General features: G+C 44.1%; 1 protein-coding gene across 1 annotated transcript; it reads left to right on the top strand.

The window, feature by feature from the left end:
* Positions 1–29664: 29664 nt before the first annotated feature.
* LOC134984938 (zinc finger protein 432-like) lies at positions 29665–56289 on the top strand. Its single transcript, XM_063950391.1, has 7 exons — positions 29665–29803; positions 33055–33181; positions 33598–33789; positions 34964–35042; positions 35160–35257; positions 35619–36258; positions 46587–56289. The coding sequence occupies exons 2-7, from the start codon at positions 33104–33106 to the stop codon at positions 48224–48226; spliced, it is 2727 nt and encodes a 908-aa protein (XP_063806461.1). The 5' UTR covers positions 29665–29803; positions 33055–33103; the 3' UTR covers positions 48227–56289.
* Positions 56290–72089: the final 15800 nt, after the last annotated feature.

The raw sequence follows: 72089 nt of genomic DNA, 5'->3' as shown, positions 1-72089 counted from the left end.
ACCCAGCACTCAACGATCGCTGTGATCAGAAGCAGTCACTGAAGTCTTTTCTTCTTCTACTCACTTGTCTTCCGACTTCTGGCTCTGCAAGGGGGGTGATGGAGGGGGCTGGGAGTGAACCCCTAGGCGTACCTAGTGTCCCAACCCTCAGGAGCTAATGGTGTCCTGTAGCCAAGAAGCAGAGCCTTTAAACTCACTAGAAGTAGGTCTGACTTCTCTCCCCTAAGTCCCACGATGCAGGGAGACTGTTGCCAGCAGTCCTCCCTGAAAATAAAAAACCTAACAAAGTCTTTTCAGAGAAACTCAGTAGAGCTCCTCCAGTCTGCCTGGGCACAATTCTAAAACTGGAGTCTAGAGGAGGAGCATAGAGGGAGGAGCCAGTTCACACCCCTTCAAAGTCTTAAAGTGCCCATGTCTCCTGTGGATCCCGTCTATACCCCCATGGTTCTTGAAGTGTCCCCAGCATCCTCTAGGACGTATGAGAAATATGTTTTTTAGAAAACCATCCACTCTCCTATCCGTGACATCATTTAATGATGTTGAAGGCAGACAGGTAATGTACATTTTCGCACTAATCGAATCACATGCGTATCTACTTTAGGAGCCACCTCCCTTTTTAAACAATCCCCAGCTGGAAGAGGATAATTGGAATCCATTTCTTAGGAATTCTTAACTTTTTTTGGGGCGTAGCCCAAGCCTCTTCCATAATTTTCGTCAGCTGATCTGACCCTGGAACACAGTCTTAACTGTTTTAGGGTGTTTTTTTCAACACAGGCTCTGCTGAATCCTCTAATGATAGAATGGCTTTAATTGCTTTAATTAACTCAGCTATATCCATTGAGCGGAGACCTTCCTCCTCCTCTTCGTATGCCGAAGTAGAATTAATTGAGCTTTCATAGTCTGATGAATCCTCATCTGAACCATGTGTAGCCTGTGAGGATGAAGATTTACTTGCCACTGGCTTATCAGCCTGTTTCTTCTGAGAGGCTACAGCTGGAAGTGATAAACCACAGGTGGGGAGCTGCATGTAAGAGTTAATCGTGTAACCTATCCCTGGTACAGGAGATGGAGGAATTATCCGTTCAGCTATACTGGATAAAGTCTGTGCAAACATAGCCCAAGGTGGATCAACCAGCACCTGAATCTGCCTTGTACTTTTCAAGAACTCCTGGTGAAAGCTAAAACAATTTGCACACAAACCATCCTGAACCAGATCCTGAGAGGATAACACAGCTTTGCAAGACAAACATGATATGATTGTTGATGTTGCTGAGTGTATCTTCCTCACCTTTGCCGCTCTTAGACATGATAAATAATAAACACTTCCACAGTGTACTACACAATTTGTGACTGTAATCACTTTAAGCTTTTTAAAGTGACGTACAATCCGACCCTACCCATGCATTGAGGATCGGAATAGAACAAAACTGACAGAATATATAGTAAAGTCAGCAATCACACTAGCAGTCAGTCACATGTTATACATTAGTATAATAAGCAATATGAGCACATAATCAACTACAAATACATTTCAAGTATGTAGGAGAACATATTACTGAATCATGTTTAAACAGATCTACCGTATTCAGAGGCATTGCGTAAGAAACAGTAAATGTATACAGACTCATATGCAATAGGCACTTATCTAACTATTCATACTCAAAAAGGTAGATAGAGATTTAGCGCTGTATTACCCGTACTCAGTAGAGTGGGATACAGGGAGTCTCGCCTCGCTTCCAGGGCCAATTAATACATTTGTGAACGATGAGTGGATCCAGATGCTACTGGGGCGAGGGGCGACCAGGAGAGCGTCTGACTCCCCACTGCTGACATCAACCCTAGGGATCGCGGACTCATACTATTCCTGGAGCCTCTGATAATGAAGACCTAGCGCTGGTGCACCCGAGGTGGCAGCCGCGTCAGCGACTGTTTGGTAATCTCCTCCCAAAACAGTGCGGCTGTGTCCGTATTTCCCTTCTAAGCGGAACCGATGCCTTACATTCTCCCCGTGCTCCGGCCACAGCCTGGTAACGTCTGCTGGACTTGCTACTACAACCGACACAGACGACCGCCGAAACAGCACTGTACTCGTGGGTAAGCATTGTCGTGACCCGGAGGAGAGCTGTTGGAGCGACTCTTTCTAAGGTACGTGTAAGACGCTTTTTAGAAAGATCACTCAAGAAAAAATAGTAAGACTATAAAAATAAAATAAGAAAGCTTATGGCTGCTAAAAAAACAGCAGCCCTCTGACCACGGTCCGGCTCCTGCCGCACCAAACAACAAACTGATATGCCTGAGTCAGGAGGAGGGGATATATGGATGGGCCCGTTGCATGCTGGGAGGCCATAAAGCTTTGACTGATTGGTGCAAATCCGCTGTCGCTTCATCATATCTTACTGTTATCCTGTGGATAACCTGTGGACCCTGACGGAGAAATACCATGACACTGTGACTTCCCACAGCAAGTCTAACAAGGGTGGCCGCTATCCGGCAAAGCTGCATTCCAAACTTTGCACCCAAAAGGTAGAATCATTAAAACTAAAAAGGAGATTTATGGTAAGACTTAGCATTGTTAAATCTCTTTCTGCGAGGTACACTGGACTCCACAGGGAATAACATCAGGGTGTAGAGTTGGATCTTGATCCGAGGCACCAACAGGCTAAAGCTTTGACTGTTGCCAGGATGCAATGCACCACCTCCAGGCACTGGAGCTCAGTTTTGTTAACCAGTCCAATGCAGTAGCAGGTAAGATAGACGATAGTTGTTAGCCACAGAGAACCAGATTCTCACGACAGGAGAAGGTACCAGCGGCTAATGCCATACAAACCCGAAGAAGCTAAGTGCGTCAGGGTGGGCGCCCTGTGGAATCCAGTGTACCTCGCAGAAAGAGATTTAACAATGGTAAGTCTTACCATAAATCTCCTTTTTTTGCAGCGGGGTAAACTGGTATTCCACAGGGAATAACATCGGGGATGTCCTAAAGCAGTTCCTCATGGTAGCGGACGCACTGTAGCGGGCACAAGAACACGGTGTCCAAAGGAAGCATCCGGGGAGGAAGAAGTATCAAAAGCATAGAACCTGATGACATGTTCACAGAGGACCACATAACCGCCTTGCACAATTGTTCTAGAGACGCACCCCGGCGGGCTGCCCAAGAAGGTCCAACAGACAGAGTAGAACGGGCCTTGATAGCAGCAGGAGCTGGGAGCCCAGCCTGCGCATAAGGTTGTGCAATCACCATTCTAATGCATCGGGCCAAAGTTTGCTTATTCACAGGCCAGTCACATTTGTGAAAACCAAAAAGAACAAAAAGGGAATCTGACCTCCTGATAGAGGCAGTCCTTTCCACATATATATATATATATAGAGAGAGCCCGTACCACATCCAAAGACCGCTCTTTGAAAGACAAAACAGGACAGATAAAGGCTGAAACCACAATCTCCTGGTTAAGGTAGAAAGAGGACATCACCTTTGGTAGGTAACCCGGGCGAGTTCTAAGAACCGCACGGTCACGGTGAAAAATCAGAAAGGTGCTTTGTCCTGTCACTCACCCTAAGTCAGACACCCTTCTAGCAGAGTTAATAGCCAGCAAAAACAAGACCTTAAGTGTGTCATTTAAGGTCCACAGACTCAAGAGGTTCAAATGGAGACTCTTGTAGGGCATTCAGAACAATGGACAGATCCCATGGAGCCACAGGAGGGACATAGGGAAGCTGAATCCGCAAAACAGCCTGAGTGAAAGTACGAACGTCAGACAGAGACGCAATTTTTCTCTGAAACCATACCGACAAGGCAGAAATGTGAACCTTGAGGGAGGCCAGACGAAGACCTAAGTCCAGGCCTTGTTACAGAAAAGCCAAAAGTTTGGTAGTACTGAACTTGGATGCATCGTAATTCTTAAAAGCGCACCAGGTTTAGTAAGAATTCCAGACCCTATATTAAATCCGAGCAGAAGCTTGTTTACAGGCTTTCAACATAATTTGAATGACCGCCACAGAGAACCCTTTGGCCCTCAGGAGTGAAGCTTCAAGAGCCACGCCGTCAAAGCCAGTTTGAGCCAGATCCTGGTAGACACAAGGGCCCCGAAAGGAGGTCTGGGTGTTGAGGAAGTAGAAGAGGACGCTCTATCGAGAGACCCTGCAGGTCCGAGAACCAATGGCATCTAGGCCACGCTGGAGCGATTCGAAGTAGTATTCCTCCTGCTTGCTTGAACTTCCGAATTACCCTGGGCAGGAGTGACACCTATGGCAGCTGAAAGTTCCATGGAATTGCCAATGCGTCCACGAATGATGCTTGAGGATCCCTTGTCCTTGCACCGAAGACCGGAAGCTTGTGATTGTGTCGAGACGCCATCAGGTCTACATCTGGTAGGCCCCACTTGTCCACTAGGAGTTGAAAGACTTCTGGATGAAGACTCCATTCTCCGGCGTGTACGTCCTGACGACTGAGAAAGTCCACTTCCCAGTTGAGGACCCCCGGAATGAACACTGCTGATATGGCTGGCAGATGGCGTTCCGCCCATTTTAGAATCTTTGACACTTCCATCATTGCCATGCGGCTTTGAGTGCCGCCTTGATGATTTATGTACGCCACTGTGGTGGCGTTGTCGGATTGTACTTGAACAGGCCTGTTCTGTACCAGAGGCAGGGTCAGTTTCAGAGCATTGAACACTGCCCGCAACTCCAGAATATTTATCGGGAGAAGAGATTCCTCCCTGGTCCACCGACCCTGTAGAGAGTGTTGCTCCAACACTGCGCCCCAACCCCGCAAACTGGCATCCGTCATTAGGAGTACCCAGTTCGAGATCCTGAAGGGACGACCCCTGCTCAATTGTCGGTCCTGTAGCCACCAGCCCAGCGACAGACAAACCTCCAGAGTCAAGGAGATCATGCGAGACCTGATCCGGTGAGGTAGGCCATCCCACATATTATATATATATATATATATATATATATATATATTATATATATATATATATATATGTAAAAGAAGAATGGAGGGCGCAGGTGTGAGTAAAATATTACAATTCCATTTATTGCACACCTGCGCCCTCCATTCTTCTTTTACTTGCATGTACATTGGATCCAGTGGTTCTGGTCCCAAAAAGGAGGAAGCGGCAGGATACATCTTAGAAAATTCAGTGATTTATGGACTCAGACTGCTAATGACTGATTGACACTGAACTTAAGGTGGATGTGGATGCGCAGCTGCTTTTGTATTGGTATATATATATATATATATATATATATATTCATATACACACACACACACACACACACACACACATCTCATGAACTGCACACATCACTGAGTTAAACATCTGGGTGCTTGATCCAATAAGTTAATATAGCAAGTCCTCATAATCACATTAAACAAAGCTTTTCTCTTAGTCCGTAGAGGTGCTGGGGTTACCATTAGAACCATGGGGTATAGACTGATCTGCAGGAGACATGGGCACTTTAAGACTTTCAAAAGGGTGTGAACTGTCTCCTCCCTCTATGCCGCTCCTCCAGACTCCAGTTTAAAAAACTGTGCCCAGGGAGACGGACATTTCGAGGAAAGGATTTATTGTTAAACCAAGGTGAGCATCTTACCAGCTCACACCACCAGCATGCCGCAGAACGTGGCATTCAATAGAATACAAGCCCCCGGCATGAACAATTGCAGCATATGCTGACTAGAACCGTACACAACATGTGTGTAACCACAATTTATAACTGCAGATACAGTACGCACTGGAACGAGCGCCCAGCATCCTCTACAGACTAAGAGAAAAGGATTTACCGGTAGGTATTAAAATCCTATTTTCTCATACGTCCTAGAGAATACTGGGGTCAACATTAGAACCATGGGGTTATACCAAAGCTCTATAATGGGCGGGAGAGTGCGGATGACTCTGCAGCACCGATTGACCAAACTTGAGGTCAACATCGGCCAAGGTATCAAACTTGTAAACTTTAGCAAAATTGTTTGACCCCTACCAAGTAGCTGCTCGGCAAAATTGCAATGCCGAGACACCCCGGGCAGCCGCCCAGGACGAGCCCACCTTCCTAGTAAAATGGGCCTACACCGATTTCGGTAACGGCAACCCCGCCGTAGAATGAGCCTGCTAAATCGTATTACAGATCCAGCGTGCAATAGTCTGCTTGGAAGCAGGACACCCAATCTTGATGGGAGCAGACAGGACAAACAGAGCCTCCGTTTTCCTAATCTGAGCCGTTCTGGCAACATACATTTTCAAATCTCTGACCACATCCAGAGACTTCGACTCAAAGAAGGCGCCAGTAGCCACTGGCACCACAATAGGTTGGTTCATGTGGAAAGATGAAACCACCTTCGGCAAAAATTGATGACGAGTTCTCAACTCTGCTCTGTCTTCATGAAAGATCAAATAAGGGCTCTTGTGAGACAAGGCCGCTAACGCAGACACCCACCTCGCGGATGCCAAGGTCAACAGGATGACCACTTTCCAAGTGAGGAATTTCAAATCCACCTTTCGTAAAGGTTCAAACCAATGTGATTGAAGGAACTGCAACCCCACAGTAAGATCCCATGGTGCCACTGGGGGCACAAATGGAGGTTGGATGTGCAACACACCCTTCACGAAAGTCTGAACTTCTGGAAGGGAGGCTAATATTTTTGAAAGAAAACCGATAAGGCGGAAATCTGAACCTTAACTGAGCCTAACGTGAGGCCCGCATCCACACCTGCTTGTAAAAAATGGAGAAAACGCCCTAGCTGAAACTCCTCCATAGGAGCCTTCCTGGATTCACAACAAGAAACATATTTTCTCCAAATACAGTGGTAATGTTTTGACGTTACTCCTTTTCTGGCCTAAATAAGTGTGGGAATGACCTCACTGGGAATACCCTTTCGGGCTAGGATTTGGCGTTCAACCGCCATGCCGTCAAACGTAGCCGCGGTAAGTCTTGATACACGCACGGCCCTTGCTGTAACAGGTCCTCGCGGAGAGGAAGAGGCCAGGGATCTTCTACGAGTAATTCCCAAAGATCTGGATATCAAGCCCTCCTTGGCCAGTCGGGGACAATGAGGATCGCTTGAATCTTTGTTCAGAACTTTTGGAATGAGAGGAAGTGGAGGGAATACATACACCGACTGAAACACTCACGGTGTCACCAGTGCATCCAATGTCATTGATTGAGGGTCCCATGACCTGGAACAATACCTCTGAAGCTTCTTGTTGAGATGAGACGCAAACATGTTTATAAGAGGAACTCCTCAAAGACTGGTCACTTTTGTGAAGACCTCTGGATGGAGGCCACACGTCTGCTGAGGAAGTCTGCTTCCCAGTAGTCCACTCCTGGAATGAATATCGCTTACAGAGCGCTTGTATGCTTTTCCGCCCAGCGGAGAACCTTTGTGGCTTCTGCCATTGCCGCTCTGCATTGCGTTCCGCCCTGGCGTTTCATGTATGCTACTGCTGTTACATTGTCCCATTGGATCAGTACGGGCAGATTTCAAAGAAGATGTTCCGCTTGTAGAAAGCCGTTGTAAATGGCTCTTAACTCCATAACGTTTACGTGGAGATAAGTTTCTTGACTTGACCATCTCCTTGGAAGTTTTATCCCTGTGCAACTGCCCCCCCAGCCTCAGAGACTTGCATCCGTGGTCACTAGTAGGGAGGCCAATCCCGGGATCGGGATCGGCGGGATCCCGGGATTTAGGCCCAAAAACAGCCGGGATTCAATCCCGGGATTAGAAGCTCCAATCCCGGGGATTGAGGGATCAGCGTTGAGCGTCCTCAGGACGCTCAGACGCTGCCTGGCTCCCTCCTCCTGTCTCCCCCTGCGCAGAGTGACCTGTGCCTGTGAGGTCACGCTGCGCTGTCAGCAGCCGCAGAGCCGGAAAGTACGGTGGACTTCACCCACCGCCTCGTCCCGGCTCCCCCTGCATTCACCCGCCGCCTCCTCCCGGCTCCCCAGCACTCACCCGCCAGCTCCCCAGCACTCACCCGCCGGATCCTCCTCACCTGCTACCTCGCTGTGCAGGTTTGTAGGGGGTTTTTTATGTCCGCAGGGCGGGTGGGGAGGGGCGGGGCGACAGCCGGACACAGTCTAAAGCCAATACCGGGTATCCCGGGATTGACCATTTTTCAATCCCGATACCCAGGATTGAAAAAATGGCCCGGGATTGGCTTCCCTAGTCACTAGGATCCAGTCCTGGATCCCAAACCTGCGCCCCTCTAGGAGGTGAGGGCTGTGCAGCCACCACAGGAGTGAGAATCTGGTTTGGAAGACAGGATTATCCTCCGGTGTATGTGTAGGTGGGATCCGGACCACTTGTCCAACAGGTCCCACTGGAACACCCTGGCATGGAACCTGTCAAACTGAATGGCCTTGTAGGCCTCAACCATCTTTTCCAGAAACCGTATGAGTAGATAAAGACAACCTTTCTGTCAAAGTGACAGCTGGTAACACCCCCTTGCTCCTAGGCGCCACCCCCTTTAATATTAAATTATAGTGTTTTATATCGCTTTAATATAAAATTTTATATAAATTTATAGTGTTCGATATTAAACCGTATTAAAAGTTAATGGCTTTGAAAAGAATGTCACATATGACACACACAAAAAAAAAAAGATGTATTTTAAAGTAACACAAAATGTTCTTACATTCCAGCAGCTGAAACTTCATGCTTGGCACATATGGTACTATTTAAAAATCACACTATGTCACACATGTTACAGTTTTAAAAAGGATAATCACTAATGACCGTGTCCATTTTCTTAGATGCACGGAAGCATCACACCTGGTACTGATTTAAAAAGCGTATTGATTTTAATGGCCATTTATGATTAATGATGACAGCACAAATTTCAAAATGACATTCTCACACATTATTTTTTGCAAACATATGTAGAAACAGTGTATTTGGTTTTAAATTGAAAAATATTTAAAAAGCTTAACTGTATATTACAACCTATGTTGCATACATGACATATGTTACTGTGTGTTAAATAGCACAAAAAAGTTTATCTTTATTGTGGCCGATCGCTGAACTTTGATTGCAAGCAGACATGACCAGACTTGTCGGTATTACAGCGTGACATGTCCAGACCTGTATATTAGCGATAAAAGATTTACACCAAATACTGTGTATTAAACCGTTTATATCGATGCATACAGACCACATATTACAGTGTATTACAGAGTATATAGCACTGTATACAGACCACATATTACAGTGTATTACAACGTGTATAACGCTGCAAGCATACCACATATTACTGTGTATTAAACCGTTTATATCGCTGCATACAAGCCATATGTTACTGTGTATTAAACAGTGTGTATATTGCTGCATACATGCCATTTATTACTGTGTATTACAGTGTGTATAGCACTGTATACAGACCACATATTACAGTGTATTATACGTGTATAACGCTGCAAGCATACCATATATTACTGTGTATTACAGAGTGTATAGCACTGTATACAGACCACATATTACTGGGTATTACAACGTGTATAACGCTGCAAGCATACCACATATTACAGTGTATTACAGAGTGTATAGCACTGTATACAGACCACATATTACTGGGTATTACAACGTGTATAACGCTGCAAGCATACCACATATTACTGGGTATTAAACCGTTTATATAGCTGAGCACCATATATTACTGTATATTACATCGTGACATGTCCAGGCCTCATACAAAATTGATGGGCGAAATCATTCATTTTTGGTCGACGCGGGCTGCGTTTGTTCGGGTTGATACAGCCGTGATGTATCCACATAAACAACAGACTAGCATTCTTCTTTAGGCTGTTATGTCCGATCGAGGTCGTTGCAAATTGTTCGTTCGCCGTTGCAGCGACGGTTGTGCGAATTGTTGTTTTGCCCAATTATGCTAGGACAGTGCATTAGTGCATCTGTAACATTGCAATTTGGTAAACTAATGGGATTGATATATATGAATGGTATTGAATGTGAATTAAAAAAACAAAACAAAAAACAAATCAATTCTAGGGAACAGGCTATATAATAGGTAGCATGTATCACCATCCCAAGTTTGTGATAGGTTCAGCGGCCTCTTTGACAATCCATGTTATGGATATGAAGTAAACCCACCATTAATAAGCATTAAAATTGATACCATCCTATAATTTTGGTATCATTTTTAAACAAATAATACTATGTGATCATGTGCAATCTGACTATCTGCACCAGTATTATGTGTTCCAGAATCATAATATATATGATAAATATATAGCGTTTAAATAAGATACCGTATTCTCACACTGACATACATATAAATACCGATAATAAATTGCCCAATTATGCTAGGACAGTGCATTAGCGCATATGTAACATTGCAACTTGGTAAACTAATGGGATTGATATATATGAATTGTATTGAATGTGAATTAAAAAAAACAAAACAAATCAACTCTAGGTAACAGACTATAATAGGTAGCATGTATCACCATCCCAAGTTTGTGATAAACCCCAGGGCAATTCCACTGGATATTTATCCTATAATTTTGGTATCATTTTTAAACAAATAATACTATGTGATCATGTGCAATCTGACTATGTGCACCAGTATTATGTGTTCCAGAATCATAATATATTTGATAAATATATATTGTTTAAATAAGGCACAGATGCATTAAATTGAATAGTAACAATATTCTTATGTTATGTTGGTAATAATGTAACGGGCTATTTTAACATAACAGATCCTATTTAGGAAAATGATGACATGATATGCCTAGTGACCCAAGTTATTAAAACTTTTTACTGTAAATATAATGTTTGTGCATGCATACACCATGAGATATGTACTTCTATTAAGCACAAACAAGCATATTGGCATTCTACTCTAACATTTAGGGTAAAAGATTAGAATGGATCAAGGTAGCATAGCGTAAGGACAGATATAGGTTCAGCGGCCTCTTTGACAATCCATGTTATGGATATGAAGTAAACCCACCATTAATAAGCATTAAAAAGGATACCATCCTATAATTTTGGTACAATTTTTAAACAAATAATACTATGTGATCATGTGCAATCTGACTATCTGCACCAGTATTATGTGTTCCAGAATCATAATATATATGATAAATATATAGCGTTTAAATAAGATACCGTATTCTCACACTGACATACATATAAAAACCGATAATAAGCAGTTCCGGCGACTGTAATCCTTAACATGATGATTTTGGTATATACGCATATACTACAGGTCACTACAAAGATATGAAATGTAACACTAAATATTGTAAATAGAATATCAACATGACAGATGATATAACTGAATTTATCATGATGAATCTTATATATTCCTATATTTTGCTAATGTAATACCCTTATGGGGGTATGAATTTTAAACAAATAATACTATGTGATCATGTGCAATCTTCCTATCTACACCAGTATTACGTGTTCCAGAATCATAATATATTTGATAAATATATATTGTTTAAATAAGACACAGATGCATTAAATTGAATAGTAACAATATTCTTATGTTATGTTGGTAATAATGTAACGGGCTATTTTAACATAACAGATCCTATTTAGGAAAATGATGACATGATATGCTTAGTGACCCAAGTTATTAAAACTTTTTACTGTAAATATAATGTTTGTGCATGCATACACCATGAGATATGTACCTCTATTAAGCACAAACAAGCATATTGGCATTCTACTCTAACATTTAGGGTAAAAGATTAGAATGGATCAAGGTAGCATAGCGTAAGGACAGATATAGGTTCAGCGGCCTCTTTGACAATCCATGTTATGGATATGAAGTAAACCCACCATTAATAAGCATTAAAAAGGATACCATCCTATAACTTTGGTACAATTTTTAAACAAATAATACTATGTGATCATGTACAATCTGACTATCTGCACCAGTATTATGTGTTCCAGAATCATAATATATATGATAAATATATAGCGTTTAAATAAGATACCGCATTCTCACACTGACATACATAAGAAAACCGATAATAAGCAGTTTCGGCTACTGTAATCCTTTACATGATGATTTTGGTATATACACATATACTACAGGTCACTACAGAGATATGAATCATGATATATAAGATCGCTAAACAAAACAAGAGATCTGTAATGATTTCTGACTAACTAGTTAACTCAGTATACAGTAATCATATAGGTCCCTGTGTCATATAGATATGCGCTTGGCATAAATATTTCCACACGTTCCTAAATCTAAGATGTTTCATGCATGTTGTAACACTAAATATTGTAAATAGAATATCAACATGACAGATGATATAACTGAATTTATCATGATGAATCTTATATATTCCTATATTTTGCTAATGTAATACCCTTATGGGGGTATGAATTTTAAACAAATAATACTATGTGATCACGGGCAATCTTCCTATCTACACCAGTATTACGTGTTCCAGAATCATAATATATTTGATAAATATATATTGTTTAAATAAGACACAGATGCATTAAATTGAATAGTAACAATACTCTTATGTTATGTTGGTAATAATGTAACGGGCTATTTTAACATAACAGATCCTATTTAGGAAAATTATGACATGATATGCCTAGCGACCCAAGTTATTAAAACTTTTTACTGTAAATATAATGTTTGTGCATGCATACACCATGAGATATGTACTTCTATTAAGCACAAACAAGCATATTGGCATTCTACTCTAACATTTAGGGTAAAAGATTAGAATGGATCAAGGTAGCATAGCGTAAAGGACAGATATAGGTTCAGCGGCCTCTTTGACAATCCCAGTTATGGATATGAAGTAAACCCACCATTAATAAGCATTAAAAAGGATACCAAGAATATGATTTTGACATATGGCCCCAGATTTTCAAATAAAGGATGTGCAGCGTATCTCCTTATTTAATCCTAATGAAGTCATAGTATTCAACAGGCATATGTATCTAGATTTTTCTTTAGTGACATACATAGTGATGTTACAACCACTTATATCTAGCTCAAACTGTTCTAGATCATAAATTTTCACCTTTTTGTGATTACTAGTGTGGAATCGTAGAAAGTGTCACGCCAAAACTTGTAATTTTCTTCATGTTGCTTATATCTCTTTGTGTATTTTTAATGATATACACATGATCCAATATCGTTTTTAAAAAGCATCTTAGTCATGCCGATATATTTATAAATGAAAGGGCCTATTAAGCAGTAAATTACACCAAATGTGTGGAGCAGTTAATGAATCTTTTTTATTTCTGTTTTATTGTTATTTCTGTCAGAGAACTTCTGAGTGATATGAATATATTGGCATGATTGACATGGTCCACAGGGATAACAGACAGATACTGATGGATTTTTCCTCTGATGCTTGGAAAAGTGAATTCTAAACAAATTATCCCGTAAATTTGTTGATATCTTCCAGATGATCTGTATGGTCTTATCAAATTCTTTCTTCAGAGAATAAACAGTGGTGAGTATATATCGATATTTGTGTAATGGCGCATTGATGTGTATCCACTCTTTACAGTATGTAACAATGTATATCCTTACTTATAACCAAGACAAGAGAATGCACCTTGTGCCAAATAAGATACATTGTTACATACTGTAAAGAGTGGATACACATCAATGCGCCATTACACAAATATCGATATATACTCACCACTGTTTATGCTCTGAAGAAACAATTTGATAAGACCATACAGATCATCTGGAAGATATCAACAAATTTACGGGATAATTTGTTTAGAATTCACTTTTCCAAGCATCAGAGGAAAAATCCATCATTATCTGTCTGTTATCCCTGTGGACCATGTCAAGCATGCCAATATATTCATATCACTCAGAAGTTCTCTGACAGAAATAACAATAAAACAGAAATAAAAAAGATTCATTAACTGCTCCACACATTTGGTGTAATTTACTGCTTAATAGGCCCTTTCATTTATAAATATATCGGCATGACTAAGATGCTTTTTAAAAACGATATTGGATCATGTGTATATCATTAAAAATACACAAAGAGATATAAGCAACATGAAGAAAATTACAAGTTTTGGCGTGACACTTTCTACGATTCCACACTAGTAATCACAAAAAGGTGAAAATTTATGATCTAGAACAGTTTGAGCTAGATATAAGTGGTTGTAACATCACTATGTATGTCACTAAAGAAAAATCTAGATACATATGCCTGTTGAATACTATGACTTCATTAGGATTAAATAAGGAGATACGCTGCACATCCTTTATTTGAAAATCTGGGGCCATATGTCAAAATCATATTCTTGGTATCCTTTTTAATGCTTATTAATGGTGGGTTTACTTCATATCCATAACTGGGATTGTCAAAGAGGCCGCTGAACCTATATCTGTCCTTACGCTATGCTACCTTGATCCATTCTAATCTTTTACCCTAAATGTTAGAGTAGAATGCCAATATGCTTGTTTGTGCTTAATAGAAGTACATATCTCATGGTGTATGCATGCACAAACATTATATTTACAGTAAAATGTTTTAATAACTTGGGTCGCTAGGCATATCATGTCATAATTTTCCTAAATAGGATCTGTTATGTTAAAATAGCCCGTTACATTATTACCAACATAACATAAGAGTATTGTTACTATTCAATTTAATGCATCTGTGTCTTATTTAAACAATATATATTTATCAAATATATTATGATTCTGGAACACGTAATACTGGTGTAGATAGGAAGATTGCCTGTGATCACATAGTATTATTTGTTTAAAATTCATACCCCCATAAGGGTATTACATTAGCAAAATATAGGAATATATAAGATTCATCATGATAAATTCAGTTATATCATCTGTCATGTTGATATTCTATTTACAATATTTAGTGTTACAACATGCATGAAACATCTTAGATTTAGGAACGTGTGGAAATATTTATGCCAAGCGCATATCTATATGACACAGGGACCTATATAATTACTGTATACTGAGTTAACTAGTTAGTCAGAAATCATTACAGATCTCTTGTTTTGTTTAGCGATCTTATATATCATGATTCATATCTCTGTAGTGACCTGTAGTATATGTGTATATACCAAAATCATCATGTAAAGGATTACAGTAGCCGAAACTGCTTATTATCGGTTTTCTTATGTATGTCAGTGTGAGAATGCGGTATCTTATTTAAACGCTATATATTTATCATATATATTATGATTCTGGAACACATAATACTGGTGCAGATAGTCAGATTGTACATGATCACATAGTATTATTTGTTTAAAAATTGTACCAAAGTTATAGGATGGTATCCTTTTTAATGCTTATTAATGGTGGGTTTACTTCATATCCATAACATGGATTGTCAAAGAGGCCGCTGAACCTATATCTGTCCTTACGCTATGCTACCTTGATCCATTCTAATCTTTTACCCTAAATGTTAGAGTAGAATGCCAATATGCTTGTTTGTGCTTAATAGAGGTACATATCTCATGGTGTATGCATGCACAAACATTATATTTACAGTAAAAAGTTTTAATAACTTGGGTCACTAGGCATATCATGTCATCATTTTCCTAAATAGGATCTGTTATGTTAAAATAGCCCGTTACATTATTACCAACATAACATAAGAATATTGTTACTATTCAATTTAATGCATCTGTGTCTTATTTAAACAATATATATTTATCAAATATATTATGATTCTGGAACACGTAATACTGGTGTAGATAGGAAGATTGCACATGATCACATAGTATTATTTGTTTAAAATTCATACCCCCATAAGGGTATTACATTAGCAAAATATAGGAATATATAAGATTCATCATGATAAATTCAGTTATATCATCTGTCATGTTGATATTCTATTTACAATATTTAGTGTTACATTTCATATCTTTGTAGTGACCTGTAGTATATGCGTATATACCAAAATCATCATGTTAAGGATTACAGTCGCCGGAACTGCTTATTATCGGTTTTTATATGTATGTCAGTGTGAGAATACGGTATCTTATTTAAACGCTATATATTTATCATATATATTATGATTCTGGAACACATAATACTGGTGCAGATAGTCAGATTGCACATGATCACATAGTATTATTTGTTTAAAAATTGTACCAAAATTATAGGATGGTATCCTTTTTAATGCTTATTAATGGTGGGTTTACTTCATATCCATAACATGGATTGTCAAAGAGGCCGCTGAACCTATATCTGTCCTTACGCTATGCTACCTTGATCCATTCTAATCTTTTACCCTAAATGTTAGAGTAGAATGCCAATATGCTTGTTTGTGCTTAATAGAAGTACATATCTCATGGTGTATGCATGCACAAACATTATATTTACAGTAAAAAGTTTTAATAACTTGGGTCACTAGGCATATCATGTCATCATTTTCCTAAATAGGATCTGTTATGTTAAAATAGCCCGTTACATTATTACCAACATAACATAAGAATATTGTTACTATTCAATTTAATGCATCTGTGCCTTATTTAAACAATATATATTTATCAAATATATTATGATTCTGGAACACATAATACTGGTGCACATAGTCAGATTGCACATGATCACATAGTATTATTTGTTTAAAAATGATACCAAAATTATAGGATAAATATCCAGTGGAATTGCCCTGGGGTTTATCACAAACTTGGGATGGTGATACATGCTACCTATTATAGTCTGTTACCTAGAGTTGATTTGTTTTGTTTTTTTTAATTCACATTCAATACAATTCATATATATCAATCCCATTAGTTTACCAAGTTGCAATGTTACATATGCGCTAATGCACTGTCCTAGCATAATTGGGCAATTTATTATCGGTATTTATATGTATGTCAGTGTGAGAATACGGTATCTTATTTAAACGCTATATATTTATCATATATATTATGATTCTGGAACACATAATACTGGTGCAGATAGTCAGATTGCACATGATCACATAGTATTATTTGTTTAAAAATGATACCAAAATTATAGGATGGTATCAATTTTAATGCTTATTAATGGTGGGTTTACTTCATATCCATAACATGGATTGTCAAAGAGGCCGCTGAACCTATCACAAACTTGGGATGGTGATACATGCTACCTATTATATAGCCTGTTCCCTAGAATTGATTTGTTTTTTGTTTTGTTTTTTTAATTCACATTCAATACCATTCATATATATCAATCCCATTAGTTTACCAAATTGCAATGTTACAGATGCACTAATGCACTGTCCTAGCATAATTGGGCAAAACAACAATTCGCACAACCGTCGCTGCAACGGCGAACGAACAATTTGCAACGACCTCGATCGGACATAACAGCCTAAAGAAGAATGCTAGTCTGTTGTTTATGTGGATACATCACGGCTGTATCAACCCGAACAAACGCAGCCCGCGTCGACCAAAAATGAATGATTTCGCCCATCAATTTTGTATGAGGCCTGGACATGTCACGATGTAATATACAGTAATATATGGTGCTCAGCTATATAAACGGTTTAATACCCAGTAATATGTGGTATGCTTGCAGCGTTATACACGTTGTAATACCCAGTAATATGTGGTCTGTATACAGTGCTATACACTCTGTAATACACTGTAATATGTGGTATGCTTGCAGCGTTATACACGTTGTAATACCCAGTAATATGTGGTCTGTATACAGTGCTATACACTCTGTAATACACAGTAATATATGGTATGCTTGCAGCGTTATACACGTATAATACACTGTAATATGTGGTCTGTATACAGTGCTATACACACTGTAATACACAGTAATAAATGGCATGTATGCAGCAATATACACACTGTTTAATACACAGTAACATATGGCTTGTATGCAGCGATATAAACGGTTTAATACACAGTAATATGTGGTATGCTTGCAGCGTTATACACGTTGTAATACACTGTAATATGTGGTCTGTATACAGTGCTATATACTCTGTAATACACTGTAATATGTGGTCTGTATGCATCGATATAAACGGTTTAATACACAGTATTTGGTGTAAATCTTTTATCGCTAATATACAGGTCTGGACATGTCACGCTGTAATACCGACAAGTCTGGTCATGTCTGCTTGCAATCAAAGTTCAGCGATCGGCCACAATAAAGATAAACTTTTTTGTGCTATTTAACACACAGTAACATATGTCATGTATGCAACATAGGTTGTAATATACAGTTAAGCTTTTTAAATATTTTTCAATTTAAAACCAAATACACTGTTTCTACATATGTTTGCAAAAAATAATGTGTGAGAATGTCATTTTGAAATTTGTGCTGTCATCATTAATCATAAATGGCCATTAAAATCAATACGCTTTTTAAATCAGTACCAGGTGTGATGCTTCCGTGCATCTAAGAAAATGGACACGGTCATTAGTGATTATCCTTTTTAAAACTGTAACATGTGTGACATAGTGTGATTTTTAAATAGTACCATATGTGCCAAGCATGAAGTTTCAGCTGCTGGAATGTAAGAACATTTTGTGTTACTTTAAAATACATCTTTTTTTTTTTGTGTGTGTCATATGTGACATTCTTTTCAAAGCCATTAACTTTTAATACGGTTTAATATCGAACACTATAAATTTATATAAAATTTTATATTAAAGCGATATAAAACACTATAATTTAATATTAAAGGGGGTGGCGCCTAGGAGCAAGGGGGTGTTACCAGCTGTCACTTTGACAGAAAGGTTGTCTTTATCTACTCGTATGCATTGATGCATTTACACTCTCTAGAGCAGCGGTGGCCAACCTGTGACTCTTGAGCCGCATGTGGCTCTTTCTTTATTCAAATGTGGCTCCCAACACTCTAAATCATGTGACCACAACAGATACAGAAACCGCTGCACTCCAGCCAGACACACAGCAGCACTACATGGACTGAAAACTGAAGGAGTCAGATACTAGAGATGAGACACCCACAAGCAAACAGAGGACACATTAGGGACTGCTGCAATGGCATGAGATGATGGGGGAGCTGTAGTGATACATGAGGGTGGGCTAGAGTGACACATGGCAGAGCTGGCTGGAGAAACACAGGAGGGTCCTGGCAGGAGTGACGAGGGAGGGTGCTGGAAGTAGTGACACATGGGAGATATGGCTGGAGTGACATAGGAGGGTGGTAGCAGGAGTGACACATGAGAGTGCTGGCTGGAGTGATATAGGAGGGTGGTAACAGGAGTCACACATGGGGGAGCTGGCTGGAGTGACATAAAGATGTTGGCTGGAATGACACATGGGGTAGCTGGCTGGAGTGACACAGCAGGGTCTTGGCAGTAGTGACGCATGGCTGGAGTGACACATGGGGGAGCTGAAGTTTATTATGTGAATCTGTCTTTTTCAATTAATTTTTTGTGAAAATGTCTTTTTTCAATGGATCTGGCTTTAAAAAATTTGTTTTATGTCATTCTGGCTTTTTCAATGTATTTTATACCAGGGGTGTGGTCTAGCAGGCACAAGGCCACATTCCATTTTTGCATGTGTGCCATCGGCTCGATGTCGGCTCTTTGACGTACCTAACAAGGTTTTTTGGCTCTTTGTCACTGACTGGTTGGCCACCCCTGCTCTAGAGCCTTTTCCATTTTGTGGCAAGTTCAGGAGCCAACCATGTTGTTGAAGAACTGCCAGGGAGAGTGCAAAAATTTGGACCAACTGGGCCCCGGATCTCGCCGTTATTAGATCGGCCAAGTACGTGCTAATCGTGACTCCTTGCTAGCGAAGGAGAATTATCATTACCACCATCACTCTGGTGAAAACCCTTAGAGCTGTGGAAAGACCAAACGGCAACGTCTGAAATTTGTAATGACAATCCTCCATTGCAAACCTCAGGTAAGCTTAATGCGGAGGAAAACAGGGAACTTGTAAGTAGGCACCCCTTATGTCTACTGAAACATGAAAAGGACTCCTTTTTTTCAGACTGGAGATCACTGCCCTGAGAGATCCCATCGTGGAATCGAATTTCTTTAGAAATTGAGGGATTTCAGATCTAGGAGTGGCCTGACCAAGCAGTCTGGCTTTGGGACCACGAAGAGGCTTGAAGAGAAGCCAACTCCCTGTTGTGACAGGGGAAACTAGGACAAAAACCTGATTCTGACACAACTTTTTTAAATTGCGTCACATACTACCTCCCTGTCCGGAGGAGAAGTGGCAAGGCCGATTTTGAAAAAACGGTGAGGGGACTTCTTGAAACTCTAGTTTGTACCCCTGGGACACTATTTGCAAAACCCACGGGTCCAGGTCCGAACGCATCTCGGACTGGCTGAAGAGTATTAGACGTGGCCCACCCGGAGTGGGCTCCCGCAAGATAGGCAGGCAGTCAGCGTCATGCGGTGGATTTGGCAGCAGTAGAGGATGATTTCCTCCTGTGATCTTGAAGAGGCTGCAGACCTCTTCCCTCTTCTCCTTCCTTTACCTGCAAAGAAAGGGGAATCTGTATCTACCCGGCTGAAATGACTGCATCCGATAATGAAGAGTCATCCTCCGTTGTGAGGGAACATAGGGCAAGAAGGTAGACTTAACTGCGGCAGCTGGCGAGACCAAATCAACCAGGTCGTCACCAACCCAGGATTTACCATCATAGGGAAGAGACTCCATTTCTTCTCGGAGTCAGCATCAGCATACCATTGGTGAATCCACAACGGTCCCCTAGCCGAGACCGCCATGGAATTGGCCGTGAACCCAAGAGTCCTATCTCCCTTGCAGTCTCACGTACGTATGCTGCAGTGTCCATTATATGACCCAACGTGAGGAGTATCCCATCTCTCCCCAGGGTATCTATACCGGATGACAAGGTATCCGACCAGTTTTGACTACTACTACACACCCATGCTCATGTAATGGGAGGTCTAAATAACGTACGCGTGGACACAAGTACAATATAACGTAGCTTCCTGCATACGATCCGCTGTAATTGTGATAGAGCCCCGTGCAGAACAGGGGGTGACTCCCACTTTATTCTGTCCGTGGCTGGAAAGAAAACAAACAATCGGAATCCTCTCGGGATTTGAAACCATCTTGTCAGGGCCGACCCAGACATTCTCAAACAGAGCGTTCAGCATATGAGATGAAGAAACGTTACCTCAGTTTACATATATATATATATATATATATATATATATATATATATATTTATTTATTTTTTTAATACACATCTATAGACCCTTTTGTCAGGAACATCAGGGTCCTCCATGACGTTAATACGTCCTTAACATGCACGAATGATGTACTGAATGCTCTCTTTAAATAGTGTATCTAAACAGGAACATTATGGTCGACATAGGAATCAGAATCCGTGTCGGAATCAAATAACATTTTTTGCGACCCCGAGGGGTCTGAGGTAAAAAAAATAGCTATGAACATGAAACCCTCCATAGATATTTCTACGTCTGTGTCTGGGACACAGATTTATGCAACTTTACTCTGATATGAACACTATATCATGCAAGTTATTACCCAGTCAGTTATTGGTGGTGCCGACAGGGCCACCCACATATGTCTGTGTCCCTAATATAGTTTCCTCTTGGGAAAAAACATACAGCCACCGACATGTTGACATACATGTACTAAGTATCCCCAGACACACCTGCTTATGGGAGTAAAACTGTCAGAGGGACACAGGAGATTTTTCCAGCACACAAAACCAGCGCCAACAATATACAGTCTGGACAATAATAAATAAATATATGACAGACATGTAGCGCATTTTAATATATATATATATATATATATATAAGAATTTACTTACCGATAATTCTATTTCTCGTAGTCCGTAGTGGATGCTGGGAACTCCGTAAGGACCATGGGGAATAGCGGCTCCGCAGGAGACTGGGCACAAAAGTAAAGCTTTAGGACTACCCGGTGTGCACTGGCTCCTCCCCCTATGACCCTCTTCCAAGCCTCAGTTAGGATACTGTGCCCGGACGAGCGTACACAATAAGGAAGGATTTATGAATCCCGGGTAAGACTCATACCAGCCACACCAATCACGCCGTATAACTTGTGATCTAAACCCAGTTAACAGCATGATAACAGAGGAGCCTCTAGAAAGATGGCTCACTACAACAATAACCCGATTTAGTTAACAATAACTATGTACAAGTATTGCAGACAATCCGCACTTGGGATGGGCGCCCAGCATCCACTACGGACTACGAGAAATAGAATTATCGGTAAGTAAATTCTTATTTTCTCTGACGTCCTAGTGGATGCTGGGAACTCCGTAAGGACCATGGGGATTATACCAAAGCTCCCAAACGGGCGGGAGAGTGCGGATGACTCTGCAGCACCGAATGAGAGAACTCCAGGTCCTCCTCAGCCAGGGTATCAAATTTGTAGAATTTTGCAAACGTGTTTGCCCCTGACCAAGTAGCTGCTCGGCAAAGTTGTAAAGCCGAGACCCCTCGGGCAGCCGCCCAAGATGAGCCCAGCTTCCTTGTGGAATGGGCATTTACTGATTTTGGCTGTGGCAGGCCTGCCACAGTATGTGCACGCTGAATTGTACTACAAATCCAACGAGCAATAGTCTGCTTAGAAGCAGGAGCACCCAGCTTGTTGGGTGCATACAGGATAAACAGCGAGTCAGATTTTCTGACTCCAGCCGTCCTGGAAATATAAATTTTCAGGGCCCTGACAACATCTAGCAACTTGGAGTCCTCCAAGTCCCTAGTAGCCGCAGGCACCACAATAGGTTAGTTCAGGTGAAACGCTGATACCACCTTAGGGAGAAACTGAGGACGAGTCCTCAATTCCGCCCTGTCCGAATGGGAAATCAGATAGGGGCTTTTGCAAGATAATGCCGCCAATTCTGACACGCGCCTGGCCGAAGCCAGGGCCAACAGCATGGCCACTTTCCATGTGAGATATTTCAAATCCACAGATTTAAGTGGTTCAAACCAATGTGATTTGAGGAACCCCAAAACCACATTGAGATCCCAAGGTGCCACTGGAGGCACAAAAGGAGGCTGTATATGCAGCACTCCCTTGACAAACGTCTGGACTTCAGGAACTGAAGCCAGTTCTTTCTGGAAGAAAATTGACAGGGCCGAAAGTTGAACCTTAATGGACCCCAATTTGAGGCCCATAGACACTCCTGTTTGCAGGAAATGCAGGAATCGACCCAGTTGAAATTCCTCCGTTGGGGCCTTCCTGGCCTCGCACCACACAACATATTTTCGCCAAATGCGGTGATAATGTTTTGCGGTCACATCCTTCCTGGCTTTTATCAGGGTAGGGATGACTTCATCCGGAATGCCTTTTTCCTTTAGGATCCGGCGTTCAACCGCCATGCCGTCAAACGCAGCCGCGGTAAGTCTTGAAACAGACTGGGTCCTTGCTGGAGCAGGTCCCTTCGTAGAGGCAGAGGCCACGCGTCCTCTGTGAGCATCTCTTGAAGTTCTGGGTACCAAGTCCTTCTTGGCCAATCTGGAGCCACGAGTATAGTTCTTACTCCTCTCCGCCTTATAATCCTCAGCACCTTGGGTATGAGAGGCAGAGGAGGGAACACATACACTGACTGGTACACCCACGGTGTTACCAGAGCGTCCACAGCTATTGCCTGAGGGTCCCTTGACCTGGCGCAATACCTGTCCAGTTTTTTGTTGAGGCGGGACGCCATCATGTCCACCTTTGGTTTTTCCCAATGGTTCACAATCATGTGGAAGACTTCTGGATGAAGTCCCCACTCTCCCGGGTGGAGGTCGTGCCTGCTGAGGAAGTCTGCTTCCCAGTTGTCCACTCCCGGAATGAACACTGCTGACAGTGCTATCACATGATTTTCCGCCCAGCGAAGAATACTTGCAGCTTCTGCCATTGCCCTCCTGCTTCTTGTGCCGCCCTGTTTGTTTACGTGGGCGACTGCCGTGATGTTGTCTGACTGGATCAACACCGGCTGACCTTGAAGCAGAGGTCTTGCTAGACTTAGGGCATTGTAAATGGCCCTTAGCTCCAGGATATTTATGTGAAGTGATGTCTCCAGGCTTGACCACAAGCCCTGGAAATTTCTTCCCTGTGTGACTGCTCCCCAGCCTCGCAGGCTGGCATCTGTGGTCACCAGGACCCAGTCCTGAATGCCGAATCTGCGGCCCTCTAGAAGATGAGCACTCTGCAACCACCACAGGAGAGACACCCTTGTCCTTGGGGACAGGGTTATCCGCTGATGCATCTGAAGATGCGATCCGGACCATTTGTCCAGCAGATCCCACTGGAATGTTCTTGCGTGGAATCTGACGAATGGGATTGCTTCGTAGGAAGCCACCATTTTTCCCAAGACCCTTGTGCATTGATGCACTGAGACTTGGCCCGGTTTCAGGAGGTTTCTGACTAACTCGGATAACTCCCGGGCTTTCTCCTCCGGGAGAAACACCTTTTTCTGGACTGTGTCCAGAATCATCCCTAGGAATAGAAGACGTGTCGTCGGATCCAGCTGCGATTTTGGGATATTGAGAATCCACCCGTGCTGCCGCAGCACTACCTGAGATAGTGCTACTCCGACTACCAACTGTTCCCTGGATCTTGCCCTTATCAGGAGATCGTCCAAGTAAGGGATAATTAAAACTCCTTTTCTTCGAAGAAGTATCATCATTTCGGCCATTACCTTGGTAAAGACCCGGGGTGCCGTGAACAATCCAAACGGCAGCGTCTGAAACTGATAGTGGCAGTTCTGTACCACAAACCTGAGGTACCCTTGATGAGAAGGGTAAATCGAGACATGGAGGTAAGCATCCTCGATGTCCAGAGACACCATATAGTCCCCTTCTTCCAGGTTCGCGATCACTGCTCTGAGTGATTCCATCTTGAATTTGAACCTCTGTATGTAAGTGTTCAAAGATTTTAGATTTAAAATAGGTCTCACCGAGCCGTCCGGCTTCGGTACCACAAACAGCGTGGAATAATACCCCTTTACCTGTTGCAGGAGGGGTACCTTGACTATCACCTGCTGAGAATACAGCTTGTGAATGGCTTCCAATACCGCCTCCCTGTCGGAGGGAGACGTTGGTAAAGCAGACTTTAGGAAACGGCGAGGGGGAGACGTCTCGAATTCCAATCTGTACCCCTGAGATACCACCTGAAGGATCCAGGGGTCCACTTGTGAGTGAGCCCACTGCACGCTGAAATTCTTGAGACGGGCCCCCACTGTGAGTGAGTCCGCTTGTAAAGCCCCAGCGTCATGCTGAGGACTTGGCAGAAGCGGGAGAGGGCTTCTGTTCCTGGGAACTGGCTGTCTGCTGCAGCCTTTTTCCTCTTCCTCTGCCACGGGGCAGAAAAGAGGAGCCTTTTGCCCGCTTGCCCTTATGGGGACGAAAGGACTGCGTCTGATAATACGGCGTCTTCTTATGTTGAGATGTGACCTGGGGTAAAACTGTGGATTTCCCAGCAGTTGCCGTGGCCACCAGGTCTGATAGACCGACCCCAAATAACTCCTCCCCTTTATAAGGCAATACTTCCATATGCCTTTTGGAATCCGCATCACCTGACCACTGCCGCGTCCATAACCCTCTTCTGGCAGAAATGGACAGCGCACTTACTCTTGATGCCAGTCGGCAAATATACCTCTGTGCATCTCGCATATATAGAAAAGCATCTTTTAAATGCTCTATAGTCAGTAATATACTGTCCCTATCCAGGGTATCAATATTTTCAGTCAGGGAATCTGACCAAGCCACCCCAGCACTGCACATCCAGGCTGAGGCGATTGCTGGTCGCAGTATAACACCAGTATGTGTGTATATACATTTTAGGATATTCTCCTGCTTTCTGTCAGCAGGTTCCTTGAGGGCGGCCGTATCAGGAGACGGTAACGCCACCTGTTTTAACAAACGTGTGAGCGCTTTATCTACCCTAGGGGGTGTTTCCCAGCGCGCCCTATCCTCTGGCGGGAAAGGGTACGATGCCAATAACTTTTTAGAAATTATCAGTTTTTTATCGGGGGAAACCCACACGTCATCACACACTTCATTTAGTTCATCAGATTCAGGAAAAACTACAGGTAGTTTTTTCTCACCAAACATAATACCCTTTTTAGTGGTACATGTACTATCAGAAATGTGTAAAACATCCTTCATTGCCGCAATCATGTAACGTGTGGCCCTACTGGAAGTCACATTTGTCTCTTCACCGTCGACACTGGAGTCAGTACCCGTGTCGTCTGTGTCCACAATCTGAGGTAACGGGCGTTTTAGAGCCCCTGATAGTCTTTGAGACGCCTGGACAGGCACAAGCTGAGTAGCCGGCTGTCTCATGTCATCAACCGTCTTTTGTAAGGAGCTGACACTATTACGTAATTCCTTCCATAGGCTCATCCGCTCAGGTGTCGACTCCCTAAGGGGTGACATCTCCACTATAGGCAATTGCTCCGCCTCCACATCATTTTCCTCCTCATACATGTCGACACAATCGTACTGACACACCGCACACACACGGAATGCTCTGATAGAGGACAGGACCCCACTAGCCCTTTGGGGAGACAGAGGGAGAGTATGCCAGCACACACCAGAGCGCTATATATATACAGGGATAACCTTATATCAGTGTTTTCCCCTTATAGCTGCTGTTTTGTTAATACTGCGCCAAATTAGTGCCCCCCCCCCTCTCTTTTTTACCCTTTTCTGTAGTGCAGGACTGCAGGGGAGAGTCAGGGAGACGTCTTTCCAGCGGAGCTGTGAGGGAAAATGGCGCCTGTGTGCTGAGGAGATAGGCTCCGCCCCCTTCTCGGCTGACTTTTCTCCAGCTTTTATCTGTAATCTGGCAGGGGTTAAAATGCATCCATATAGCCCTGGGGGCTATATGTGGTGTATTTTTGCCAGCCAAGGTGTTTATATTGCTGCTCAGGGCGCCCCCCCCCTAGCGCCCTGCACCCTCAGTGACCGAAGTGTGAAGTGTGCTGAGGAGCAATGGCGCACAGCTGCAGTGCTGTGCGCTACCTTATTGAAGACAGGACGTCTTCTGCCACCGATTTTCCAGACCTCTTCTTGCTTCTGGCTCTGTAAGGGGGCCGGCGGCGCGGCTCTGGGACCGGACTCCGAGGCTGGGCCTGTGTTCGGTCCCTCTGGAGCTAATGGTGTCCAGTAGCCTAAGAAGCCCAATCCACTCTGCACGCAGGTGAGTTCGCTTCTTCTCCCCTTAGTCCCTTGATGCAGTGAGCCTGTTGCCAGCAGGTCTCACTGAAAATAAAAAACCTAAAACTAAACTTTTACTAAGAACTCAGGAGAGCCCCTAGTGTGCACCCTTCTCGCCTGGGCACAAAAATCTAACTGAGGCTTGGAGGAGGGTCATAGGGGGAGGAGCCAGTGCACACCGGGTAGTCCTAAAGCTTTACTTTTGTGCCCAGTCTCCTGCGGAGCCGTTATTCCCCATGGTCCTTACGGAGTTCCCAGCATCCACTAGGACGTCAGAGAAATATATATATATGGAAAAATAATTTAGGAGAATGCGCCCATAGTGCAGATCATTTTTATTTTATGAAGGCATCATTAAAAACAAGCAAATCACAGGTAAGTATGTTCCCGTACCAAATAAGACCCACACTTTGGGCACCACGCCGGCAATCCGGACCCATCTGGCCACTCGCAACGGACACAGGGAGAGGCAGGCCGAGTGAGAAGAAGCACACACGTCTGGCAAGCTCCGCCCCAACACGTTTCGTGGATACTTCATCAGGAGGCATGGCTTGTCAGACATCTAACTATTTAAATACCCCATCGTAATTTGACACAGGTGGTATTAATCATCTAAGATAATTTGTGTCTACAGAAAACTTCAAATGACAGTTTTACATACATTTATCACAAATGGGTTCAGGCAATATTAATAACATCTACACAATAAAAATGTATAAAAACAAACTGTGTAATCATATGTAAAAAACAGTAACAATAATGCTCATTGCATCATTAATAAATAAAAAAGATTTCATTGACTGCTAGATGGAAAATCACTTCAAACATTCATTGCGGTTTCCCATAGTAACCTGGGTGCACATGTGTTTCATTTCTACACCCTCCATGTCTATATATATATATATAAGTTAGTCACTATTCTTATCAAGAGGAGAAAGTCGCAATCTATAGGGTCCTATATTTAAATTTGGAAAGGCATATATTTTATTCTAGATTTTAGAAAAAAATTATTATATATATATATATGGCCAGGGACATTTTTCTTTTTAGACCATTGAATTAGTGTCTATAGTCAAGATAGAATCCAAAACTAAGTGACTATATTACCTCTGTTTAGTGACACATTCAACAAAGTTTTTAAAGGTATAAGGATATAGCCCAAAGGCAAAAGGAAAATGCACGTTCATCAAGTACCGCATAGATTTTAATAAACAGATGGTCACTCTCCCATTTTCAATCAACATTTCTGGATTCTGACTTTGAATACATTGGCCCCATGTGGATTAAATGAGAATTACGAGATCACCCCGTTCATTAGGGAACGGTAGTGATTCTCGGGTCCTCTAGTTTCATGTAAGCACATAATGGTCTGTGTATGACAATATCGCTCAGTCTGTGGCTCTGACTAAACTCATAACTAATGCTTCTAACTAATGTGGGTAATTATGCTAATAAGAAAGGGGGTGGACCATTTGGGTTTACTTGAAGAAACAATCCTAGAACCGTTTTGAAATGTTGATTGCCTGGTGGATGGTTTTATGCTCTTTAACTGGCCCAAAGTGTGGGTCTTATTTGGTACGGGAACATACTTACCTGTGATTTGCTTGTTTTTAACGATGCCTTCATAAAATGGGCGCATTCTCCTAAATTCTTTTTCCAGGTATCTTTTTGCTCAAAGGGTTCTACCAATGCTAACAGTGCAAGGCTTTACTACCTGTGAACTGTGAATGCCTAATTGAAAGAACACCAGCGCACCTGTACATCGTTTCTTTCAGCATATATATATATATATATATATATATATATATATACACACACACACACACAATCAAGCACCCATGGGGGGGGGGGGGGTCCGGAGCGGCAACCGTTCCCCCCTGTATAATAATAATAATAACAGGACACCACGGGCCGCTCCCCCTGTACAACAACAATAATAGGACACCACAAGCCACTCCACCTGTATAACAACAACAACAACAGTACACCACAGGCGACTCCCCCTGTATATTAATAATACCAGGACACCACAGGCAGCTCTCTTTTTATAATAATAACAGGACACCACAGGCTGCTCTTCCTGCATAATAATAATAATAACAACAGGACGCCACAGGTGACTCCCCCTGTATAATAATAATAGGACACCACAGGCTGCTCCCCCTGCATAATAATAATAGGACACCACAGGCTGCTCCCCATGCATAATAATAATAGGACACCACAGGCTGCTCCCCCTGTATAGTAAGACGCCATTACCTAACGGTAGATGCTAGAATCCTAATCACGACGGACACTGGGAGGCTGCAGGAAACGATGAAAACTCACTTCCTGTGTGTGAAACGCACAACCCGATAGTAAGGTAAGGTGGAACGCACTGGCCGGAAGTAGGGTATGATTGGCACAGGCTGCTTCCTGGTGACTGGCCCCTCCCCTCCTTACACCTCGGCCACAGATTTGGTATCTGTAATGCATCTTACCATACATATCCTCAGTGCAGGAGGCCGGCGGCCATTTTCTTGTAGACCAGTCCGGCAGCTGCAGCAGCAATAGGTTCCCTGGCCGTGTAGTGACGTCAGTAGTGGCGGCCATTTCCCCCTGGTCTGAGCTCCGCCTTCCTTCTATCATTCCCACGAGGCAGCAGGAGCAGAGAGCAGCCATTGCTGTGTCTGGCAGCAGGTAATGATATTATTATTATTATTATTATTATTATTATTCTATAGGCTGAGCAGCTCTGGTGTCAGGTTGCTGTACTACAGGGGGAGCAGCCTCTGGTGCCTTGTGATAGTGCAGCTGGAGCAGCCTGTGGTGCTGCATTATGGGCTGTGTAGCAGGGGTGAGGATAGGACAGCACACCCCTCTGTGAGTATATATGTATGTATGAATGCGAGCTATGTGTGTAATATGTATGTGTATAGGGAGGAGAGTGATGGTGACATTTATACTCTGTGTTATAATGGGGAATGACAATCTCAGTATCTAGTGTGTATTATACACAGAAAGTCACTTATCCGGAAACACCGCCCTCTGTCCTCTGTCGCTTATTACACATATTATTACTTATTATATGTATCTGGCACTACTAGGGGTATTATCTGTACATGGCACTACTAGGGGCATTATGTGTATCTTGCACTACTAGGGGCATTATGTGTATCTTGCACTACTAGGGGCATTATGTGTATCTGGCACTACTAGGGACATTATGTGTACATGGCACTACTAGGGTCATTTTGTGTATCTGGCACTACTAGGGTCATTATGTGTACATGGCACTACAAGGGGTATTATGTGTACATGGCACTACAAGGGGTATTATGTGTACATGGCACTACAAGGGGCATTATGTGTACATGGCACTACTAGGGGTATTATGTGTATCTGGCACTACTAGGGGTATTATGTGTATCTGGCACTACTAGGGGTATTATGTGTACATGGCACTACAAGGGGCATTATGTGTACATGGCACTACAAGGGGCATTATGTGTACATGGCACTACTAGGGGCATTATGTGTACATGGCACTACTAGGGGCATTATGTGTACATGGCACTACTAGGGGCATTATGTGTACATGGCACTACAAGGGGCATTATGTGTACATGGCACTACTAGGGGCATTATGTGTACATGGCACTACTAGGGGCATTATGTGTACATGGCACTACAAGGGGCATTATGTGTACATGGCACTACAAGGGGCATTATGTGTACATGGCACTACAAGGGGCATTATGTGTACATGGCACTACAAGGGGCATTATGTGTACATGGCACTACAAGGGGCATTATGTGTACATGGCACTACTAGGGGTATTATGTGCATCTGGCACTACTAGGGGTATTATGTGCATCTGGCACTACTAGGGGTATTATGTGTATCTGGCACTACTAGGGGTATTATGTGTATCTGGCACTACTAGGGGTATTATGTGTATCTGGCACTACTAGGGGTATTATGTGTATCTGGCACTACTAGGGGTATTATGTGTATCTGGCACTACTAGGGGTATTATGTGTATCTGGCACTACTAGGGGTATTATGTGTATCTGGCACTACTAGGGGTATTATGTGTATCTGGCACTACTAGGGGTATTATGTGTATCTGGCACTACTAGGGGTATTACGTGTATCTGGCACTACTAGGGGTATTACGTGTATCTGGCACTACTAGGGGTATTACGTGTATCTGGCACTACTAGGGGCATTACGTGTATCTGGCACTACTAGGGGCATTACGTGTATCTGGCACTACTAGGGGCATTACGTGTATCTGGCACTACTAGGGGCATTACGTGTATCTGGCACTACTAGGGGCATTACGTGTATCTGGCACTACTAGGGGCATTACGTGTATCTGGCACTACTAGGGGCATTACGTGTATCTGGCACTACTAGGGGCATTATGTTTAAGGGGCATTACGGTGTATGGCATATTGTGTAATGGGCATTATGGTGTGTGGCATATTTATTGGGCATTTTAGGGTGAGACATATTGCGTAATGGGCATTATGGTGTGTGGTATATTGTGTAAGGGTGATTACTCTAAGGAGGAAAAATAACAATGTAAGGGGCGTGAATCAGGATTTTTTTTTTCCTGGGGTGGCCAATGTCTGGCCGTGGAGGTTGCAATACTGGGGTATAAGGTAGTATTTTCCTGTAAGACCACTCCCCTTGCAGCGAGGCCACACACCCTTTTTCTAGAAAACCGGCACTACATATATGATTTGATGGGGAGTTTGAACTTTAAAAATAATTACAATAATACAGAGATGATTTATATAAGTTGTGAGGCCAGGAGAGGAGCATTGGTGTAACATTATACAGTGCCGCTATGTATGATGCTGAGCATTCTAATGAGGCTGGGTCTAAGTTTGTCATTTACCCCGAGCTGGTTCCGCAGGGCAGGACTGGCTATTACTAGAAACACAACAAGGAGGTTGAATGGTCCTTCTCCTCATTAAGTTAGGCCAATTTGTAATGTAGGAGAGAGTAAACCTAGTACAATGAGTGCTACAGTGTGTACTGGATGGATCAGCCTGTGATCACACTATTACATGTGTATCTGGGTAGCAGCTGAATAACGAGGACAGTACTCAGTACTCAGATGGTGCAGGGTTAGGAGGCTGCGTGCTGGAGGAGGCAGACAGCACACTGGTGTTGATGGAAGCGCTGATTACAGCAGGAGCAGGTGGTAACTCTAGCAGCAGAATGAGTACTGGATGGATCAGCCTGTGATCACACTATTACATGTGTATCTGGGTAGCAGCTGAATAACGAGGATGGTCAGTAGCGGCTCAGTACTCAGATGGTGCAGGGTTAGGAGGCTGCGTGCTGGAGGAGGCAGACAGCACACTGGTGTTGATGGAAGCGCTGATTACAGCAGGAGCAGGTTGTAACTCTAGCAGCAGAATGATGAGTACTGATGCAGGCTAAGCCCACAGGAATGAGATCACTCAGGTAAATGAATGGAGAGGTCGGAGCTCATTAGCCGGGATCTGCTTCTGCCACAGGGGACCTAGGAGTCCTAGGAGACTTATTCTACTGGCAACGTACAGGTGACAATGAGCAGTTTAGGTTGGGTTCTAGCATTGTATTGGACGTGTGAGTCATGTGCAGCATAGGTACGCTGTGGATGGCTGGGAGCGCTCAGCTGACCTTAGGCAAGATGGCGGCACCTTTGCTGTTCTGGACTGCAGCTACAGGAAAATCCTGACGTGACTGGTCAGCTGTTACGTACAAGCCAGTGAATCTGCAGCGCTGGGTAGGGTTAGAGGGTTTAGGTACTCGCTTTGTAACAAGAGAATCCTCTGATAGACACCAGGGCTCTACAGCTTAGGAGGAATGGAAGACTTAATGGTCACTCGGTGTTACATATATGACCGTTACATGTGTTCTATGTGATGTGTATTATATTTATTCCTAGACAATCTAGCTGTGAGGAGCGAGAGGTGTTATTACAAGGAGCACTCAGAATGGAAAAGGACAAGAATCACAAGACTGATAGGATAATAAATCTCACTCTGGAGATCATCTACCTGCTGACTGGGGAGGTGAGGGGATCTGGGAGTGTCACAGTGACATCACTTGTATCTATAGTAATAATACAGGGACATGACTGGGGAGGTGAGGGGCTCTGTGAGCGTCACATTATCATCACTTATATCTATAGTAATAATACAGGGACATGACTGGGGAGGTGAGGGGATCTGGGAATGTCACATTATCATCACTTATATCTATAGTAATAATACAGGGACATGACTGGGGAGGTGAGGGGATCTGGGAGTGTCACATTATCATCGCTCATATCTGTAGTAATAATACAGGGACATGACTGGGGAGGTGAGGGGAACTGGGAGCGTCACAGTGACATCACATATCTATAGTAATAATACAGGGACATGACTGGGAAGGGGAGAGGATCTGGGAGTGTATATTGTAATATTTGTCGTCTCACAATTCTCAGGGTTACACAGTAGAGAAGAAGACACCTGGTGAGTATGAGACACCCAGCAGCCATCCCTGCCTGTCAGGAGGACTGAGCAGGATCCAGAGCCCCATCATGGTGCCTCCACCTCACTCACTGATACATGAGAGGCACAATGACCAGAAGATCCTGGAACTCACCCACAAGATCATTCAGCTGCTGACTGGAGAGGTGACTGCTGGGAATAGGACATTATACAGTAACACCAGGGGATGTCTGGATGATGACTGGAGAGGTGACTGCTGGGAATGGGGCGTTATACAGTAACACCAGGGGATGTGTCTGGATGATGACTGGAGAGGTGACTGCTGGGAATGGGGCGTTATACAGTAACACCAGGGGACGTGTCTGGGTGATGACTGGAGAGGTGACTGCTGGGAATGGGACATTATACAGTAACACCAGCGGATGTGTCTGGGTGATGACTGGAGAGGTGACTGCTGGGAATGGGGCATTATACAGTAACACCGGGGGACGTGTCTGGGTGATGACTGCAGAGGTGACTGCTGGGAATGGGACATTATACAGTAATACCAGGGGACATGTCTGGATGATGACTGGAGAGGTAACTGCTGGGAATGGGGCGTTATACAGTAACACCACGGGATGTGTCTGGGTGATGACTGGAGAGGTGACTGCTGGGAATAGGACATTATACAGTAACACCGGGGGATGTGTCTGGGTGATGACTGGAGAGGTGACTGCTGGGAATGGGGCATTATACAGTAACACCGGGGGACGTGTCTGGGTGATGACTGCAGAGGTGACTGCTGGGAATGGGACATTATACAGTAATACCAGGGGACATGTCTGGATGATGACTGGAGAGGTGACTGCTGAGAATGGGACATTATACAGTAACACCGGGGGACGTGTCTGGGTGATGACTGCAGAGGTGACTGCTGGGAATGGGACATTATACAGTAATACCAGGGGACATGTCTGGATGATGACTGGAGAGGTGACTGCTGGGAATGGGACATTATACAGTAATACCAGGGGACGTGTCTGGGTGATGACTGGAGAGGTGACTGCTGGGAATGGGACATTATACAGTAATACCAGGGGACGTGTCTGGGTGATGACTGGAGAGGTGACTGCTGGGAATAGGGCATTATACAGTAACACCAGGGGATGTCTGGGTGATGACTGGAGAGGTGACTGCTGGGAATGGGACATTATACAGTAACACCAGGGGATGTCTGGGTGATGACTGGAGAGGTGACTGCTGGGAATGGGACTTTATACAGTAACACCAGGGGATGTGTCTGGGTGATGACTGTATCATTGTGTGTGTCAGGTTCCTATAAGGTGTCAGGATGTCATTGTCTATGTCTCCATGCAGGAAGGGGAGTATATAGAGGAACAGAGGGGTCTGTACAAGGACGTGATGATGGAGAATCACCGGCCCCTCACATCACTGGGTAAGAGGAGACTGTCATGTATTGTACAGGGGAGAGCAGGTATGGGGCCCCTATATACACACATCATCTGATAATCACATATATACACTGTACTCAGTCACTGTGTGTCTCCTACAGATGGGCCCAGTAACAGAGATACCCCAGAGAGATGTCCCCGTCCTCTGTATTCCCAGGATTGTACAGAGGAGAATCACAGGACCCCACAGGAGGATCAGGTAGGTGGGATTTAGGGTCTCGCCAATATACCAAAGTGACTGTCACTGGGCTGATACTGAGGTGGGAGAGAGGCAAATAAGAGCAAGTAGGTGACACCGTGCTGCAGTGCAGGGGGCAGATCTGGGAGGAGCGTGTCCAATCTCAAATCTGAATTACTCTGTAAGAATAAAACTGCCCAGTAGTTGTAGGCTCCGTGCAAAAGCAGCCAGTATTTACCCTGCATACAAACACAAGGTTTGATTAGATGCAAAGTTATATAATATGCAGAGCAGCTGTGTGTGTCTCATACACTGATATTATACAGTTTCCTCTCCAGTAATAACATCAGGCATTATACTTTATATTCTTTGATCTATTTAGGGGGAACAGCTGACTGATATAAAGATTAATGATCTATGCGGAGAAGAAGAGACGTATGTGACTGATATGAAGGCAGAAGATATAGAGGGAGAAGAAGAGACGTATGTGGCTGATATGAAGACAGAAGATATAGAGGGAGAAGAAGAGACGTATGTGACTGATATGAAGGCAGAAGATATAGAGGGAGAGGAAGAGACGTATGTGACTGATATGAAGGCAGAAGATACAGAGGGAGAAGAAGAGACGTATGTGACTGATATGAAGACAGAAGATACAGAGGGAGAAGAAGAGACATATGTGATTGATATGAAGGCAGAAGATATAGAGGGAGAAGAAGAGACGTATGTGACTGATATGAAGGCAGAAGATATAGAGGGAGAAGAAGAGACTTATGTGACTGATATGAAGGCAGAAGATATAGAGGGAGAAGAAGAGACGTCTGTGACTAATATGAAGGCAGAAGATACAGAGGGAGCAGAAGAGACGTATGTGACTGATATGAAGGCAGAAGATATAGAGGGAGAAGAAGAGACATATGTGACTGATATGAAGGCAGAAGATATAGAGGGAGAAGAAGAGACGTATTTGAGGGGTGATCAGCAGTGTAAGGAGGAGGAAATCCCTACAGATATCAGCACAGGTGAGTAATAATCACTTATTACATATTCTCCTTGCTCAGTCACTACATCAATCTCTTATCCTACACCGTCCTCTATCAGCCCCTGTTATACTCCTGCTCTCCCCCTCACATCATGTCACTGTGTGTTACCAGCCCAGAGATCTGACCAGTCTCCTCCCCACACTCTCTGGTGTATCTCATACATCAGGAGCCTTCAGCCCCTATTATACTCCTGCTCTCCCCTCACATCATGTCACTGTGTGTTACCAGCCCAGAGATCTGACCAGTCTCCTCCCCACACTCTCTGGTGTATCTCATACATCAGGAGACATCAGCCCCTATTATACTCCTGCTCTCCCCCTCACATCATGTCACTGTGTGTTACCAGCCCAGAGATCTGACCAGTCTCCTCCCCACACTCCCTGGTGTATCTCATACATCAGGAGCCATCAGCCCCTATTATACTCCTGCTCTCCCCCTCACATCATGTCACTGTGTGTCACCAGCAGCCATACTGTGTGCTAGCAGTACCTCTGCCTATGGTATTACATGCTATATTATGTATGCTATGGATGTGTTAGTGACATACAGCTGTGAGGTCACAGTATACTATCCTGGCAGTAAGGTGCATATTACAGATTATGGGAAAACTAGTCAGGTGAAACCCCATCTTGCTGTCCGTATATATGATCCTGCTTGGTGAATTCTCCCATAGATGACACACCCAGGAAGGTCTGGTCCCATGCTGGTACACGTCACTTGTCTTACTGTGTGAGCTCTGTATGCCCTGAGAGTGTCACTATTTGCACTCGGCAGTGTATATATAAACCTCTCCCTATCTCTGGCATGGTGCGGCTACTTGCTGGCACACAGGCTCGGGGGTTCCTAATGCCACATGACACAGGAAATATCCGGTGCAGCCTCTGTCATGTATCCACATGACATTCCTGGCAGTGTATACACATACCATACAGAGGTAAGTGACACTGTCGGAGTAATGTGTTAGGGTCTAGTCCTTGGCGTATCATCAGCAGACCCATCAGCAGACAGCAGTAAGGAAAGGGTAACAGCTGGTGAGAACGTTCCCTTCCACCATAGAGGTGTCCTCTGTGCAAGATAGCAGGTGTGTAGATTCCATATGTAATACCATGTAGGATCACATGCCGGCATCTTGGGATCACAACGTCGGGTTACTGAGATCCACCAGTAGATGTCTCATCCGGTGTCATGATCTAAAGGTAACGACACAGGGAATGTTACCCTTACACCCAGTATGGCCGATAAATCAGACACTGCCACAGGCTCAAGAGCTCACCTCAAGGCAACGATAGCACCAGGTATGTGGTTACGGGAAGAGAAGTGTCACATAAATGTCCTGTAAGTCAGAGAAGTATGGACAGTAGATCAATGTTTCCATCAACAGTTACTGGAGAAGCATCTCCGAGTATTCTCAGACAGAGGGTGTGCCAGGAGAGCAATGGGATAGTGGCAGAGCTGATATCTTGTGTAGAGAGAGTCACCTCACGCATTCCATGTAGCAGGCTAGGAGTATACAGTGGCCGAATAGCTGAAATAGAGGCAGGATGTTCCAAGGAACTGGTCCCTACATCAGGAAGTCTTCCAGCTACTGATAGAAAGATTCAGGCTTCTTCAAGTAGTCATTATGGCAACAAAGCAGAACACAACAGAACCCAGGTTTCCAGGGGCAGAAAGAATGGACGCACGGACTGTTTCCTGGGTGTATCCGCTGCCCAGTGTCCTCTCATCTCACAGGCTAAGAAAGATCTAGAAAGAGAAAGTAGAGGTGATGGCAATGCTTCCATTTTGTCCTCATCATCCTTGGTTCCAGGTAGCTTGGGATATGTTTAGGAAGAACCATGGCCTATTCCTTGCTGTCCACATTATTGTCCCAGGGCCCAGTCTTTCACATCAACATAGAACTAGATTTATTGCATGGAAATGGAGCAGGAACATCAGAGTCTGTAATTGAGGCACTTTTGCAGGCAGAAAGATGAGCTCTACATTAGTATATAACAGAGTATGGAAGACCTTTATTAAATGGTATTATTCCACTACAGATCCAACCAATGCAACCATTCCACACGTCTTTTACCCTATGCGGTGTGGATTCCTATCCATGCACATTGCTTTGTGGGACCTCAGCCTTAAGGCTCTGATGGATCTCCCATTTGTAGCACTACATGACGTCTCTCTGAGACTGGTGACACGGAATGTAGTGACGCTGGTACCAGTTACTTCTGCCAGAAAGGTTGGAGAGATAAATCTCTCGGGTGAAGAGATCCCTTTGTAAATATCTACAAGGGTACATGGTCTCCAAGAACCAGGCCAGATATCTTGTCCTAAGATGTATCTACATCTCACATCACCCAGGAGGTTGTATTACCGTCTTGTTACCTACAGCCGATGAATGGAAAGAAGTGGGACCTGCACCCGTTACATTTGGTGACAGCGATCACTATATATCCATGGCAGAGGGTGTTAGGAAATCGGATCAGGTGTGTGATTACAGAGATACAGAGTAAGAGGAGGAGCTGCACTATATACCATCGCTGCGTGTGTATCTAGCCTCTGCACCTAATCTAGACGGGAGTCTCCCACTGTAATGTCTGACACTGAGCATTTCCAGTAACAGGGATAGCTGGTAATAATAGGATTTTATATACCTACCGGTAAATCCTTTTCTCGTAGTCCGTAGAGGATGCTGGTCCATATTAGTACCATGGGGTATAGACGGGTCCACCAGGAGCCATTGGCACCCTAAGAGTTTAACAGTGTGGGCTGGCTCCTCCCTCTATGCCCCTCCTACCAGACTCAATCTAGAAACTGTGCCCGAGGAGACGACTTACTACGAGAGAAGGAAATACACAGATAGTGGCGAGATTCATACCAGCTCACACACAAAGTAAATCCGGCAACAGGCCGGAAAACTCAGCAACAGCCGAAATAGTACTGAAACAGTAAAGAACACAGAACTTACCTAGGAACCAGGCAGTACTGAACCAAATAACCACTCCAGGATAAAGAAGCGCTGGGCGGCGCCCAGCATCCTCTACGGACTACGAGAAAAGGATTTACAGGTAGGTATATAAAATCCTATTTTCTCTTACGTCCTAGAGGATGCTGGGGTCCATATTAGTACCATGGGGATGTACCAAAGCACCCAGAATGGGCGGGAGAGCACGGAGGCTCCTGCAGAACTGCTTGACCAAACTTGAGGTCATCAGAGGCTAAAGAATCGAACTTGTAAAACTTAGCAGACATGTTCGACCTAGACCAAGTAGCCGCTTGGCAAAGTTGCAGAGCTGAGACACCCCGGGCAGCCGCCCAGGAAGAACCCACTTTACGAGTAGAGTGGGCCTTAACAGATTTTGTACACGGCAATCCCGCCGTAGAATAAGCATGCTGAATGGTGGACCTGATCCAGCAAGAAATCATCTGCTTGGAAGCAGGACACCCAATTTTCTTGGGATCATACAGGACAAACAGAGAGTCCGATTTTCTGTGACGAGCAGTCCTCTTCACATAAATCTTCAAAGCACTCACAACATCCAAGGCCTTTGAAGCAATTGAGGAGTCAGTAGCCACTGGCACCACAATAGGTTGGTTGATATGAAAAGCAGACACAACCTTAGGAAGGAACTGTGGACGTGTCCTGAGTTCCACCCTATCTTCATGGATGACCAAATAGGGGCTTTTACTGGATAAGGCCCCCAATTCCGAGACACGTCGCGCAGAAGTTAAGGCCAACAAAGTGACAGCCTTCCACGTGAGAAACTTGACCTCAACCTCCTGTAGAGGCTCAAACCAATCCGATTGCAGGAAACGCAACACCATGTCCAAATCCCAGGGTGCCATCGGTGCCACAAACGGAGGCTGAATGTGCAGAAACCCTTTCAAAAAGGTCTGAACCTCAGGGAGGGCAGCCAATTGGTTCTGGAAGGAAATGGATAAAACCGAAATCTGGACCTTGAGGGATCTCAATCTCAGGCCCATATCCACACCTGCTTGCAGGAAAAGGAGAAAACGCCCAAGTTGAAACTCCACCACAGGAACTTCCTGGATTCACACCAAGACACATACTTTTTCCAAATGTGATGGTAATGTTTAGACGTTACCCCCTTTCTAGCTTGTATCAGGGTAGAAATGACTGCGCTCGGAATACGCTTCCACGCTAAGATCTGGCGTTCAACAGCCATGCCGTCAAACTAAGCCGTGGTAAATCCTGATAGGCGAACGGCCCCTGTATTAGAAGATCCTCTCGAAGAGGCAGAGGCTTTGGATCTTCCAGTAGTAGATCTAGCAGATCCGTGTACCAAGCCCTCCTTGGCCAGTCCGGAGCAATGAGGATTGCTGGAACCTTTTGTGAGGACCCCGTGTTCATGTGTGCATTATTCTCGCCTTTTGCTATCTCTGCCTTGAGAAAGGCAGCGTTTAAAGCTCTGCACTGCGCCCAGAGGTCGCTACCGAGTTCCCAAGATCACACAGTAAGAAGGCAATAGCAAGGTACAATGGCACCTTTATTTTCATACACACTAATTATACAGGAAAATCCGTAACACACTTTGTACAATATACACAGGTAGCATTAATAATGATTGATTAAGATTATAGCCGAGAGAGAACCACACAAAAGCAACAACTCCTGCCCCTACACAGTCACTAACCACCCCAGGGACTACTTGCGTTTGGCGACACCTGGTGGATACTGGTTCCTGGAAGGGGTGATGTCTGTTTTGCTGATCCCGGCCCTGCGGCCTGTGTGAATCCACTACTCTTGCGACTAGGGTAACCTGGAAAATTCACCCAGCTCCTGCTGGCACACTTAAGCCAGTTACGTAGGATGGCTTCGGTGGGAGCAATACGCTTAGGTTCGTTATCGCCTGCTGGGCCTCAGGTACCCACACACAGGCTGACAGGACAGTCTCCTGGCAACAGCCTGCTTTCCCTCATCAGAATCGCATTCCCATCTCTGCAGGCCCTTTTGAAACCTCCTAAACTCCCATGATGCTTTGCTCACCTGGTGATGCCGCAGGGTGTTCTGATTGGAGGGATTTTCAATCCTAATATGTAAAAGTGTCCAGGGACACCAGGGGACCCATGTGGCTTTGGAGTCACTTAGTCTACTGGCAGGCACTAATTATGGAGATAGGAAGGTTGGCCGCCCTGAGGCCATAACCTGAGTCAATCTTAACCCCGTGTAGTCATTTGTGATGCTTCCTGTGAAGGGGTGCTGTGACAGAGAAGGGGGAGGGGGGGTCAGCCCTGCACTTTTGGTACATCACCTGGCTGGGCACCCACCTGCCAATAAGCACTTACCCCCATTAGTGCAATACAATACAATCACACATATACATTTCATAGGCATTGTGTAGGGAGCAAATCAGGGCTAGAAAGATATTCCCTCAGTCACAACCATATAAAAAAAGGGACAATTACCTAAATACATATAGGTCCTACTCCTTTAGGTCCACTGCATACAGTAGTATGGGGTATACAGCTCAGATACGAATGCTAGCTGGGTGTTATACAGGATAAAATACAGTTATCTCTGGCATTCTGCTGTTCACTACTGAAGCGCAGGACCAGGCTGGCCAAAGAATATGCGACGTGACGCTAGCGTGGCCACCGTCCGTTACACCTTTGTTCTTCTTACAAGCTGCAGAACTCTTGGAATGAGAGAAAGTGGAGGGAACACATACACTGACGGGAACACCCATGGTGTTACCAGGGAGTCCACCGCCACTGCTTGTGGGTTTCTCGACCTGGAACAGTACCTCCGCAGCTTCTCGTTGAGGCTTGAGGCCAACATTTCTATGTTAGGAACCCCCCACCAACTTGTTACCTCCTCGAACACCTCCGGGTGGAGGCCCCATTCTCCTGGATGGAGATCGTGTCTGCTTCCCAGTTGTCCTCTCCCGGAATGAAGATTGCCGACATCGCCACTGCATGCCTTTCTGCCCAGAGTAGGATTCTTGTCACCTCTGACATTGCAGCCCTGCTCTTTGTTCCGCCTTGTCAGTTTATGTAGGCCACTGTGGTCACGTTGTCTGACTGCACCTGAACAGCCCGATCCTGTAGAAGGTGTGCTGCTTGAAGAAGGCCATTGTACACGGCTCTTAGCTCCAGGATGTTTATGGGAAGAAGGGACTCCTGACTTGACCTTCTTCCATGGAAGGTTTGCCCTTGAGTGACTGCTCCCCATCCTCTGAGACTTGCATCCGTGGTTAGAAGGATCCAGTCCTGAACCCCGAACCTTCGGCCCTCCAGAAGGTGAGGCAGTTGCAGCCACCAGAGGAGTGAAATCCTTGCTTTCGGTGACAGACGTATCCTCTTGTGCATGTGTAGGTGAGAGCCCGACCACTGGTCCAGGAGATCCAGTTGAAAGGACCCTGCATGAAATCTCCTGTGCTGCAGGGCCTCGTAGGAGGCAACCATCTTTCCCAGAAGGTGGATGCACTAATGAACCGACTCCCAGGTAGGCTTCAAGACATTCCGGACCATTGTATGTATCACCAACTATTTCTCCACCGGGAGAAACACCCTCTTCACCTCCGTGTTGAGGATCATCCCCAGGAAAATCAGCCTCGTTGTCGGTTCCAGATGAGACTTGGGAAGGTTGAGGATCCAACCGTGATCCCTGAGCAGCTGCATCATGAGAGCAATGGACCATAACATCTTCTCCCTGGAGGACGCCCTTGATCAGGAGATCGTCCAGATATGGAATTATGTTCACCACCTGCTTGCGGAGGAGAACCATCATCTCTGCCATCACCTTGGTGAAGACCCTCGGTGTTGTGGAGAGACCGAACGGCAGTGCTTGAAACAGATAGTGATCGTCTAACAGTGCAAACCGGAGAAAAGCCTGATGTGGTTACCAGATCTGAATGTGGAGGTATGCATCCTTGATATCCAGGGATACCAGGAATTCTGATAGCAAGAGAGATGAAGTTCCCAACAGTGCGCAAAAGGCAGCTAGTAATACAGTGCACCACAGGAGACTTTTCCCACCTCCTATAAAGAATGCAAACAGAATATATATGATACGTGGTATACCGTTCAACCAGCGCCTTACTAAACAACTGTAATGTTCCGTTTATCAGGGGTCCTGCACCTCCTTTAAACCTTCCCGTATGTAGAGAGATTCTCAGACCTCAATCACGTACTCAATACCGGGAAAAAGGAATAAATGCATAATAGTGTGAAACTGTTTAAAAGATTTATGACACACAATAACTTGAAACAAGTCCCCCGTATTTTTAAAATCTGCACCGGGCTCCACGAGCCAGGTACATAATGCCACAGCCGGGGGACACTTTTATAGTCGAAGGGTGTCCATTCACGCAGCGATGCTTGTGATGGGATCTATGGTATCGACATTCGACATGGCGGAATATGCTCATGTCAAAGTCGAAAAATATCATAATGTATATGCTTTGTGCTACCCCCATGCACATGCCCGCTGCGCGTGCACTCGCTCTGATGTGCAGGCGCATATCCGCACTTTGCGTAACGGAGCTTTCACGGCCATGCGCCTTGGCGTGTGGTATGCGCATTTACGGTAGGGTTTGTGAGCGTGTAGCGTGTTATTAGAACATTGCATATTTAACCCAAATAGCGTACATTTTAGAAGTAGTTCCCCTAGACCATGTCAGCGAGTATTATTAGTTTAAACAGTTCCTGGACAAAAGGTTTTGCCTTTGCATGATAGGAAGGGTCAGAGAAAGGTTGGAAGGTGATGTCTAGTATCCAGCTGTAGGGTATGTTGAGGGTAACATTCCGGTGTTGGTTATAGAAAGATAGCTTGCTCCTGCGTATAGTTATGTACAAAAGTAGAATATGAACATTAACTGTATTTACTGTAAACTACACATGCGGCGGGAATCCAGAGGATACCACCCACAAGAGCAGTTGGGGAAAGACATCGCCCACCCTTTCAAATCCACCTATGACCTTTACTGTAATGTAGAGACATGTCCCTGCGTCCAATGAACAATGAGATTACAGTGACCATTGTATTGTGTATGCATGTTGTGTATAAAAAGACCACTGTTGCCTGGCCGGTCAGAAGACTCTGAACGCTATCTACCTGATGAGCGGAGGACCGGATTCGGGTTGCGCTTGCGAATATTCTCACGTACGTACATTCTCTGTAGCCATTATTCTGTTTAGATTTACTTGTTAGCCTGTAGTGTATAAATTGTATTGTTTTTATCTTTTGGAATCAAACCACGGTGGCCTTAGAACCCTGTGGTTTCAACTACAAATCAGTGTTGTGTTTTCACTTTCCTGCATGGGCTTTAAAGTAGTTTAACCTGTTTAAGGTGTATAAGCATTGTTAAGGTGTACGCACTGCGGGTACTTTGTATCGCCAGCGCTACTTAAGGTTTAAAGGTATAACATCATTACAGTACTTTACTGTTAAGGGTTTTAAGTGCAAGCATATTACATTATATCGTTAACAAGGTTTAAAGTTTATCAATTGTGTGTGCGCTCGCTGTGTGTTCTCTGTACACTCAGCGCGGCGTGTGTACGCCAAGTGCGTATCGCGTGCAGGACTCTGTATGCAAATAGCGTACAAAGTGCGTAGCACGTGCACGTAGTCTAGCGGCTCAACGGTAAAAGTGTATTTAGAGGTATAGCTTTGCGGTCTTAGATAATACCGACATTATCACTCAATTCCACTTGAGACTCCTTCTGCGTCTGATTCCTTCCAAATGGAAGTGGTTACATCAGACAATAAAAATTCAGAATTTGCTCCTTTGGAAGTTTGTAGTTCATTAGCCTGGTGGCTACAGACGTCCCATCTGAACAAAGGGCGACCATTTTGGATCTCGGATTGGGAGATTCTGATAACGGACGCCAGCCTTTTGGCCTGGGGAGCCGTTTCAGAAAAGGGTTAATTTTTGGGGGCAGTGGACCAAAGAAGAAAGTTGCCTGCCGATTAAATATATTGGAGCTTTGGGCCGTGTATCTGGCTCTCACTCAGGCGAAGGACATTCTTCAGGAAAAGCCGGTGCAGATTCGTTCGGAAAATGTGACGGCAGTAGCGTACCTCAATCATCAAGGAGGAATGCGCAGTCAAAAGGCAATGAAGGAGGTAAGTCGCACACTAAGGTGGGCAGAATTTCATTATCCGGCCTTGTCCGCAGTATTCATTCCGGGAATCCTAAACTGGGAAGCAGATTTTCTCAGGCGACACGCCATTCATGCAAACGAATGGGCTTTACACCCAGAGGTCTTCCAGAGCCTGGTAGACAAATGGGGGTTGCCAGAGAGAGATCTCATGGCTTCTCGGCAGAACTTCAAGGTGCCCACATACGGGGAGAGGAAGCCACATGGTCTTACGTCAATACATTCATTAGACATTACGCCTTTGATGCCTCTCAGGACACTGCATTCGGGTGAAGAATTCTGTCCAATCAGGAGCATCCCGTCCACTAAATGTTTGCTTTGGGACGTCCCAAGGTACCATGTGGACTACACTGTGGACCATGCAGGAGAAATATCGAGTTGTGATAGACCTACCGTTGATAACTCTATTTCTCCGAAGTCTATAGTGTCCACGGGGATCCCACCCTGACGCACCTGATTTGAGGATGCTTACATTTACTAACCCCTTCCTTTTTGTATGGAAGTGGTGTATGTGTGTTCTTCTCGCCTGATTAGGGCTCTCTATGATGCTTCTGCCTTGAGCTTTGGAAAATAACTGAATTGCCTGAGCCAAGAGGCAGGGATATATGGGACTGGCCTGTTGCATTCTGGGAGGCTGAAAGCTTTGATCGTTGGTGCCAATCCGCTGAAGATACCTCATATCCCAAGGTACCCTGTAGACACTCTGGACTTCGGAGAACTAGAGTTATCAATGGTAGGTCTACCATAACTCGATTTATTACTGCACAGCCCATGTCACCTCTAGTAATCCCACATGATCTCAGTGTTACCTAAATGTATGCACAGGCGATGTTATGTTACTGCACAGCCCGTGTCACCTCTAGTAATCCCACATGATCTCAGTGTTACCTATATGTATGCACAGGCAATGTTATATTACTGCACAGCCCATGTCACCTCTAGTTATCCCACATGATCTCTCAGTGTAGGTTATACTCCAGTCCAAGCTTCCTAGTATTTTTAATTAAACAGAAAAGCAATGATTGAAATATAGTACGGATTACAATGTAAGTTTTAGAATTATATATTGTACCATGTAACATCCTGGGTCTTGTCTACTAATTTTATAGTAATTTGCCATTTTTTTACCATTATTCTTTACAAGATTAAAATTGTTACAGGAAAATTAATATTTCCATAATGTATTTTATTTCCAGCAGATGGACACAAAAGCAGGAACATCTCAGAAGGACATCTAATGTTATCCCCGGATTGTGAAATAAAAGATAATGACAGTATACATGATTCTCCAGGAGCTGACCCCATTACCCCAATTATACATCCAGCTCTATCAGCTGATCCCTCTGATCCTGGGAAATGTTCTCCCGATCACTCTGATATTGGTGCATCTGTTACAGCTCTGACAGTAGATACAGTGTTTCCCTGTTCTATAGATGCCAAATGTTTTACACCGAACACGAAGCTTATTACCCATCAGCCACCTAAGGCATATGAGAGGCCATTTCCATGTTCTGAGTGTGGGAAATGTTTTACATGCAAATCAGCTCTTGTTGCACATCAGAGAAGTCACACAGGTGAGAGGCCATTTCCATGTTCTGTGTGTGGGAAATGTTTTACATGGAAATCAACTCTTGTTACACATCAGAAAACTCACACAGGTGAGAGGCCATTTCCATGTTCTGAGTGTGGGAAATGTTTTACACTGAAATCATATCTTGTTCAACATGAGAGAAGTCACACAGGTGAGGGGAACTTTCCATGTTCTGAGTGTGGAAAATGTTTCACACACAAATCAGTTCTTGTTACACATCAGAGAAGTCACACAGGTGAGAAACCATTTCCATGTTCTGAGTGTGGGAAATGTTTTACATACAAATCAGTTCTTGTTAGACATCAGAGAAGTCACACAGGTGAGAGACCATTTCCATGTTCTGAATGTGGAAAATGTTATACTACTTCATCACATCTTGTTACACATCAGAGAATTCACACAGGTGAGAAACCATTTAAGTGTTCTGAGTGTGGGAAATGTTTCACACACAAATCAGTTCTTGTTACACATCAGAAAAGTCACATAGGTGAGGAAGCATCTTCATGTTCTGAGTGTGGGAAATGTTTTTCCCAGAAATCGGCTCTTGTATTACATCAGAGAAGTCACACAGGTGAAAAAACATTTCCATGTTCTGAGTGTGGGAAATGTTTTACAGCGAAATCAAAACTTGTGAGACATCAGAGAATTCACACAGGTGAGAAACCATTTAAGTGTTCTGAGTGTGGGAAATGTTTTGCTCTGCAATTAAATCTGGTTACACATCAGAAAAGTCACACAGGTGAGGAACCATTTTCATGTTCTGAGTGTGGGAAATGTTTTACTAAGGCATCATATCTTGTTATACATCAGAGAAGTCACACAGGTAAGGAGCAATTTTCATGTTCTGAGTGTGGGAAATGTTTTGCACATAAATCAGCTCTTGTAATACATCAGAGAAGTCACACAGGTGAAAAACCATTTCCATGTTCTGAGTGTGGGAAATGTTTTACTTCCAAATCAACTCTTGTTATACATCAGAGAAGTCACACAGGTGAGAAGCCCTTTGCATGTTCTGAGTGTGGAAAATGTTATACTACTTCATCACATCTTGTTAAACATCAGAGAAATCACACTGGTGAGAAACCATTTCCATGTTCTGAGTGTGGGAAATGTTTTAAAGAGAAATCACATCTTGTTATACATCAGAGAATTCATACAGGTGAGAAGCCCTTTGCATGCACTGAGTGTGGAAAATGTTTTGCTCGGCAATCACATCTGATTAGACATCAGAGAAGTCACAGGTGAGGCCATTTGCATGTTCTGAGTGAGAAATAAATGAGCTCTTGATGCACACTGTAGACATCACACAGGTGGGGAAGCATTTTAATCTTCTGGAGTAGACTCGTCTTTGCCATTTCCCTGCAATGTTCCTTCAGGTGCTATTCTATGTCCTATGTTTTGTGTTTTGGATTATAAAATCTTCATTGAAGCATGAACATAAACTATTGAGGTATCTCGTTCCCTTTCCGTTGGGCACCAGATTTTTTAGTGTATTTGGTACTCCGGTTTCCAGGGGATATATCCACTCTTTATTTGGTTAGTTTCTTATTTTATTACTCAGATTTTGATAAATGGCGTCATTTGCCGTTATCATATATCGGCCGTTGATGGTCTCCTTTCCCAGACTTCTTTACCCAATCCAGATGTTGCCTTTTCTTCTGACTGACCGTGATGTTGCACATATTAATAGGGCTATAACCAAATTAATATCGTCTGGTAAGCGCCCCAGGATATCACTGTATAAATTGCAGCAGCCGTTGCTGGGAGGCATTAACTTCCAGAATGTTCAGGATTATGCCCTGACATCAAACCTATGATATGCACTGGATTGGGTAAGGAGTGTGGACAATTATGTTTGTTATTCTCTTGATCAAGCGTTTCTTTCCGGTGTTACATTTGATGCCTTATTACATTTACCGATAACTTCTTTTCCAGTGGAACTATGCGATAATCCATTACTCTATACCCCATATTTCTCTTACGTCCTAGAGGATGCTGGGGTCCACATTAGTACCATGGGGCATAGACGGGTCCCTTAGGAGCCGTGGGCACTTTAAGAGTTTAATAGTGTGGGCTGGCTCCGTCTATGCCCCTCGTACCAGACTTAGTTTAGAAAATGTCCCCGGTGGAGCTGTACACAGCTAGGGTAGCTCCTAGAGCTTTTCTGGTTTTAGAATTTTTTTAAGAGATGTTAGGCACAGGGAGGCTGCTGGCAACAGCCTCCCTGCTTCGTGGGACTTGGGGGGGGGGGGGGTAGTGTCAAACCCTTGAGGTTAATGGCCACTATCTCTGCTAACAGAACACTAAGCTCCTGAGGGTGATGATCTCTAGCCCCCGAGGCGACCGCTCACTCCTGCCACCTCCTAACCAAGCCAGAAAATTACGATGGTGAATAGGGCACCATCGACCTGACAAGCGGGGAGCTGGTGAGAATGGCGGCATCAGGGTGGGAGCAAAGTACTGAAGCTGCACTCCGGTGGGCTCAGCGGTACTATGGTGTGGCGCTGGGAGGGGCCCCCTGGGCCAGTGCAATACCCTAACACTGGTCACTTCTAAGCTATCAGGGACTCTGCTGCCAGCGATCATTTACTACAGACCTGTATAATCAAAGTGCGGGAAGATGCACCATTTTAGGGGGCGGGGCTTCTCATAGCAGACCCATCAGCTCACCAGCACTATTTTCTCCCTGCAGATCATCACACTGAGGCGCTGACCGGGAGCGCTGCCCCTCCACAGTACTCCAGCTATCCTGTGCGGTACCAGCGGGTTATAGAGGGAGGGAGAGTGTATATTCATTATAACTGTGTGGTCTATTACAGGTGCACAGTCAGCGCCAGGCACTTATTCTATAACTGCCTACTGGGGCGCTGTGTGGGTGCTGGCTCCATTAACTCTGTTTCTCTGAAGGTACTTGGGGGAAACTGACATTTTCCTGTGTGTGTGTGTGTGTGTATAGTTTCTCACAGTACCATGTCCAGGGACTCTGTGTCTTGTGCTGCAGAATATGTATCTTCCTCAGAGGAATCCATTCCATGTACTCAGGAATGTAATATGTCTCAGCCTTCCGAATCCGAACACCAGTGGGTGGCTTCCATAAAGGGAATGATATCCCAGATTTCTACTAGGATAGCACATAATGAGACTGAAACACAGGTTTTGTATTTATCTGGAGGTTTTGTCTGGTTCTGTTCTCACTACCTCATCAAAATCCCCTGGTATATGCCCAAAGAAGCGTGCTCTTGCCCAGATTATGCAAGTTGAGGTGGATACTGACCCTGATACAGGAGACAGTGATGGGGGTGAGGCATCCCTGGCCAGGTGGGAGCAGCTCATGATTGATGCCATTAGGGATGTGTTACACATTACTGTCAAAGCACCTGAGCAGGTCGAGGAGGCTTACTTTACGGATAATAAGAAAGCCTCCCTGACCTTCCCTGCGTCTCAGGAATTAAACGCATTATTTGAAAATTCCTGGGAAAACATGGAGAAAAAGAATTCCAGATCCCTAAAAGGGTTCTAGTTGTTTTTCCAGAGGTGGGGAAAAAGTGGGAAAACCCACCTATAGTAGACGCTTCTGTATCTAGACTGTCAAAAACAGTGGTTTTACCTGTCCCTGGGTCTACCGCTTTGAAAGAACCGGCAGACTGCAAGATTGAGGCTACGCTCAAATCCATTTACACTGCAGCCCACTATTGCCTGTGCATGGATTTCTAAAGCCATAGTAAAGTGGTCAGGCACATAACTAGAGTCATTAGATTCTATGGATAGAAGTGACATTGAAATGTTTTTACGTCACATACAGGATTCTGCGGGTTTCATGGTGGAGGCCATGAAGGACCTGGGTCATCTAAATGCAAGGACGTCTAACATGGCTGTCTCGGCATGCATGGGACTCTGGCTGCGCCAGTGGTCTGCAGAGTCCAGGAGAAGTGTGGAGAACCTACCCTTCACAGGTCAGGCTCTATTTGGGGAGGCATTGGCTGGGTGGATCTCCACGGCAACCGCGGGTAAGTCAACCTTTCTTTCCTCATCCGTTCAGAACCCGAAGAAACCTTTTTCTATGTTTACTATGCAGTCCTTTTGGACCACAAAGGTTAAGAAGTCCAAGCTTCCTACCACTTCAGAAGTGGGTGGGGAAAATCCAGAAAACCTGTATCGAAGGTTCCCAGGAACAGAAGCCCGGCTCCATTTCCTAAAAATCCTCAGCATGATGGTGGACCTCACTGCCTGGAGAGCGGGCAGGTGGGAGCAACATTTCAGTCACATCTCGGTGTCATCATGCCTGGATCCCTGGGTACAGGATATTGTGTCCCAGGGGTACAGACTGGAGTTTCCAGAGCTCCCACCTCACAGATTCTTCAAATCAAGCTTACCAGCTTTGCTGACAGAAAGGGCTATCCTACAGGAAGCCATTCAAAAAAGTGGAATAGGCAAATGTAATTGTTCCAGTTCCACCTCATCTGGAATGCAAGGGTTACTATTCAAACCTATTTATGGTACCGAAACCGGACGGTTCAGTCAGACCAATTTTTAACCTGAAGTCATTAAACCCTTATCTGAGGGAATTCAAATGGAGTCTCTGAGAGTGGTGATCTCGGGTCTGGAGGAGGGGGAGTTCATGGTATCCATAGATCCGATTTGGCTGTCACACCAGGCTTATCTCAGATTTGGACTGTCACTATCAGTTCCCGGCACTGCCATTCACCCTCTCCACGGCATCGAGGTTGTTCACCAAGGTGATGTCAGAGATGATGATACTCCGCAGGCAAGGAGTGAACATAATTCCATATCTGGATGATCTCCTGATAAAGGCATCATACAGGGAGAGGTTGTTACAGTCCATTACTCTCACGACTCGACTGCTCAGGGATCATGGATGGATCCTGAATCTTCCAAAGTCACATTTGGAGCCGACAAGGAGATTATCTTTCCTGGGGATGATCCTTGACATGGAAGTGCAGAGGGTATTGCTGCCAGTGGAGAAGGCATTGGTGATACAAACAATGATCCTTGATGTCTTGAAGCCAGCCCAGGTATCTGTTCATCAGTGCATTTGTCTGCTGGGGAAGATGGTCGCCGCTTATGAGGCTCTACAGTACGGATGGTTTCATGTGTGGTCCTTCCAACTGGATCTCCTGGACAAGTGGTCGGGATCGCACCTACACATGCACCAGAGAATATGTCTGTCGCTGAAAGGCAGGATTTCACTCCTATCATGGCTACAACTGCCTCACCTTCTCGAGGGATGCAGGTTTGGGATTCAGAACTGAATCCTTCTAACCATGGATGCAAGTCTCAGAGGTTGGGGTGCAGTTGCCCAAGGGGAAACCTTCCAGGGAAGGTGGTCAACTCTGGAATCCATTCTTCCAATAAACATTCTGGGACTAAGCCGTGTACAATGGTCTCCTACAAGCTGCACATCTTCTGCAAGATCAGGCCATTCAGGTGCAGTCGGACAATGTGACAACAGTGGCCTACATAAACTGACCAGGTGGAACGAAGAGCAGGGCGGCAATGTCAGAGGTAACAAAAATCCTCTGGGCAGAAAAGCATGCGATGGCGCTGTCGGCAATCTTCATTCTGGGAGTAGGCAACTGGGAAGCGGATTTCCTCAGCAGACACGATCTCCATCCAGGAGAGTGGGGACTCCACCCCAAGGTGTTTGCAGAGGTGACAAGTCTTTGGAGCGTACCTCAGGTAGACGTGATGGCCTCACGCCTCAACAAGACGCTTCACAGGTACTGTTCCAGGTTGAGAGACCCACAGGCAGTGGCGGTGGATGCACTGGTAACTCAGTGGTTCTTCCAGTCGGTGTATGTATTCCCTCCACTTCCACTCATCCTGGGATTCTCAAACTAATAAAAAGGACAAAAGTTCAGGCGATCCTCATTGGTCCGGACTGGCCAAGAAGGGTTTGGTACACGGATCTTCTGGAGTTACCTCTGGAAGATCTAAGGCCTATTCCTCTTAGCAAGGACCTGTTACAACAGGGGCCATTCGCTTATGAAGAATTACCATGGCTTTGTTTGACGTCATGGAGGTTGAAAGCTAGATCTTAACGTGGAAAGGCATTCCAACCACGGTTATTCCGACCCTGATACAGGCTAGGAAAGGAGTAACGTCTAAACATTACCTTCGCATTTGGAAAAAATGTGTCTTGGTGTGGATCTAAGAAGTTTCCTCCGGTGGAGTTTCAACTTGGATGGTTTCTCTTCCTGCAAGCAGGTGTGGATGTGGGCCTGTGTTTGGGATCCATAAAGGTCCAAATTTCGGCCTTATATATTTTCCAGAAACTATTGGCTGCCCTCCCTGAAGTTCAGACTTTCTTGAAAAGGGTTCTGCACGTCCAGCCTCCCTTTGTCCTTCTTACGGCACCCTGGGATCTTAACGTGGTGTTGCAGTTCCTGAAATTGGATTGGTTCGAACCTTTTACAGGAGGTTGAGGTCAAGTTCCTCACATGGAAGGCTGTCACATTGTTGGTCTTAGCTTCTGCTAGACGTGTGTCGGAATTGGGGGCTTTGTCCTGTAAAAGCCCCTACTTAATTTTCCATGAAGATACAGCTGAGCTCAGGATGCATCAGCAGTTCCTTCCAAAGGTTGTGTCAGCTTTTCATATCAACCAACCTATTGTGGTGCCAGTGGCTACTGACTCCTCAATTACATAGAAGTCCTTGGATGTTGTCAGGGCTTTGAAAATCTGTGTGAGGAAGATTGCTTGTCACAGGAAATCGGACTCTGTTTGTCCTTTTATGATCCCAAGAAGGTTTGGTGTCCTGCTTCTAAGCAGGCGATCCAGCATGTGTATTCTATGGCAGGATTGCCGTGTCCAAAATCTGTTAAGGCCCACTCTACTTGTAAGGTGGATTCTTCCTGGGCGGCTGCCCAGGGGGTCTCTGCTTTACAACTTTGCTGAGCCGCTTCTTGGTGTGGGTCGAACATGTTTGCTAAATTCTACAAGTTCGATATGTTGGCCACTGAGGACCTAAAGTTTGGTCAAGCAGTTCTGCAGGAGCCTCCACGCTCTCCCTCCCATTCTGGGAGCTTTGGTACATCCCCATGGTACTAATGTGGACCCCAGCATCCTCTAGGACGTAAGAGAAAATTAAGTATTTAAATACCTACCGGTAAATCCTTTTCTCATAGTCTGTAGAGGATGCTGGGCACCTGCCCAACGCTTCATTTTCCTGCAGTGGTTACTTGATTCAGTACTGTTTGTTTTTGGTTACGTACTGCATTGTTACTTGGATAAGTAATTTTCTTCAGCTGTTGCTGAGTTCAAGCTGGTTAGCTTGGTTTGCCTTGTATGTGTGAGCTGGTGCAAATCTCACCACTATCTGTGTATGTCCTTCACTCGAAGTATGTCCGTCTCCTCGGGCATAGTTTCTAGACTGAGTCTGGTAGGAGGGGCATAGAGGGAGGAGCCAGCCCAGACTATTAAACTCTTAAAGTGCCCATGGCTCCCAAGGGACCCGTCTATACCCAATGGTACTAATGTAGACCCCAGTATCCTCTACGGACTACGAAAAAAGGATTTACCGGTAGGTAATTAAAATCCTATTTTGACCTGGCATCTTTTACGTAGGAGGCTTTGCTTGTCTTGTACCAATATGTTTTTACCTTTTAGTTCATACTTGAGACTTACATAATGGGAGTGCGGACATTATTTTTAATACTTAGCACCTCCATGGACTCCGCTCAGTGCATCAATTTCTGTAGGACGACCGATCCTCTATCCTTACTCTGTCCAAGCTCACAGAATGATACTCTAATGCTACAATTCCATTGTTCGCATACTTTCAAGCCCGCAGCTATATTTTTAAATGTCGGAGTTTTCCCTAATTGATAGAACTAACTCTTTTGATGCTTTAGTATTGGAACGTAAAGGGGGTTCGCTCCCCACTTCTATGCTGTATGATCAGATTAGAAAAAAACTCGACCTGTCGGCGGTTACTACTGGTACGGTTAAGTGGTTGGATTCCGTTCCTGAGCTTTCTTTGCAGGCTATAGTTAAGCTTTCAGTTTCATTGAACAAACAATTAATATTGTCTTCTTTTGTAGAAATACAATATAAAATGTTACATAGGGCTTATTACACCCCCAGATTACGTTTTATAATGGGCATATTGGATAATTCTAATTGTTTTATATTCTCACTCCCAGAGGCTGATATCTTCCACTGTCTGTGGTCTTGTGACATTGGTCAATTGTTTTGGAAAGAGATCCAGATTAATGATACCTTGTACATTCCTTTCTCTGAGACTGTTTCATGGGCTTTGTGGAATCACTTTCCTTCCTCAAGGTCCAATGAACCAACAATGGGTGTCTGTCGCTTATTGGCCAAAATAGCTGCGGTTGCTAAGAAAACCATTCTCTCAAAATGGATACACCCTGACCGTATCTCTTTGTCATGTATGTTTCCAGACTTGCCCATGTTTATAGAATGGACTGGGTTGAATGCTCGTTGGATGTTGAGTCACGAGCATCAAACTTTGACATATGGCTGCCTTATATTGTTACGCTATGTAATATTGAGAAGGACCAGATTAGAAGAATTGTTCACCTTACTGCATGGTATAACATGGCGACCCTGGTGGGGAAAGCACCTCCTTTCTAACTGGGTTGTTTGGAAGTTTTCTTTATTATGTTACCTCCGCAGTGTCTCTGGATGTGTTGTATTTTTATTGTATGTTGGTTCTCATCTGTTTCATTTTACTTGAGGCTCTCCCATGTGACACTGATTTCTAATTGATTTTTGTAGCAACCTTGTGTATCCCTGCATGGACTCTTTTGTGCCTACTACCATACTGTGCCTATACCCGTGTCATTTATTTCATATGTACTGCTTGATTTTTCTTTCTCAATAAACATACATTTAATAAAACTATTGAGCTATCACAGATATATCGTGTAGATCTATATACCGGATACCAAGAAAACTACTTATCCTTCTAGCTGTATCTGGCTTCTGACTGAAAGATCTCATGCAAAGAGGACAATCCTGTGCTTCAGCCTTTTGCTCTCTCCAGGTCACGTCCCCTCCTCCATCTCTTGGACCTCCCACCTTCCGTACATCACTTTTAACCCTGCACTTGCCTGCAGTAACTGACCATCAAGCCCCTGCTATTCTCTTCCCCTCTAAAAGGGGCCAAATCAGATGACACACTCAGTCGACCTAATGCTACATCGCTTATCTCCCTCGGGGCAATGTAATATCTGGTAAGACAATGTTAGCGTATCCTTGCAGGGGTATAAAGCCTAGACACTTACACATAGCAGTGAGTTCTGAATGAATCTGGGTCTGGCTGCAGCGGACCTAGACTTCTACAAATGCCCTCCATCTTTTAACTTGCGACAAAGTTATTAGGTGGGACCCTGGATTATTAAAGTACTTAATCGATGACCATCATCTGGGACAGATCTTAAAACATCTGAGATAAAACTGAGTATAACTTATTTGCAGGTTTTCAATATTGTATCTTAGACAGATAAATGCTTATTCTTTTTAATATGTCCTGTGTCAGTCTCCATATTTAACATAATGTATCCCAGAACCTAGTCGCTTGAGTTTTTCAACCGACAACAGGTGGCAGCTTGGGAAAATAATGGTTGTCTAGTGCAGGCATTCCTAACCACGGTCCTCAAGGCACACCAACAGTGCAGGTTTTAGTAATATCCAGGCTGCAGCACAGATGGTTACATCAAAATAGCTCCGTTACCAATTAAGTCACCTGTGCTGAAGGTTGGATATCACTAAAACCTGCACTGCTAGTGTGCCTTGAGGACCGTGGTTGGGAATGCCTGGTCTAGTGGATGGATCGTGAATTGATGAACACGTGAGGTCTGAACGTGACTATAAAGTGAAGGGGTGTCTTGCTTCTCCATGCTGAAAACCAAGGTGATTAGTTAAGGGCAGAAAAAGAGATACAGCTGGGTTCAAAACATTTTTATGTTGGAGAATATGCCACAGTCTTCTGGTTGATATTAATAAAGGATTGTTTTGGGCAGAGAGGGGTATTTCACTGTCATGTAGATGTAAAAATGTGGTCAAACTAATCCCTTCCAAAAAGGCTGATTGTAAAGCTGTGCTGGTGTATATATTTGTATTGTGTAGCCAATCTCTTATAGGGTAAATGAGCTGAATGACTGTAAGTAGTGAAGTTAGGTAGGTAAATGCCCCCATTATCCTTGCTCTGCTGAACTGTCACAAGGCTTATTCTCGCCTTCTTACCATGCCAAATAAATGTTCTAATCATGCCCCCAATCTCTAGAGTGTCTCTTGTTATAATAATAGGTAAGGAGTGAAGAGAGTACAGCAGTCTCGGAAATAGGATCATTGTAACCAGGTTGGCTCACCCCATGTAAGGTAAAGGGAGTTTGCACCATCTCATGGTATCCTCCTGAATACTATTTGAGATTGTTTTCAGGTTGTAATTATACAAGTGTGTAATATTTTGGGGATTTATAGCCCTATATAAGTAATAGATTTGGTTGCCCATGTGATTGGGATAGTACTAGACCATGCAGGTCGTTTGAAACCTGGTCGAAGATACAGAGCTGTGGATTTTTCAAAGTTGACCTGAAAGCCTGAAATTAAACCAAATTCTGTTATTCTCTCCATCAAAGGCACAAAGGTCTCTTTTGGGTTTGACACATATAAGAGGACATCATCTGGAAAGACTGATATTTTAACTGTATTGACCGATCTTGATCCCCTGGATAAAGGGTCAATTTTGTAGTACCCTAAGCATTGGATCTAGAGTCAAATTGAACAGTATGGGTGATAAAGGACACCCCTGTCTTGTGCCCCTGTGCATGACTAATGGATCCCCCAGCAGACCATTTAGTAATAAAGCGGTAGTAGGTTGGTTATAGAAAAATGTTATCATGTTGGTGAAAGTCAGTCTGAATCCTCTCCTGACTGATATATCATTAAGGTATGTCCATGAAACCATGTCAAACACTTTGGTCGCGTCAAGGTATAAAAGGAGACTAGGATAATCTGATTTGAGTGTAGTAGCCATAACTGCCGCACTGGCAGTTCGTATACCTTTTACCGAGTGTCTACCCCGACAAACCAAAGTTGATGGTCAGTTATTAAAGAGGATGAAAGGGACTGTAAGATCAGCCATTATTTTGTCCATTAATTTATAATCCACATTGAGTAGGGTTACAGGGCGTTAGGTCTTTATTTGGTTTGGGAATAAGGGTGGTAAATGCCTGATTAAAATTAGGAAATAAAGATGTTTCTGTTTGAATACAATGAAAAAGTTCACAGAGGACCGGAATGATATCATGTTTCAACATTTTATAATATTTGGCTGAGTCCCCATCCGGACCAGGAGATTTGTTAGCATCTGCTATTTCATCTCTCCATTCTATCTCTTCCTTTGTAATGATGGCCTCCAGGGTCTCCCTCTGCTCTGGGGTGTGACAAGGAAGGTCTGCCTCATCAAGCAATTTAGCCATCAGGTCAGGGTCCGAGGAAGAGGCCTGGTAAAGGGATTCATAATAAGCCTGGAATACCCTAGCAATATCAATAGTCTTAGTGGAGAATGTTGGATATGGGATCTTGAATGGTCGCAATATGATTGCAACGTTTGTAGGTTTTAGTCATATTGGCCAAGAAAGTACCAGCCTTATTTCCCCATCAAAAGTATTTCTTTTTCATCCACTAGGGGTCACTGGAGTACTCTTGGGATATAGATGGGGCGTTAGCAGGGATAGGCACATTTAAATATTTAAATTAGTAATCCACCACCCCTTCATACTCCCAAGAGAGAGTTAGGTTTGGGTGGGGTGTGCAGGATGGACAGGTGTAACATGTGCAGAGAGTTAGGTTTGGGTGGGGTGTGTTCAAACAGAAATCTAAATTGCAGTGTAAAAATAAAGCAGTCGGTATTTACCCTGCACAGAAACAATATAACCCACCCAAATCTCTCTCTGCACATGTTACATCTGCCCCACCTGCAGTGCACATGGTTTTGCCCAATTGCTAACTTTTTTTGCTTTGCTAACTACTCTGAATAACCCCCATAGGCAGATATTCTGTACAACCTTTCTTTCCCTCTTCGTGTAGAAGGAATATAGCTGTATACACACGTTGCAATGATTATATAGTCACAATGGTAAGAAAAGTTAGCACATATCGCACTGTGTGTACACAGCTTGTGATACTGATGCGAGGTCGGTATCTAAAAAACAAAATAGACTGTGCAGGCATGGCAATGTTCACTATTTTGTGTACTATCTAGTGCACATTGCACGTGTTTCCAGTAGAGACCGATGTACACGTGTGATACCGATCTACATCATCACAGCCGCTCCCCACCACCCATATTGTGTATTTTCTGTGCGGAGGCGGACAAGCAAGCATCGGCAGTGTGCAGGAGGAAGCAATACAAACTGCGGTTAGTGTACTGCCACTGTACACCACCACATGGGTTTAGGTGGGGGCATGAATAGTGCTGCATACACAAGTGCCACTGTACACCACCAATAGGGGGCACATGGGTCCAGGTGGGGGCATGAATAGTGCTGCATACACAAGTGCCACTGTACACCACCAATGGGGGGCACATGGGTCCAGGTGGGGGCATGAATAGTGCTGCATACACAAGTGCCACTGTACACCACCAATAGGGGGCACATGGGTCCAGGTGGGGGCATGAATAGTGCTGCATACACAAGTGCCACTGTACACCACCAATAGGGGGCACATGGGTCCAGGTGGGGGCATGAATAGTGCTGCATACACAAGTGCCACTGTACACCACCAATAGGGGGCACATGGGTTTAGGTGGGGGCATGAATAGTGCTGCATACACAAGTGCCACTGTACACCACCAATGATTATGGGAGGCACATGGGAACAAACACTGGGCATTGTGATAATGTGTAATGGACAATACGGATATGTAATTATGTATAATGGGCATTACGGATGTGTAATTGTGTATTGGGCATTATGGTGTGTAATGAGCATAACAGTGTGTAATAATATGTAATGGGTATCACGGTGTGTAATGAGCATTACGGATGTGTAATTATGTGTAATGGGCATTACGGATGTGTAATAATGTGTAATGAGCATTACGGATGTGTAATAATGTGTAAAGGGCATTACGGATGTGTAATTATGTGTAATGGGCATCACGGTGTGTGTAATAATGTGTAATGAGCATTATGGATGTGTAATGGGCATTACGGATGTGTAATAATGTGTAATGGGCATTACGGTGTGTAATTATGTGTAATGGGCATTACGGATGTGTAATTATGTGCAATGGGCATTACGGTGTGTAATAATGTGTAATGGGCATTACAGTGTGTAATAATGTGTAATGAGCATTACGGTGTATAATAATATGTAATGGGCATTACGGATGTGTAATTATGTGCAATGGGCATTATGGTGTGTAATAATGTGTAAAAGGCATTATGTTAGAAAACATGGAAACATAGATTTTGACGGCAGAGAAGAATCACTAGTCCCATCTAGTCTGCCCTTTTTTTTTTTTTTACCATATTTTTATCTCAATCCTTATTTGATCCTTATTTCTTTGTAAGGACATCCTTATGTCTATCTCATGCATGTTTAAATTGCTCAACTGTCTTAGCCTTTACCACCTCTGATGGGAGGCTATTCCACTTGTCCACTACCCTTTCTGTGAAGTAATTTTTCCGCAAATTTCCCCTGAACCTCCCCCCCTCCAGTCTCAGTGCATGTCCTTGTGTCCTATTGCTTCTCTTCATTTGGAGAATGTTTCCTCCTGGACTATGTTAAAACCCTTGATATATTTGAAAGTTTCTATCATGTCCCCCCTTTCCCTTCTCTGCTCCAAACTATACCTATTGAGATTTTTTTGTTTTTCTGGGTATGTTTTGTGATGTAGGCCATGCACCATTTTAGTTGCCCTTCTTTGTACACTCTCTAATGTAATAATGTCCTTTTGAAGCTATGGCCTCCAGAACTGAACACAGTATTCTAGATGAGGCCATACAATTGACCTATACAGTGGCATTATTACTTCTTTCTGCTGCTGATTCCTCTCCCGATGCAGCTAAGCATCTGACTAGCCTTCCTCATTGCTTTGTTACATTGCTTATCTGCCTTTAAGTCACCTGAAATAGTGACTCCTAGATCCCTTTCCTCCTCAGTAGTTTCCAGTATAGTGCCATTATACTATTTTTAGCCTTTGGATTTTTGAGACCCAAGTGCATGATTTTGCATTTTTTGGCATTAAACTGTAATTGCCACACTCTTGACCAATCCTCTACTCTACCTAGATCCTCAATCATTTGTTTTACCCCACCTGGTGTGTCTACCCTGTTGCATACCTTTTGTGTCATCTGCAAAAAGGCATACTTTCCCTTTAATGCCATTTGCAATGTCACCAATAAAGATATTAAAAAGTACTGGTCCAAGTACAGATCCCTGGGGTACTCCACTGGTAACATTTCCCTCCTGTGAATGCACTCTATTTATCAACTCTCTGTTTTCTATCCTGCAACCAAGATCTTATCCATTCAATAATCCTAGTATCCAATGCCAAGCTTCCAAGTTTATTTAGCAGTCTGCGATATGGAGCAGTGTCAAAAGTCTTACGAAAGTCTAGATAAGCTATATCCATGGCTCCACCTTTATCCATCACTTTAGTCACACAGTCAAAGTCAATAAGATTTTTTTTTTTTACATGATCTCCCCCCCCCCAGTGAATCCATGCTGTTTGGGATCCTGTAGATTACTGGATTTGAGATAATCTACAACTTTTTCTTTTAATAGTGTTTCCATCAATTTCTGTACTACTGATGTAAGACTCACTGGTCTGTAGTTGTTTGCCTCTTCCTTGCTTCCACTTTTGTGCAGTGGGACTACGTTTGCCCTTTTCCAGTCCTCTGGAATTACTCCTGTAGCTAATGAGTGGTTGAATAATTCAGTCAGTGGTGCTACGAGCACCTCTTTAAGTACTTTTGGTATCTTTGGATGTATCCCATCTTGCCCCATAGATTTGTCCACTTTCAGCTTTGAGAGTTCTGTTAGGACCTTCTCCTCTGTAAATGTACTTGTGTCATTTTTCTGCATATCCCTGCAACTTAATTGTGGCCCCTTCCCTTCTCTTTCAGTAGTGAATACTGATCAAAAATGATTATTAAGATGATCTGCTATTACATTGTCTTCCTCAACAAGACTCCCAGTCTCTGTCTTTAGTTTTATTATTCCGCCTTTTGTTTTTCTCCTTTCGCTTATATACCTAAAAAAAAGTTTTGCCTCCTTTACCCACTGACTGGGCCATTTTCTCCTCCGCTTGTGCTTTTGCACATCTGATTACCTTCTTAGTCTCTTTCTGTCTAACAAGAAATATCTCTTTGTCTTCATTATTTTGGGTCTGCTTATATTTCCTAAAAGCCATCTTTTTTTCTTCCACAATATTTGCTACTTCTTTCACAAACCACACTGGCTTCCTTTTCCTTGTGTTTTTCCTAACACTTTTGATACAAAGGTCTGTTGCCTTTAATATTGCACTTTTTAATGTATCCCACCTCTCCTGCACTGCTTCCAAGTTCCTTCACTCTGCCATAGAATCGCTTACACATATTCCCATCCCTACAAAATCAGCCTTCCTAAAATCCAACACCTTTGTTTTTGTATGGGATGAGTCAGTCGCTGTCTTTATGCAGAACCATACTGCTTGATGATCACTGGATCCCAGGTTTTCACACACTTTTATGTCCGATATTCTGTCTCCATTTGTAAGTATTAAGGGGATATCCTATTAGCCGCGGTAAAACATCGGGTGCGAAAAATTTATGTTTTTCGCAATTGTTCCCGATGTGTCACCCATTATTTTTTTTTTACAGGCCATCCAGATTGATCGCCTGTAAAAAAAAAAATGCCCTTTCTTCCGAAAACAGACAGGTTCAGTGAAACCTGTGTGTTTTCGATAGAAACAGACCCATTTTCGCACGAAAACAGGGTTGTTTCTGGGGATTTGGTTTCACCTGCCACCAAATCCCTGATGACCAGTAAAACCTGCAGCATCCCCGTCCTACTGCTGAGGACGGGGATGCTGTGTGGCCGCTGACTGGGGGAAGCCGCGAGGTGACTGCTGCCGCTGGGGATCTGAGCCTGGCTGTGGTGTCCCGATGATGCGGGTGCTGCGTGGCCGCTGGCTGGGGGAAGCTGCCGGTTGACAGCAGCTGGGGGGTCTGCATTCAGCGCCGTGCCTGTGTATCTCACGGGCATTCGGTGGTGGCACGCTGCATCGGGAGCTGTCATGTGTCGGAACCCAGTGCAGTGTCAGGTAACCCCCAATAAACCGCCACTTGTGCTGGCTTATCGGGGGTAATAGGATAGCCCCCGGTGGGACAATTAGCCCCAGTAAATTACTGGGGCTAATTGGATATTCCCCTAAATCTAATATTGCGTCTTTCCGAGTGGACTCCCTCAGAGCTGGATTAAGACTCTGAGGGGCCCGGGGGACTTAAGACAGGGGCGCCCTCAGGTCTATATATATATATATATATATATATATATTATACACACACACACACACATTCATACATATATATGGTACACGCTGCATAATTTGAACTAGGGGAGTACCGGGCACTTTGTGTGTGTGTGTAGATATATATATACAGTTGCAAGAAAAAGTATATGAACCCTTTGGAATTTCCTGGATTTGTGCATAAATTGCTCATAAAATGTGTTCTGATCTTCATCTAAGTCACAATAGACACACAATCTGCTGAAACTAATACCACACAAACAATTATATATTTTCATGTTTTTGTTGAACACACCATGTAAATATTCACAGTGCAGGGTAGACAAAGTATGTGAACCCCTACGTTAATAACTTCTTCAAGAGCTAATTTGAGTCAGGAGTCAGCCAACCTGGAGTCCAATCAATGAGATGAGATTGGAGGTGTTGGTTGAAGCTGCCTTGCACTATAAAAAACACACCAGTTTTGATTTTGCAATTCCCAAGAAGCATTGCCTGATGTGATCAGAAAACAGCTCTCGGACGACCTACGATTAAGAAATGTTGACTTGTATAAAGCTGGAAAGGGTTACAAAAGTATCTCTAAAAGCCTTGATGTTCATCAGTCCACGGTAAGACAAATTGTCTATACATGGAGAAAGTTCAGCACTGTTGCTTCCTATCCCTACTCTCCCTACGAGTGGGCGTCCTGTAAAGATGACTGCAAGAGTACAGCGCAGAATGCTCAATGAGGTGAAGAAGAATCCTAGAGTGTCAGTTAAAGACTTACAGAAATCTCTGGCACATGCTAACATCTCTGTTGACGAATCTACCATATGTAAAACACTGAACAAGAATGGAGTTCATGGGAGGATACCACGGAGGAAGCCACTGCTGTCCAAAAAAAACATTGCTGCACGTTTGAAGTTTGCAAAAGAGCACCTGAATGTTCCACAGCACTACTGGCAAAATATTCTGTGGACAGATGAAACCAAAGTTGAGTTGTTTGGAAGGAACACACAACACTATGTGTGGAGAAAAAAATGTACAGCACACCAACATCAAAACCGCATCCCAACTGTGAAGTATGGTGGAGGGGGCATCATGGTTTAGGGCTGCTTTGCTGCCTCAGGGCCTGGGCAGATTGTTATCATCGACGGAAAAATGAATTCCCAACTTTATCAAGACATTTTAATGGAGAACTTAAGGCTACCTGTCCACCAATTGAGGCTCAACAGAAGATGGGTGATGCAACAGGACAACGACCCAAAGCACAGAAGTAGATCAACAACAGAATGGCTTCAACAGAAGAAAATACGCCTTCTGGATGGCCCAGTCAGAGTCCTGACCTCAAACCGATTGAGATGCTGTGGCATGACCTCAAGAGAGCGATTCACACCAGACAACCCAAGAATATTTCTGAACTGAAACCGTTTTGTAAAGAGGAATGGTCCAAAATTCCCCCTGACCGTTGTGCAGGTCTGATATGCAACTATAGGAAACATTTGGTTGAGGTTATTGCTGCCAAAGGAGGGTCAACCAGTTATTAAATACAAGGGTTCACATACTTTGTCCACACTGCACTGTGAATGTTTACATGGTGTGTTCAATAAAAACATGAGAACATATAATTGTTTGTGTGGTATTAGTTTCAGAAGACTGTGTTTGTCTATTGTTGTGACTTAGATGAAGATCAGAACACATTATGCACAAATCCAGGAAATTCCAAAGGGTCCACATACATTTTCTTGCAACTGTACATCAAAATGGTGACCGGCACTCAGCATACAAATGTACATGCCCTGGGGCCACCGGCGTATCTATAATGGGTACAGTGTGTGTGGTGCACACGGGCCCCTGAGTCCAGAGGGGGCCCGCACCGCACCCATTTCTTCTATACTTACCTTTCTGGCGTCCATTGGTGACTGTGTGTGTGGCCCCTCCTCTCCTGTAGCCGTCACCGCCGCCTCTAGTGCACTGAGCGCAAGAGACTCTGACACCGTGCCAGAGTCTACAGCACATGCGCAGGACTCTGAAAAAATGGCATGACGGCTACAGGAAAGGAAGGGGCCCACACACAGAGTCTGCACACGGGTCCCCTCCTCTCTAGAAACGCCGCTGCCCTCCAAACATGCCTTCTAAAGCTTATTATAGCAGTTCCCCCCAGCCCTCATATAATACTTATTATACTGCATTGGATGTGACTGTGTGTGTGTATATGTATGTATGTATGTATGTGTATATATATATATATATATATATATATATCGTATATACTCGAGTATAAGCCAACTTTTTCAGCACTTTTTTTTGTGCTGAAAAAGCTACCTCGGCTTATACTCGAGTCAGCTTTAGGAGGGACACGGAGAGCACAGCGCGCGGCTCTCCTGTGTCCCTCCTGCATCTCCAGTGGCAGCGGCGTCTGTGTGGTAAAGGAAGTGCACGAACCGGCACTTCCTTTACCACACGCCGCTGATGCAGGAGAGCCGTGCGCTCCGCTCTCCATGTCCCTCCTTCAGAAGACAGCGCGGGAGCGACGGAGGGTAAGTATCTAGCACTGTGGGGCATATCTGGCACACCTGGCACTGTGGGGCATATCTGGCACACCTGGCACTGTGGGGCATATCTGGCACACCTGGCACTGTGGGGCATATCTGGCACACCTGGTACTGTGGGGCATATCTGGCACACCTGGCACTGTGGGGAATATCTAGCACTGTGGTGCATATCTGGCACACCTGGCACTGTGGGGAATATCTAGCACTGTGGAGCACATCTGGCACACCTGGCACACTGTGGGGCACATCTAGCACTGTGGGGCATATCTGGCACACCTGGCACTGTGGGGCACATCTGGCACACTGTGGAGCACATCTGGCACTGTGGGGCATATCTGGAACATCTGGCACTGTGTGGCATATCTGGCACTGTGGGGCATATCTGGCACTATGAGGTCTGTGTATGGGTAGAGCTGCATTTCCCACCCTAGGCTTATACTCGAGTCAATACGTTTTCCCAGGTTTTTGTGGTAAAATGAGGTGCCTCGGCTTATATTCGGGTCGACTTATACTCGAGTATATACGGTAAATAATGTAGAGATAGGCAGCACTCAAAGGGATCTTGTTCAAGTAAAGAAACACACTGCGGCATCAGCGTCAGTTTCTGATGTTTAAGAATTTGAATCCGTCTTTACAGAGGATTAAAATTCCGAAACGATAGAAACTGACGCTGATGCCGCAGTGTGTTTCTTTGCTTGAACAAGATCCCTTTGAGTGCCGCCTATCTCTGTAACATACCGCGCATCCGGAAAGTATTCACAGCACTGGGTGTTTTCCACATTTTGTTATGTTACAGCCTTATTCCAAAGTGGAATAAATTCATTTTTTTTCCTGAAAATTCTACACACATTACCCCATAATGACAACATGAAACAAGTTTTTTTTTGAGATTCTTGCAAATTTATTTAAAATAAAAACCAGAGAAATCACATAAGTATTCACAGCCTTTGCTCAATACTTTGTTGATGCACCTTTGGCAGCAATTACAGCCTCAAGTCTTTTTGAATATGATGGCACAAGCTTGGCATTCCTATCTTTGGGCAGTTTCGCCAATTCCACTTTGCGGCACCTCTCAAGCTCCATCAGGTTGGATGGGAAGCGTCTGTGCACAGCCATTTTCAGATCTCTCCAGAGATGTTCAATCGGATTCAAGTCTTGGCTCTGGCTGGGCCACTCAAGGATATTCAGAGTTGTCCTGAAGCCACTCCTTTGATATCTTGGCTGTGTGCTTAGGGTCATTATCCTGCTGAAAGATGAACCGCCGCCCCAGTCTGAGGTCAAGAGCGCTCTGGAGCAAGTTTTCATCGAGGATGTCTCTGTACATTGCTGCATTCATCTTTCCATCTATCATGACTAATCTCCCAGTTCCTGCCACTGAAAAACATCCCACAGCATGATGCTGCCACCACCATGCTTCACTGTAGGGATGGTATTGGCCTGGTGATGACCTGTGCCTGGTTTCCTCCAAACATGATGCCTGGCATTCATGCCAAAGAGTACAATATTTGTCTCATCAGACCAGAGAATTTTGTTTCTCATGATCTGAGAGTCCTTCAGATGCATTTTGGCAAACTCCAGGTGGGCTGCCAAGTGCTTTTTATTAAGGAGTGGCTTCCGTCTGGCCACTCTACCATACAGGCCTGATTGGTGGATTGCTGCAGAGATGGTTGTCCTTCTGGAAGGTTCTCCTCTCTCCACAGAGGAATGCTGTAGCTCTGACAGAGTGACCATCGGGTTCTTGGTCACCTCCCTGACTAGGGCCATTATCCCCCGATCGCTCAGTTTAGACAGCCGGCCAGCCAGCTAGCTCTAGGAAGAGTCCTGGTGGTTCCGAACTTCTTCCATTTACGGATGATGGAGGCCACTGTGCTCATTGGGACCTTCAAAGTAGAAATTTTTCTTTACCCTTTTCCAGATTTGTGCCTCAAGACAATCCTGTCTTGAAGGTCTACAGACGATTCCTTTTGACTTCATTCTTGGTTTGTGCTCAGACATGCACTGTGAAGTGTGGGACCTTGTATAAACAGGTGTGAGCCTTTCCAAATCATGTCCAATCAACTGAATTTATCACAGGTGGACTCCAATTAAGCTGTAGGAACATCTCAGGGATGATCAGTGGAAACATGAACCTGAGCTCAAAAAGGCTGTGAAATACTTATGTACATGTGATTTCTTAGTTTTCTATTTTATATAAATTTGCAAAAATCTCAAAACTTTTTTTACATTGTCATTACGGGGTATTGTGTGTAGAACTTTGAGGGAAAAAATGAATTTATTCCATTTAGGAATAAGGCCGTAACATAACAAAATGTGGAAAAAGTGAAGTGCTGTGAATACTTTTCGGATGCACTGTGTGTATACGTATATATAATATATATAGTCACTGCCAATGCAGTATCATAAGTTTTATACTATATAAGGGCTGGGGGGACCTGCGATAATAAGCATTATAAGGGATGGCATATATATATATATAAAGTTGGAAACCCAAGCCTTAAAACACCTGGCAGCACAGTCACATATTATTTTTAGACCTGCTGACAAGGGGGGAGCACTGGTGATCCAAAATCTGGAGCAATACAAACTGGAAATTGAACGACAACTTGCAGACCAAGTCACGTATAAGAAGCTGTCCCATGACCCGACAGCTAGATACAAGAAAGAACTTATCAACATGTTGGACGATGGAGTACGACAGGGCATCATCTCTAGTAAAATACGTGAGGCATTAGTTCCAAGTCATCCTGTAATGCCTGTACTATATACTATACCGAAGATCCATAAATCTATGATTGATCCCCCTGGACGCCCTATAATTTCGGCAAGACAGTCTTTGTTTCAACCCACAGCACTTTTCCTGGACTCTTTTTTTCAGCCATGTATTCAGACACATGATCGATTTCTTTTGGACACTACCTCACTACTTAAAAAATTACAACAATTACCGAAATTAGATGATAATGTATTACTTTGTTGCATTGATGTGCAAAGTTTATACACAATTATTCCACACCAGATGGGGCTAGATTCGGTAGAACGTTACTTGCAAGGTCAGGTTGAGTTCAAGGGCCCGAATGTTCAGTTCTGTGTACAGCTGCTTAATATGATTTTGAAAAAGAACTTCTTCTTACATGATGGTGCCATCTATCTGCAATGCACGGGGTGTGCTATGGGGTCCTCAGTGGCCCCTGCATACTCCAATATTTTTATGTTTGAAGTAGAACAAAAAATCTTTTTTGATAGCCCTGAGATAGCTGACAGAATTATATTTTATTGTCGCTATATAGACGACTTGCTCCTCTTTTGGAAAGGACCTCGTCAGGATTTGATAAATATAATTGACCTACATAATAAGCAAAATCACCCAGTCAAGTTGATATATACTATTGAGGATAGAAGTATTAACTACCTAGATGTCAATATCACTTTGGAGGCAGGTTATATTCAAACATCTATATTTTCTAAACCGACGGATCGGAATAATCTTTTACATTACTCCAGTTTTCACCCAATACCTCTCAAGCAAGGTCTACCATATTCACAGTTTGTACGTGTGAGACGTATTACGTCTGACCGCAATTTGGCAGAGACTCAGATGAATCAGATGATGCTAAAATTCATTGAGCGAGGGTATAATATTAATTGTTTGGAACAAGCAAAGATTAGGGCCCTCAGTTTGGATAGAGCAGAATTATTAGATAAACAATTAGTAACATCTCAAGAAGGTCCCATTATTCCGTGGGTAGGTCAATATAATGCTGCAAGTAAGGGAATTAATCAAATATCAAAAAATCTCTGGCACATTGTCCAAAGTGATCCAGAACTTAAACTTAATGATACCAAATTGATGTCATGTTACAAACGGGGTAAAAACCTTAGAGACATTTTGGTTCGCACTGATATAACGTCTAGATCTGAAGCAAGACATGGCCTAAAGAAGGGTTGTTTTAGATGCACCTGTATTACCTGTCAGTTTTTGATTGCAGGAGAGACTTTTCAGCATCCACACTCTGGTCGCACATTTTTTATTAAACATCAATTTACCTGTTCTTCAAGGTTTGTGGTGTACCAACTTATATGTCCCTGTGGGCTGTCATACGTTGGTAAGACCGAACGCATGTTCAAGGAACGTATGGCAGCCCACAGGTCAGCAATTAAGGCTGCGATTAATAAGGGGGATAGTGAGCAACCAGTGGCCAGGCATTTTTGCCAGGCACGCCACCCCCTGGTGTCATTACGTTATAGAATGATTGACCAGGTGCAACCTCTGCCTAGGGGAGGTGATCGTGGCAGGCGATTGCTGCAATTGGAATCCCAATGGATTCATAGATTAGATACGGTGCATCCGAGAGGGCTTAACGACCACATTGGCCTTAGTTGTTTTTTCTAGTTGCTTCTTCTAGTGTGTTCTAGTACTCTTTCCAAAAAAAAATTTTACTTTTTTTTTGGTCTTTAACAAATGGTTTTTTTCTCTAGAACCATTACCTCATTAAGCATTTAAGACGTTTTAGCAGCATGATTAGTATATTACCAATAACATTATATAACTGGGAAACACTCTGTTAAACTGCCAGGAGATAATAGGGTTTGCAAGTGTTAACATGATGTACATATTGCCAGTAATGTATTTGATATATGCAGTTTTTTACATATAATGTTACCCATGTGTACACATTGGATGGTTATTAATCATCGTTAGCCTAATTTAGATCCTGGATGTTATAGTACAAGTCTTGCTTAGCTGCGGATTATGTTTCATTAGATTGTACCGCGTTGCCATGGTGATGGGGAGCACAATGATGACGGAGTCTAGATGCTCGTCATCGTTAGAGCGCCGGCCGGGGCGGGCGGGTGATCCGCCTTCCGGAAGACGCCAGTCACTGGGGGATTTATGACTGCTATAAAGGTATGTTTAAGTCACTTGTTTTTATGCTGACCTGACGAAAGGGCTACAATAAAAGCCCTGAAACGTTGTCTATCTTCATGCTGGTGTAAGAGTGTATTATTCAAGTCGCTTGGAGTGCCGTACCTCCTTTCCTCTACTATATATATATATATATCAGTGTGCCCCCTCCCCTAATTGTAGCAGGCCCTCATCTCCAGCAATACTAATAGCAGGCAGGTGCAGCAAATACCTAGTCTTCTGTCTCACTTCTGAGCGTGACCCGAGCCTCCCGACTCTTCTCCCTCGTGAGTGATGTCATGATGCACAATGCGGGAAGAAGGAACCAGCGTGCATGCTAGCAGCACCAAACACTGCTGGCAGGCTGTCATCGCTGCCATTAGACACCTGCCTGCCAGAGTCTGACTACAGCCATCCAGCACAGTGCTCTGCCACAAATACCCTCTCTATGAACCCTGGTCACACCCACCAGGCCCTAGGCAGGTACGTTTGTTACATAGCGCTAAATCCGATGCTGCAATGCATGCTGTGCCACGCTAGGTATCCTGCTTTCCCTGCCTGCCGAGTGACAGCTCAGCTGTTCAATGGTATGTGCAGCAGCAGCCTGCGGCTCTGTGACTGGCTGGAGCGCAGGCTGCAGCTGCATACACCATTGGACAGCTTAGCTGTCACTCGGCAGGCAGCCCAGCTGCTCTGTGGAGGCTGTGATGGCAGCAGGGTCAGAGGTGAGCATTTTTGTTTTATATTGCAGGATATTACACTGGAGCTGGAAGTGGAGCCTTCCGTGAGCGAGGCAACTGAAGTGGACGACCGAATTCCACAGCCACGACCCCCGAAACAGCGGAAGTCATCCGGAAACCGACTTTTGCCCCGCCTAGCTCACAACAGTTTTTTACTCACGCCGAGGAGGTTGTTAATAGGCCCCCGGACTTGGAGCAATCATTTGGCAATTGCATTGTGGTAGAATTGTAACTGATGGAGGATCAAAAGAAGATCTACAAGCGTCTGGTTCTTGATGCTACCTCATGCACAAATGACGAATCTCTTGTCGAGGCGTGTGAGATAACACCACCTGCCTGGCGCTGTCTCCCAAATGTGCCCCCACCCATTGAGTATGCGCCGGGAAACTTCCTCAATAAATGAGCTGTTTTCCCCCGGGACC

The sequence above is a fragment of the Pseudophryne corroboree genome (genome assembly GCF_028390025.1).
Source record: "Pseudophryne corroboree isolate aPseCor3 chromosome 3 unlocalized genomic scaffold, aPseCor3.hap2 SUPER_3_unloc_99, whole genome shotgun sequence".
Classification (NCBI taxonomy): domain Eukaryota; kingdom Metazoa; phylum Chordata; class Amphibia; order Anura; family Myobatrachidae; genus Pseudophryne; species Pseudophryne corroboree.
Note: the sequence above shows the minus strand (reverse complement) of the source record. Positions and strands in the feature narration are given on the sequence as shown.

What these genes read in the sequence shown, in the direction of transcription:
- LOC134984938 (XM_063950391.1), top strand. Translation starts at nt 33,104, where the DNA reads ATGGAAAAGGACAAGAATCACAAGACTGATAGGATAATAAATCTCACT. An exon ending in TCTACCTGCTGACTGGGGAG is followed by an intron (nt 33,182 to 33,597) that starts GTGAGGGGATCT and finishes CACAATTCTCAG; the next exon opens with GGTTACACAGTAGAGAAGAA. An exon ending in CCCTACAGATATCAGCACAG is followed by an intron (nt 36,259 to 46,586) that starts GTGAGTAATAAT and finishes TTTTATTTCCAG; the next exon opens with CAGATGGACACAAAAGCAGG.